The sequence below is a fragment of the Malus domestica genome, chromosome 15, assembly GCF_042453785.1.
Source record: "Malus domestica chromosome 15, GDT2T_hap1".
NCBI classification, from domain to species: domain Eukaryota; kingdom Viridiplantae; phylum Streptophyta; class Magnoliopsida; order Rosales; family Rosaceae; genus Malus; species Malus domestica.
Window position 1 is genome coordinate 47,296,451 of NC_091675.1, and position 72,089 is coordinate 47,368,539.

The 72,089-nt window shown below is 38.2% G+C and overlaps 2 protein-coding genes, 4 long non-coding RNA genes and 1 pseudogene across 10 annotated transcripts; 3 read left to right on the forward strand and 4 right to left on the reverse strand.

The window, feature by feature from the left end:
• Positions 1–4,919: 4,919 nt before the first annotated feature.
• Positions 4,920–8,193, forward strand: LOC139192198 (uncharacterized). The gene is made up of 2 exons (XR_011576141.1): positions 4,920–5,071; positions 7,893–8,193. It is a non-coding gene; the product is annotated as an uncharacterized lncRNA (long non-coding RNA).
• Positions 8,194–8,262: 69 nt separating this feature from the next.
• On the reverse strand, positions 8,263–11,670 carry LOC139192197 (protein ANTAGONIST OF LIKE HETEROCHROMATIN PROTEIN 1-like). 2 transcript variants are annotated; one of them, XM_070813776.1, is made up of 4 exons: positions 10,585–11,670; positions 10,265–10,490; positions 9,153–10,168; positions 8,263–9,055 (listed from the first exon to the last, which is right to left on the reverse strand). In XM_070813776.1, exons 3-4 carry the CDS (start codon positions 9,507–9,509, stop codon positions 8,519–8,521), a joined length of 894 nt encoding a protein of 297 aa, XP_070669877.1. In that variant the 5' UTR covers positions 9,510–10,168; positions 10,265–10,490; positions 10,585–11,670; the 3' UTR covers positions 8,263–8,518. The 2 variants fall into 2 exon arrangements, with proteins under 2 accessions (XP_070669877.1, XP_070669876.1); XM_070813775.1 differs by lacking the exon at positions 8,263–9,055 and having other exon boundaries at positions 9,560–10,168; positions 10,585–11,207.
• A 1,388-nt stretch (positions 11,671–13,058) lies between these two features.
• On the reverse strand, positions 13,059–14,572 carry LOC114821087 (uncharacterized). The gene is made up of 3 exons (XR_003768507.2): positions 14,121–14,572; positions 13,674–13,779; positions 13,059–13,109 (listed from the first exon to the last, which is right to left on the reverse strand). It is a non-coding gene; the product is annotated as an uncharacterized lncRNA (long non-coding RNA).
• A 620-nt stretch (positions 14,573–15,192) lies between these two features.
• On the reverse strand, positions 15,193–20,103 carry LOC114821422 (protein DETOXIFICATION 27-like; annotated as a pseudogene).
• An 11,928-nt stretch (positions 20,104–32,031) lies between these two features.
• LOC139192199 (uncharacterized) lies at positions 32,032–32,781 on the forward strand. Its single transcript, XR_011576142.1, has 2 exons — positions 32,032–32,148; positions 32,589–32,781. It is a non-coding gene; the product is annotated as an uncharacterized lncRNA (long non-coding RNA).
• Positions 32,782–33,964: 1,183 nt separating this feature from the next.
• Positions 33,965–45,381, reverse strand: LOC114821660 (protein DETOXIFICATION 27-like). Of its 3 annotated transcripts, XM_070813780.1 has the most exons (10): positions 45,037–45,356; positions 44,824–44,916; positions 44,354–44,724; positions 44,189–44,275; positions 43,939–43,995; positions 35,396–35,634; positions 35,187–35,305; positions 34,824–34,910; positions 34,636–34,724; positions 33,965–34,508 (listed from the first exon to the last, which is right to left on the reverse strand). In XM_070813780.1, exons 1-9 carry the CDS (start codon positions 45,310–45,312, stop codon positions 34,656–34,658), a joined length of 1,398 nt encoding a protein of 465 aa, XP_070669881.1. In that variant the 5' UTR covers positions 45,313–45,356; the 3' UTR covers positions 33,965–34,508; positions 34,636–34,655. The 3 variants fall into 3 exon arrangements, with proteins under 3 accessions (XP_070669881.1, XP_070669879.1, XP_070669880.1); XM_070813778.1 differs by having other exon boundaries at positions 44,354–44,916; positions 45,037–45,381; XM_070813779.1 differs by having other exon boundaries at positions 33,965–34,538; positions 44,354–44,916; positions 45,037–45,357.
• Positions 45,382–55,759: 10,378 nt separating this feature from the next.
• LOC114821817 (uncharacterized) lies at positions 55,760–57,912 on the forward strand. 2 transcript variants are annotated; one of them, XR_011576713.1, is made up of 4 exons: positions 55,784–56,079; positions 56,206–56,270; positions 56,682–56,750; positions 57,665–57,912. It is a non-coding gene; the product is annotated as an uncharacterized lncRNA (long non-coding RNA). The 2 variants fall into 2 exon arrangements; XR_003769638.2 differs by lacking the exons at positions 56,682–56,750; positions 57,665–57,912 and having other exon boundaries at positions 55,760–56,079; positions 56,206–56,517.
• Positions 57,913–72,089: the final 14,177 nt, after the last annotated feature.

Here is a 72,089-nt window from a genome sequence, read left to right on the forward strand (position 1 = left end):
TATTCTGGGTACTGTGGATGTTGGTTTATTGTTTCAGTAGGATAAAGTTACTGGTAAATGTGTTGTTGGATATGTGGATTCTGATTACGCAGGTGATTTGGACAAGCGTAGGTCCACTACTGGTTTTGTATTCACTATTGCTAGAGGTCCAGTAAGTTGGAGGTCGATTCTGCAATCTACAGTTGCTTTGTCGACTACTGAGGCAGAATACATGGTTGTAACAGAAGCTATAAAGGAAGCCATCTGGCTTCAAGGGTTGCTTCATGACTTAGGGGTTCAACAAGACCATGTGGATGTTCATTGCGACAGTCAGAGTGCTATTCATTTAGCAAAGAATCAAGTTCATTATGCACGTACGAAACACATTGACGTGAGGTTCCATTTTGTTCGTGAGATTATTGACGAGGGAGATATTCTTCTTCAGAAGATTGGGACCGCTGACAATCCTGCGGATATGTTAACAAAGCCAGTTTCATTGCACAAGTTTAAGCACTGCTTAGACTTGATTGGCATTTGTAAAATTTGTTGATTGCCCCATGGGGGATTTGGAGACGACTATTAGGAGTTCTACTTAGAGGGTTTGAGCCAAGGTGGAGATTGTTGATTATTGACTCAAACATGTAGTCAAAGTCCAATTCTTTGGGCTACTTTGTGGTAATGGGAGGCAAACAACATTTGTGCCTAATTTGTGCCTAATTTGTGCCTAACTCTTTTGACTTGATGGTAGGCCTTTGGCCATTGATGTCTTTGAGAAGCTTTTCTTTGGCTATAAAAGGAGAGCAAGGTGCAGCTCATAAGCATGGAGGAGAGACAAGAGGAGAACAAGGAAGAGAGAAAAATAGCAAGAAGCCATTCGGCATAGAGAAGAATTTTCTCAAATTGTCTTGCTTTGTATTTTTGGTTTTCTCTTCCTATTGTAAGTGTGAGAGCTTGGGTTATTTGGGTCTTTGGGAAATTGAGTGATAAATACTATTGTATGTTCTCATTGATTATAGTGGAATACTCCGTCGTCTCCAAACTGGATGTAGGCATTGCCGAACCAGTATAAATCTTGGTGTTCTTGTTGGTGTTGTTTTTATTCTGTTCTGTCTTACTATTCACTTACAGTCGAATGCCGCTTCCGCACAACACATGTTACATTCAAATTAAAGCTCGTCAACAACTTTCAAAACGTTTTGGCATGCGATATCGAGAGCTGCGTGCAAACGTAAAACGTGAATGCAATCAATATACATCTTTGTCAGGTCCCAATTGAAAGGCATGAAAACAAACTGAGGAAATTAGCGCTGTTTCTTCTTCGATCATACAAAAGAAAAGCCATCTATTATTTTATTTTATTTTATTTTTTATTTTTTTGTTTTGGTTACAACGTGTCATTTTATACTCAAATTCAAATAGTGTTGAGAATGAATCCTACATATTAATAAGACAAGAGCTTGCATGAGCTTATAAGTAATTGAGATACTCCCTATATTATCAACTGGTTTACGATGAAACCTTAATTTTTTTCACAGCATCGAAGCAAGTATCCCATGTGAACCCCGACAACCACACGGTGCTTCACATCACCCCATTCATGGCTTTCTTGAAAATAGAAGTCTGAAGTCAGATCGATAGTTAGCCACACAAGATTGATAGAATTGGTTTTGGTTCAAATCAAGAGAACGTACTTGATCACAAAGGTTTAGTCGGCAATATTTTTGTTGTATTTACCAGGATCTTCTTATTATTTTGGGGTCAGGAAGCTCAAAAGGCATGTTGCGAGAATCGGACTCCAACCTTCATTCGTTCTACTTTGAATGTGAGAGCAAGGTACTTTGGTTTTTCTTTTTCTTTTTTTTTTAATTCAAATCTATTTTGTCTATTATGTTGTTGTTTGGATTGAGTCTCATATTGTTCTCTTGTATACAAAACAAGTGAAGTTCTGATTAGTTGTTCTCACTAGTCATGTTAATCTTTGCAAGTAATGATATGAAGTATGTTGTTTAACTTCATGGGACCAAAAGACACGTGGGAGCAATAATGGTACCAATAAGCTTCCATCTTAAGCTGTCCAGTTTACAACTTTATAATTGATGAGATCAGTTTGTGATTTTAGAATATAGATGAATATAGCTTGTATCAACTGTTCTAAAGTTCGAATTGGTAAATCATTATAGTTAGTTTCAAAAGTCAGGTTGTTCTAATGTCAGTCAGAGATCCCCTTTACTTGAATGAAACTTATGTTAGGAATGTCAGTACTACAAGATAGAGAATGCACAAAGTAAAGTAGAAAATGAACATCAAAAATTTACGTGGTTCGGCAATTTATGGTTACGTCCACAGAACAACAATCAATCTTCACTATATGAAAATGATGAGTACAACAAGAGTAGTATTACCAAGCCAAAGTCAAGGCTTGATGGATACAAGAAAGTATAACACACACTTTCTATCACTCTAAATTTCACTCACAAAATGTGTAGTGGAACACTCTCACTCTCACTCTTGGAGTGGAACTCTAGCTTTGGACTTGATCCTTTTCTACTTTCTTCTTTCTTGATTGGTTTCATCACTACAACATCACACTCGTATGTATAGGTGAGGGCTTGGCATTCTACTAGTTTCTAGTTCTTTCTACAAACTAAAACTAGTTTCTAGTTTCTAATATATTCTACAAACCTCTAGCTTAGATAATTCTAAACTAGCCATCATACTTTGCATGCTAGAATTTTCTAGCATCGGTCCTTTATAATGGGCTGGACCTTTAATGTCCTTCATCATGGGCTGGACCCATAGTATACCAACAACTTATATGTGAATAGCTTGATCATACTCATATGGTGGGAGGATGTAAGAGTTCTCCATAATGTGTGAGTAAGAACAATCTATCACTTAAGGATATATATGTAGACATATAATTGAATGGACTGACATTGGTATTCGACTTAGTAATGTTAAAGCTAATATTGAACATTATCTATGGAGGGAAAATCTGATGAACTCAATTTCGAAATAAAAGGAAGGTTATAACTGCTACCGTGATAGGAGGAGCATTATAATCCCACTAAAACATGTCTTGGCCTCTCTTCTCGGTTTAAACTCTGTTCATTACGCTCGTCCTATTGGGAATAGAACTCTGTCGAAACTTAAAGAAGAGAAGGCCAATTCTGAAGACATGCATCATGTCTACTTCTGCAAGTATGTGTTTCTGGGTAATTTCTGACTATATGAACTGATTAGTCGAGCGTGGGTTAATGGCTTTGTTGTTTTCGATAGCACTCTATTATGATTATGCATATTATGCTTACAGGTCCATGAAGAACTAGACGAAAATGTTGGTAAAGGCAGACAAGTGAAGGAATCAGACACAGACAACTTGGTCTATCTTCAAGCTGTTATCAAAGAATTAATATGATTGCACCCTGCTGCACCACTTGCAATACCATACCTATCCACTGAATATTGCATGGTAGGTGACTAACACGTCCTAGCAGGCACACGCCTGTTGGTTAACATTTCAAAGATTCATACAGACCCAAAGGTATGGTCAAAGCCAAAAGAATTCAAGCCAGAACGATTTCTCACAACCCACAAGGTTACAGAATGTGCCCTGGCAGCCTGCAATCTAACTTGCCCTGCAATTTGGCAGTGGTAGAAGAATGTGCCCTGCAAGATTACAGAATGTTACCATTTGGTTACAGAATGTGCCCTGCAAGGTTACAGAATATTACTATTTGGCAGTGGTAGAAGAATGTGCCCTGCAATTTCACTTGCCCAAAAGGTTATAGAATTTACACTCGCTTCTTTATTGCGTGGGTTTGAAATCGAAACTCCAACGGATGACTTGCATGAGACAGCGGGATTAGCCAACCATATGGGTGCCTTATATGAAGTCCTTCTCACTCCACGGCGTCCACGCCTTCCCGCTAAATTATATTAATGTAATGTCCTAATTAGACAATACGTGCTATGTTATATATATTCTTTTTGAATGATTGTTATTTGTCGAGTCCTTTATATTTGCATCTCATCATTGAACAATGCTCACCAGTTGCATTTGTTTTTCTAAATAAACGTCCTCTTATGTGTGCCTCAAGGGACACATTTGTATGAGAAAACATTCTAGCATATGGAATTTGAGAAGAAAGATTGTTGCAAACCCGACCAGTATGTCACCTACAAAAACTTTAAATTAATTTTTTTTAAATAAAATATCCACATATATTCATGGACCAAGATGATGGTCCTAAAAGGCCCGATGCCCATAATAACAAGCATCCTATGCCCATAATAACAAGCACGAGTCATTACCACCAATTACATTACAGGGTTCTTCGAACTAGATACTAACATCACCAATTTGAAGAGTAAATCGGGCAAGGCGATGGGCATCAGAAATGGTGCACAAAATACATGCATAATTCACAAGCTTGCAGCTGACGCGCTTCCTCCTCTAAATGTTCGTCTGGTTTTGGGTTGACCATTTCGATACACGCAGGGTGGCTTTCTCAGCCTGCGAAGTCCAAGCAACAAATTTGTACAAGAACGAGTAATTCAAATTTAGGGTTTGAAAGGGGGAACAAGTAAATATATAAGAAAACAAAAAGATATAATAATCGTAATCATTATGTTTAATTAACATACCTCCTTTTCCCAATCACGTTGAATTGTGATGATGGCTAATATCAATGTTTGCATACCGGTTCCACCAATGATCATCCCACCCCAAATACCCTGTTTTACATCATATATTAAACAAAAAAAATGCCAAGATAATGTCATTAATCCTTGCAAAATGTAGGATTTATACACCCAATTAGGGTGTGTTATCGATATGTGGTATTTGTCCCACAATGATCATTTCCCTTTCTCTTTTCCCTCCTGGCCACTATATAATGAGGGATTTGGGAAAGGAGAACAGATACCAACAAAAACAATTCTCTTAGCTCTAGATAGGAGAGATAATGCTCTCCACTCTCAGTAATCTTTTTCTCTCTTAGTTTAGCCTCTAGGGTATCACCTTGGCCCTAGGATTAGGAGGCTATTAAGAACTACGACGGTGTGATCCAGAATTCATTAATTCCGCAAGGTATGTCCTATATCAAATTCCTTATATTATTACTACAAATTTCCAACAGTGGTATCAGAGCCATAGGGCTCGTTCCTCACCTTTCAATTTGATGTAAATTGTGAGAACCACAGTATCCACCATGGTTGCATAAACCCGAAAAAAATCACGTTTTGATTTGTTGCCTTTTTTGAGGATTTCTTTTGAGAAATATGTTATCCTATGTGTGAGAATCATTCCCGCAAAACTTTGTGCAAATATGTGCCACGGTTTGAGAGAACTCACAAACCCTAGTTTTGTGATTTCTTTAAAATTTCAGTTTTTTTTTTTTTTCAGCCGTTTTGTGGGCTGAATTTAGGATACATGGAGCTGATTTTTCTGTATTTTTTCTTGGGGTTTGTAGTCAGCCATATAAGCTTCAAAACCATATAAAATACACGTCATTTGGACGAGTATTGAAGAAGATATGGCTTCGCAAACATGCCTTAGCAAATCTGTGAAATCTGGGATATCTACAGAAATATTGAAGAAAACGTGATTTTATATTCAGATCTGGGAGATCTTTTTCGTGCTATTAGAGTCAGTTTTTAGAATTTGTTCCTGAAATAGAAGTTGTAGCTCATAATCTGGGCTTTAGTGGTATAAGATACGCATTAAATGGATGCATATCGAGTGAGATACGGTCTTGGGAACTTGGCCTTATGAAATTGAAAATCTGGGATTTTCAGATTTCTTCAAGGAAGACAATCTCTAATATTTTGAGATATTCAGATTTCTTCAAGGAAGACAATCTCTAATATCTTGAGATATTGTGTCAGCTTAAATTACACTCTAGATTGAGTATTTTAAACGGGATATTATATCATTTTAATTGCTCATTTTGAGACTTGAGCATTTAAATGGAGAAAAAAAAAATTTTGTAGAATATTATTTCATGATATTAATTCTAATTAGGTGATTTGATTTTCATATTATCCTGATTATCAAATTAAAATTAGAATTACTAAGAGATTATCTTCTGTTATCTCTTTAATTAATGTGGATTGATTATTTAAGTGATTATCTCCTTATCAATTATTTTAAATTGATTATCTAAGTGATTATCTTCTGAGTAATTTATATATGATTTTTATCTAAGTGATTATCTTCTGAGTAATTTATATATGATTTTTTATTCTTCATTATTTAATTATGAATAATTGAATATTGTTGTTGGGCTTATTATAAGCATGTCATTCAGGAAAATGATTCACATTTAGGATGTTCATTAAACATGGATTGGGGATCACTAATGGTCACCTCTTACTTGATGTGGTATCTAGGAAAAATCTTTAAGGAGACTTTGGGTGTAAAAAAGGGTCAGTTTTTAAAAGCTTAGCGCTGCCACCCCTACTGAGTTTGACTTGGCCACACTTACGAAGGCCCACTTGTTGAGCCCATTGTCTAAAACTCAAATTTCCCATTGAAAGGCCTATTATATGCATGAGTACTATATGATTGTTTAAGCCTTTGCCCATAATTTTATTTTCTTGCGCTCAATTGGATCTAGCATGAAAAACAAAATGGAAATGTGTTTGGAAAAATGTCTGGATGGATTTTTTCAAAAATAAATATTTGTTTCCAAGAAAATTAAAACTATGAACTCAACCTATAATATTGGGTGGTAATTACGAGCGACTTAGCAGATTTTTTTATCGTAATTTATAGGATTCATATTTCTTAATTAAGACTTGCGAAACAAATAAGAAAAATGTGTTGTTAATGTGTGTATGTGTGTGTGTGTGTGTGTGTGTGTATGAATGTTTATATATTATTTTTGTGCATAATGATATGGCTTAAATTATCGAGAGTTGCAAAATATATTTTTAATGCTTAAGTAGATAAGCACTTCTCATGTAATTAGAGCAAAAGGCTCCACCAAAAGTGTAATGTTGGTTATAATCGAATGACTCTAATGCTCCTAGAAATTGGATACACTTTGACCCTTAAGAGAACCGAGATCTTGATGAGTATTCTCATCAAGAATTAGCTCAAAAGTTAAGGAAGTGCCCTAGGTGGCATATGCTCAAAGTAGTCCAATTAAAAAAGTCAAGAGAGAGAGAAGGATAAAATTGCTCAAGCATAGTTGGTGCTATTAATGTTGAAGAGAAGACATCTCACTCACATTGGTTGAGTGAGTACTACTAAAATCTTCAATTTTAACTCTCTACTTAATGAAGTATACATGGTACAACTTTGGCTCGTACTTCTTTTCTAGTTGTACTCAAAGCAATTTTGGCATATGGGGTGAGAACTTAAATAAAGATAAGATAACTTAGTTATCTAATTCTATTCCTTGAAGTACTAAGCGATTGATCGATCTGTTGGGAAATATATGTAAGGAGATTGTGAATGAGTTCGCATTCCTTAGTTTGGCTTAGAACGTTTCTTCAACATTTCATAATTGAGCAATGTTTTTGGAATATATGTCCTTTTCGATGCACCAATATTTGAGAAGTTAAAAATACTTTATAATTTTAAGATGACACTATTCCTCAACTTGCATTAAATGTGTTTTTTTTCTTTAAATATAGAATGCTAAAAGTTAGTTGATCAAAATGGTTAGAGATAGGTTATTACTCAACCCACTCGCGAAGTGATCAACAGTACTTTGACATTAAGTTTTGAAAAAGCCTCATGGAAGTGCTATTCAAATCTAGCTCAAATTAGTGTGCTAATTCACTAAAATTGCAATTTTATTTGAGAGCATTAAGTAGATGCTTCCATGTTTTTCCTTAAAAAAAAAAAAAAAAAAAAAACCTTATTATTTTTTCCTACTAATGAAGGACAATTATTCTTTAAGGGTGCGTTTGTTGCGCCGGACTGTCTCGGACTGGACTAGCTGCCGGGACTAAGCTGGACTGGCTTAGACTGGACTAAGCTGGACTAACTTAGTGAAGCGTTTGGTGCAGTCTCGGACCAAGAAGCAGGATAAGAAAAACAGTACTGTTCACCAGATTTGTGTTTGCTTAGACTAGGACTACAAATTTTTGCCATTGTGTAATAGAGTAATGCTACAAATCTCATGATATGGGTTAATTGGAGCATATTTTTGCCATGTATATTATGAATCTTAAAAAAAATTGACAATTGTTTTGTTTCTATTACCTGCTAATAGAATTGGGTTTAATTTGCAAATGTAGCTTGATTTAAACTCTATCACCCAACAGAAGAAAAATAATAGTGCCCAATACATGCAACTTCAACAAATACAAGTACATAAGATCTCCATAATTTAGAAAATCCTAGTTAACATTAGTTAACATTAGCCAAAATAGATCTCCATAATTTACAAAATGGCTAGTTAACATAAGCCAAAATACTAGTGCAAAGCTAAGTTATAAGTCATAACATAAGATTGTATGATTAATAAAATACATCCATGTTAACGTTATTAAAATACATCCATGTTAACATTAGCTAAAATCCTCATCCGCTTGCGTTGTCGCTTAAAAGCCTTTGGACGAACACTTTCTTGAGTTCCGGTTTGATTGCCCTGAACACTCCCACATTTTTTGGTTTATCCAAAATAAGAGACAATGCATCAATTTGATCCATAGGAGAGAGACCCATTGCTTCAAGTTCATTAGCTATGTCAGTATGATCTGCAGTACCTTGAACTAAAGCTTCAGTTACCATTTGCATCATCTTCCCACTTTCAACATAAAAATCTTTCAGTCCACTGATAATTGCCTCGGTTCCATCATTTGAACTTCCCACAGCTCTTTTCCTCTTTCTTTGGCTATTTTCAGATGGGGTGCTTTGTTGGCTTTGTTGATTCATTGAAGAAACAAAATTTTCACCTCCAATATCACTTTCACCAACATGATCATGACTTTGTTCCTCCATCATTTGAGCAGGGGTTTCGGCTACATTACCCGTAGCCCGATCTTTTCCAAATATATATGCAAATCTATCAAACAGTGGAAAAGGTTTGCTTCTCCATCCATCGGCTTCTTTATTTCTCTAAGATTATATCAACATAGCAAAACTAAAATTTAGCATGCGTAACAAATATAGCAGCAAGAATATAACTAATGCATAAATAAAATAGGATATGAACCTGCACATAAGTTTGCCATGCGTCATCACTGTCAACTTCAACGCACTTTTTGACATCATTCCATGCAAATCCACTTGTGTTTATCATGTCAACGACCATACTATATGTTTTTTTCCATTTCTTCAACTTGGATTCAATATGTGGATTTGCCTTTATATTTGAATGAGGACATAAAACATTGACAGCTTTTGCTATTTCAACCAAAGTACCTTGTTTGAAAGCACCGGTGTCACACCGTTGCTTCCGAGCAACAAAATCCTCAAGAACTCCTAGTAATACTTCTTCCTCAAATGCTTCCCATTTACGCCTTCTTCCTTTTGGCTTTTGAGTAGCATTCAAAAAATTTTCGTTATCCATACCTAAACAAAAAATATTTTAATGAAGGAAAATACCATACAAATAATCAATTTGCATAATATCCAATCAACTTGCATAATATCCAATCAACTTGCATAACATCCAATTAATTTGCATACCATCCAATCATTGTGCTAATATCTAACAAATGCATGATAAAAAAGGAATACTAAAATAAAATGTTATCATTAACACATATAGCTAGTTCGGTTGCTGGTTCCTAATTGCTCTCCACTCATTATACATTTCCTGAGCCATATCATTCCTCATTGCAGTCCACTGGTCCGATGTTTGAACACTACCAACATATTCACCTTCTTCTGTATTTTGTCCATCTTCTATTATTGGCAAATTCTCCATTGGATCTACAGACATCTCTTGCCTAATAAGATTGTGTAGTAGGCAACAAACGATAATTATTCGACCTTGTGTCCTTATCGGATAGAAAGATGGACTCCTTAGTATCGACCACCTTCCTTTTAGCAGGCCAAAACAGCGTTCAATTACATTCCTTGCCTTAGAATGCTTCATGTTAAAATATTCTTCCTTATTAGAAGGTGTTCGTCCCTCCCATTCAGATAAATGATAAGGTATTCCTCTATAGGGTGCAAGGAATCCTTCACCATTTGTATAACCACCATCTACAAGGTAATAACAACCTAATGAAAGAAAAAAAATAGACCTTATTAGTGTTTTGTAGTTGACAAACAGAACTAAACCTAACTTACAAAGTTGAGACTAAGTAATAGTCTTACCCGCTGGTACCTTAAAACCATTAGGCCTACTAATTGCATCATGTAGCACTCTAGAGTCTGATGCGGAACCCTCCCACCCCGGAAACACATATATGAACTGCATATCTCCTGAACACACACCTAACACATTAGTTGCGACTCGACCCTTTCTTGTTCGGTATCTTGGTTTGTCAATTTCAGGTACATGCACATCAATGTGTGTTCCATCCAATGCTCCCAAGCAATTCTTAAAAATAAAAAATAAAAAAGTTTTTGTTAATTTATACAAAGGGAATGAAGAGTTAAAGCTTAGGGAAAATGAAAAAAAATTCTCATCATACCTTAAAACATCGCCACCTAGGATCTGTAGAATCAATAGGCACAGGCTGGGGGACTTTTAGTAGGATACCTTGTAATCGCAAAATTCCTTGCAATACGCTATTGAAATACCTACTTATAGTCTCTCCCGACCTATAAAATCTACCGTCAACACTACGATTCTTAGTATGATGTGCTAATATTTGTAAAGTCATACACACCTGTTCCTCTACAGACACCAAACCATCAGTTTTTACCCTCCCATCTTGACGAAGTAAGTCGCATAATATGCCAAAAGTCCTTCTATCCATTCTCAATTCATTGACACATTCAGTATCAGTATTCCCTATTATACCATTCAGATAACACAAACTAATCTCTCGTCTAATAAGTGAACGGTTAGTCAATGTGGGTCGTTCAACATGTCTCTGTTTGCCACGTAGCATCATCACCACAAGAATCGTACAAATACAAATTGTCTCCAAATAAGACATCTCTAACAATAAGATCAATAAAAGCTTCCTTCGATCCATATCTATCCAAACAAAACAAAAAACAAAAAACAAATTAACTAGATCATTAACCCGAGGCAACAAATATACAGGTGGCGTTGAAAAAAAAAAAGTTTTCATTAACCCGAGGCAACAAATATACAGGTGGCGTTGAAAAAAAAAAAGTTTTCATTAACCCGAGGCAACAAATATACAGGTGGCGTTGAAAAAAAAAAGTTTTCATTAACCCGAGGCAACAAATATACAGGTGGCGTTGAAAAAAAAAAGTTTTCATTAACCCGAGGCAACAAATATACAGGTGGCGTTGAAAAAAAAAAGTTTTCATTAACCCGAGGCAACAAATATACAGGTGGCGTTGAAAAAAAAAAAGTTTTCATTAACCCGAGGCAACAAATATACAGGTGGCGTTGAAAAAAAAAAGTTTTCATTAACCCGAGGCATCATATTCAAAATGTTCTACTCTTATACATCTATAAACATGTGTCTAAGAACACTAGTATGAGGATTGCTATCATTGCTAGGCATTGCATGTGAAAAGGGAAATTAAAGGACACCTGTAATGCAGTAGCCTTAGCCATAGCCTTCCGTTTATGCTCCTCTTCTTTGCAACCAACAACCACAAAAAATTGCAATTCAGCATCAACCCCACACAATACAAAACATTCACATTGTAATATCATGGTTATAAACCAAGTACACACACACACTGCATACATACATACACACACTGCATACATACATACACACACTGCATACAGTGCATACACACACTACATACACTACACACACACACTGCATACACTACACACACACCCTGCAAGTACACACACACTGCATACACCCTGCATACATACACACTGCAAACACACTACACACACACACTGCATACATACACACTGCAAACACTACACATATACACACACTACATACACTACACACACTACATACACTACACACACACACTGCATACATACACACTGCATACACCCTGCACACACACACTGCAAACACACTACACACACACACTGCATACATACACACTGCAAACATACACTACACACACACACTGCATACACCCTGCACACACACACTACACACACACACTGCATACATACACACTGCAAACACTACACATATACACACACTACATACACTACACACACACACTGCATACATACACACTGCAAACACTACACATATACACACATTACATACACTACACACACACGCTGCATACATACACACTGCATACACCCTGTACACACACACTGCAAACACACTACACACACACACTGCATACATACACACTGCAAACATACACTACACACACACCCTGCAAGTACACACACACTGCATACACCCTGCACACACACACTGCAAACACACTACACACACACACTGCATACATACACACTGCAAACACTACACATATACACACACTACATACACTACACACACACACTGCATACATACACACTGCATACACCCTGCACACACACACTGCAAACACACTACACACACACACTGCATACATACACACTGCAAACATACACTACACACACACCCTGCAAGTACACACACACTGCATACACCCTGCACACACACACTGCAAACACACTACACACACACACTGCATACATACACACTGCAAACACAGTACATACATACACACACTACATACACTACACACACACACTACATACACTACACACACACACTGCATACATACACACTGGCAGTGTAACAACTTCTCAGGACCATGACAAAATAAAATGATATAACTACACTACACACACACACTGCATACATACACACTGCATACATACACTCTAGTCAATTTGTTTATGCATAACGCATAGCAAAATGATATAACTACACTTCATCACAAAAAATCAGATAAGCTTCGAACTGCATCAGCAAGCAGATTGATTGAAAACTAAAATCAAATTCATTGAAGGCCCATGAATTACCTGTTCAAAGAGTCCTTTCGGCAAAAATGTAATGAAGTTGTACTTTGTAGTCGATATAGAATTCCCCTGGAACAATTGAACGCATAATAATTAAAACCGAATACAAACAAAATGAAGTAAGATTTAAAGTGGCAGATAACAGAACATAGATTACATATCCTACACGTTTATACTAATAAACTTGTTGATGGCACATGGTGGAGGTAAAACAAAATCCTGAAAACATCCACTGTGCTAGAAACATATTCTAGATTCTGAGAAGGCCATATCCTAATATTCTGTTCTACGATCCAGATGAAAGAAAGGCAGGGCACTCAAGAACTAAAGAGAAATTATTCATTATTTAAGTTGGGTTAGTTCTAAACATTGAAAGGCAGCCAATATTTGAAGAACCTAATAACTTGTACCAATTTATATATACAAAATCGGGGTATATATAAAAATCACTCACAGAATCCAAAGAGTAGTAACATAATTCAATGTAATTCCTCTTGCAAAGACACCAACTTTTCGCAACAATGAGATTAAAAACCAAATCAACCAACTATCAAAATCCAATGAGTGGTAAACAAGCTATACATTATGCAAAATAGGCAATCAAACGGCCAAAAAACAGCCACAAAATCCAACCTTTTTGCACAGCTTGAGACGTTTCCGCCGCAATGCCTCTCCTTGCTTCTGCTCAGCTTCCCTTCTCCTCTTCTTCTTCCTCTTGTGAAACCCAGACACGAAATTGCTTCACAAAATCCAAACAAGCAAAGCATCAAAACCCGAAAAATCAAAAAACCCAATTCAGAAAACGCGAAAAGAAACAAAATTTCAGGGCTTAGATTTCATCACTGAGCAAATTTTGTGATGGCGGTTTTTACTACCTGAGGATTTGAAAGAAAAGTTGAAATATGAAAACCCCAAATTCTAATCTTAATTTGACCTAAAAATCAAAACCCTAATTTGTTCAAGTGCAGAGGTCTATCATTGAAAATTTCTCAAACCCAAAACAACAAAATCAAATGAAGCTCAGTAATACCACGATCTGCAAAACAAATTGACGAAATAAAGCGAAGATGCGAAGTTTACCAGACAAGTCGGAGCAGATGAGGGCGAGCAGATGCAGATGAGGGAAGGCGCAGAGATCAGAATGAGGAAGATGACGATGAGGGAGCAGGGCAAGGACGACGATGAGGGAAGACGCAGCGATGAGGACGAGCGACGTAGGTTCTTGGATGAGTGACTCTCTCGCGGCTTTCTCTCAGGGCTTACGAGTCCTCCCGAAACTGGGGTTCCTCGTTAAGAACGCGTAAGGAGATGAATAATCCGAGCAAGTCCGACCTAAGGTCATTAAAACTAATCCTGCTACAAACCAAACAAGGGACTATAGTCTAGTCCAGTCCAGTCCTCCCTAGTCCTGTCAAACAAACGGCCCCTAATTGTACATTGTCGTAAAGCCTTGGTTTAACAACTTTATATGTACATCAAAAGAACATAGTCTATTATACTCTTCTTGGAAAACCATGAAATTGTGAGTAGGATTCCAATCACTTGGAAAGGAATTTTCGGAAATTTTGGGTAATGTCACACGCCATTTAAGGTGGTGTAGGCACAATTGACCTCTTCCAACCTAGTGGGAGACATTTGTTGAAAGTTTACAGCCAACAATTAGTCCGTAAAACCCTAAAGTAATTGAATGAGCAAAGTAACGACTTTGAGTATTCATTTAGCTTACAATAGTTCTCACATATAGTGAGTAGGAGATGTAGGATTTATACACCCAATTTAGGGTGTGTTATCAATATGTGGTATTTGTCCCATATTGACCATTTCCCTTTCTCTCTTCCCTCCTAGCCACTATATAACGAGGGCTTCAGGAGAGGAGAGAATATACCAACAAAAACAATTCTCTTAGCTCTAGAGAGGAGATATAATGCTCTCCACTCTCAGTAATCTTTTTCTCTCTTAGTTTAGCCTCTAGGGTATCACCTTAGTCCTAGGATTAGGAGGCGACTAAGAACTATAGTGGTTAGGAGGCTACTAAGAACTACAGCGGTTTGATCCATGTGCATTGGAATAAAGTACGTAGGCAATCTAACAGGGCTAGATGCTACCGAATCCTCCCTTGGATGACGCTCACTTTTATGGTTAAGGTGGTAAATTAAATGGTCCAAAATTGGTCGTAGAACAAACCTGATAAAACTGGTTGAATGCTATTAAGTAGAATTGTAACGGCCAAGAGGTAAGACATGTAATTAACTGCTTCAACGACATCACTGCTGGTGGTGAATATGTATGCGATCTTGTCGTGGAGTGCGATTAATAATACACAAAATAAGACACCAACCATGGTCGATTCAATTACAGAAACCTTCGTTGCAAACTTTGCTGCCTTCCAGTTTCCAGCTCCTAGTTCATTTGCAACTCTTACTCTTCCAATTCATAATATAAATTTTCAGAGGACTGCTAGTGTTTTTACTGTGTCAAATTTCTCTACTACGTACAAACAACTGTTGATTTCATTACTTATTGCCTCTATATTTTTAGTGCCATTATAGAAGTGAGATTAATTTGGAAAGAGATTAGAAATGATACCCCGTTCCAGCCAAGAAGGCTAGAGGAATCATGATCTCCCACCCATTAATAGTCATGCTGCAGAATTTAGACCCAATCATAAACATGATTAGCTAAAATAGTTTTTCTTTTATATTATTATTAAAGGGAGGCGGAGGATTCCAAACTGTTACATTAATTTAGAGGAGGGAAACATTTGAACATGGGACGCAAGGGTAGAATTTAAGCCAACAACCTATTCACTATGATTGGACCACATGAACAATTTAAGTTTACATATGGTTAATTTTTCACCCTAAAGTTTTGTAGGTTTTCAACTTTGGTCTTTAAACTGTGTTTTGGGAATGGTCTAAAATTTTATTTTCTCTACATAACCTTAAGCGCAACAGTAAACACTATTAACCACTTGCGCTACAGGCTCCTAATAAATTCCAATTCTTTTTTAGGTGCTTAGCGATGCCAAATAACCACCCTGGGTAGAAAAGCTCATGGTTTAACACTTCCCAATCTAATTTCCTCGATTTCTGAAATTCTCAACAACAATTTAGATAATCGTACTTTCCAGCTACTTTCACAATACTATCTTTAAAACGAGGTCACCTACTAAACATGTGGATATCTTTATCAAATTTTTTAATTAAAGTTATTAGGGTTAAGTTCCAAATTGGAATTACAACCAGAAAGTTAATGAAGTAAGTCTAAGTATTAGTTAACTTTGATATGTACAAATTAAGGAGAAATGGAATTTAACAAAACATGGAATCGCATACTAGACAATGGTGGCATTTTTCAAATAACCAGTTATCAATATCAGTATCCTGTAATACCAGTACTCCAAACTGCATAAATCATTGTTAACACAATCAACCTATAGAAAATCAACATAAAACGCAAAAATCAAATTAAAAAACCGAAAATCATATGCATGTCGGGACGAATTAAACATGTAACAAAGCATAACGCCAGAAGCAACCGAAAGTTTGATAAATTCCCAGAGCCCAGAAAAGGGTTGCGTAGAGAAACCAGTCCAAGTCTGTGAACACCAACCACAAGTAGCACACATATAGAGCCCCAAAGCCAAAACCCACCAAAAAATATCCAAAGCAATAACAGCACCAAAAACACCAAAATCCAACAGGTAGACGAAAAGCCAACTCGTGAATATATTGATCAATAAAGCCACTAAACTGACCCAAGCAATAACAATATTCTGAAGCTGGCTTTGCAAGAACCTCGTCAACGGGAAGTAAAACGCAAAGCTGAAGTGAAAGGGTATGAGCCACGGAGACACCACTCCTGACAGCGCCGCCACATCATCGCTCTGTCCCTACAGTTTCAGAATCGGAGTGACGAATATGTAAACCGGCAAAAGTGCAATACAGCAGAGAAATAACACCATCCATGACCTTTGCAAGTGTACTCCAAGCACATGGTACCTTTTTGCTCCAAATGCCTGCCCACAAAGTGTTTCCAGTGCACTTGCCATTCCCAACTGATCATATGGCCAATTATAAGAAAATTAATTATAAGACAATTAGGTCTCGTTTGGTAAGTATGATTGGATAGGAATTGGTAACTCTCCAATTTCAAGGCAAATCGAAGGGGAAGGTGAATGATTTTTTATTTAAAGGATATTATATGAGGATTAGACATGAAGAAAGCTTTACCTTCTAATCCTACCATTCTGGAGAGAATTGAAATACATAAATTTCCTAAACCATCTTCTACCCTCTCAAGTTGGTCATAACTTTTTAATTTCTCCCCTCAACATGAGATTATAGAGTTACCATTCCAATTTAATCATACGCTCCAGATTAACGAGCCCTAAAAGTCAACTAATGTGCTCCAGCAAGATATCTAACATTCATATGTTGAAGTAAAATGCTGTTAAAATTAATAATTTGACAATATAACATACCGGGAGAAGTTTCAGTGAAAGAAAGAGCGGTTAATTAGTAGTAGTACATTAATTATTACGTAGCTAGAGGCCGAAATTGAAGCCAATGACCACAGTGACTTCAATGGAAACCGAAGTTAGTTCAACCTCGCCAAGGTGTCCAGTAAGGCTTGGGTAATGACGTTCATGGAGAAAGTAGCCACCCTGCTGAAGATTGTGAGACCCACTGTTTGCCATAGCTTCTTAGTCTCTAACCAGACCCTGAGTGAAAGGTCTGTTTTCTGATCTTTGTCATTGGCGGCACTGTTTTGGGGTAATGGCTCTGCCGCTCTGGTAGTAGGGATGGAGTAAGACCATCTTCCTCACTGTTTCTGTTTCCCATTCGAGAAATAAGAAACAATACTCTTATATTTGCTTACTTCCTATATTGGTTTAGAGAGAGAGAGAGAGAGCGAGTTTGCTTTGTGGTGCAATTAGGAACTTTTTAAAACGAAGTTGTTGAAGCGGTGAAGAAGAAATCGGTGAGTTTGCTTTGTCGTGATGTAACAATTTGAAACATTTTGAAAATATAAGTTTCTGAAGCGGTGGAGAAGAAATAGGTCGGTTAATCAGTTGGAACTTTTTCTCTTACAAGAACAACAACAAAATCTTGTCAAATTAAGTAAAATCAGCCGGTTGTATGCATTTTAGAACAACATTGCGCTCAATTTTCTGTCAAGTTTTCTGTTTACTCCAAGACTCAATGCCTTTTTTAAAATTCTCTTTTCAAATCTTCCTATGTCTTCCTTTACCACTTTTGCCCTAATCTTCTGTCTCATAATCGTATTTTTTAACTTGAGCATCTATAGGGCTTCGTTTTACATGTTCAAACCAACTTAACCGATTTTTCCCATCTTATCTCAATTATAGTCACTCATACTTTAACTCAAATATCACCTTAATCGAAGCATTTATAGAATGTCACGTGTTAATGCTTGACCATACAACATTATGTGCCACAAAGCATTTCTCTTACAAGTATTATACAAAATTTAAACTGAGCATGCAGTTTGTGCAAAGTTGGAAAACTTAGCAAATTACCACTATTTCGATAAGGAAAATACTAGGTAGACTTTTTTTATTTTGTTACATATTTGTAAACTATGTAAAGTGTCATCAATAAGAATTAAGCGTGAAGGCAATCGAGTAGCACATTCCGCAACGAAGAATATTAAAAAACATGGTAGTTCTTATAACTAAGATTGTATTGGGCCTAAATTTCTTTTAATATTTTAGCTGAAGATATAAACTTTTTCATTAGAATGTAATAAAGTCTACCTTTTAGGAAAGAAAAAAAAATTGTAGTAACCTAAATCCTCAAGAACCATGTTATATTGTTTTCAAATACGTAAAATACGCGGGTGGGTGCTGGGGTGGCTGGGGGAATAAGTCCTGGAGGTCGGTCAGGGACTCAAGCATCCTGATCCCACATGCTAACAAAGATTAGGCTACTGCAGTGAATTGCAAGCACATTAATTCTTGGTTATGCGCAGCAGCTTGTGCCAAGCGCGCTACTTCTTCTTATAGGCACTCACCTTCTTCCTTTTGATGTGCTAGCTCCATCTCCACCTCCTAAAGTCTGGAATCAGTGTCAATCGAAGGATTAAAGCTCGCTGAAGAAGAAGACCTTTCCCCTAGGGTCCCAAAACCTGACCTATGATAACAATGGAAAAACCTTAGAAGCTAAGGAAACAAGAGAGAGAAAGTAGAGAGGGAAATTTGTTTACAACTAAATGAATTCTTTTTATTCAACCTTCTTAGAATAATTACAACTCTTGGTATTTATACATCTCTCTACTAATACCACCACCAATAATACATAGACACTTGTCATAATCCTAAGCACTCATCATATCATTAATTCTAACATCCCCCCTCAAGCTCATGTGGCATACTGCCAAGCATGAGATTGGAGCAATTCCGAGTGAACTGAGGTGAACACAACCCTTTAGTAAACATATATGCATATTGATCTGCAAAAGCAACAAATTGCAGAACAATTGTCCCTTGTTGAACACGTTCACGAATGAAGTGACAATCAATCTCAATATGTTTGGCTTTGGAGTGCAAAACAGGATTAGTGGCAAGAGCCATTGCGGAAATATTGTCACAGTGAAGGATAGGAGCAGAGGAACAAGCAACACGCAAATCTCGAAGAAGCTGTTGTATCCAGATGACTTCAGCAGTGGTTGTGGCCATTGCTCTGTATTTCGCTTCAGTAGACGATCGACTCACAGTATGCTGCTTTTTAGAACTCCACGAAATAGGAGTATCACCCAGAAAAATAACAAACCCCGTGGTTGATCGTTGATCATTGGGATCGCCTGCCCAATAGGCATCTGTGTAAGCATTTAACAGAGAGGATCTGGATTTAAAACTCAAGCCTGCTATCATAGAACCTTTAAGATATTTCAGAATACGCTTCACAGCAGCAAAATGAGTAGCTAATGGGGAATGCATAAACTGACACACCTGATTGACAGAAAATGAGATATCGGGTCGTGTAAATATAAGGTACCGTAGAGCCCCAACAATGCTTCTGTAGGTACTAGGATCCGACATAGGTTCACTACCATGATTCAGAAGCTTCTGATTAGGATGACAAGGTGTGGAACAAGGCTTACACTCCAGCATATTCATCTTTTGGAGCAATTCTTTGACATATTTGGATTGATGTACAAAGATGCCCTAACACTAATACTCAATCTGAAGACCAAGGAAAAAGTGCAAGAGACCCATGTCTGTCATTTCAAACTCATAGATTAACTGAGTAATGACATGCTGAACTTTCACAACATCACTTCCAGTGAGGATAATATCATCAACATAAAGGAGGAGAACGATAATGGAAGACTCATCACACTTGACAAACAAAGAGGGATCTGCATATGAAGCTTTAAACCCAAGTTTAAGTAGATAGCCTGAGAACCTATCATTCCAGGCTCGAAGAGCCTGCTTAAGACCATATAAAGATCTCTCCAACTTGCAGACATAATCAAGACACGTAAAATCCACAAACTCTTGTGGCAGAGACATGTAGACTTCTTCCTCAAGGAAACCATGCAGAAAAGCATTCTTGACGTCTAATTGTTTAAGTTTCCAATTGTAAGAAGCAGTTAATGACAAGATTAACCTAACTATGGTTGGTTTAACCACAGGGCTAAAGGTCTCATAGTAGTCAACACCAGCCTTTTGAGAATACCCTTTAGCAACAAGATGAGCTTTGTATCGAGCCACTGAACCATCTGAATTTTTCTTAACCTTGTAAATCCACTTGCAGCCTACAAGATTCTTGCCAGGTGGTAAAGGAACCAGTTTCCAAGTTTGTTGTTGAGTTAAAGCATCCATCTCTTCTTTCATGGCAGTTTGCCATTGAACAGACTTGACTGCACTAGAGAAAGACTGAGGTTCCTTGATGTCAGAGTCCTGACCAATCTGAGCAGAAAAGACTTTCTTTTTGACAATTCCAGATTTAGACCTGGTTTGCATAGGATGGCAGTTATGAGCAGGTATACACACTTGTTGCAGATCCTCAACTTGAGACACAGTAATATTTGGATGTTCTTCGGAAGACACAGAGGAAAAAACCGGTGAAGTATCCTCAGCAGGAGTGAATGAAAGAACAAGATCACCAAAAATATTGTGTTGAGAAGCTGTGGACTAAGTAACATGTTGTGGCCTAGATGAAACAGAAGTAGAGTGTGGTGAACCAAGAAAGGAACAAGTGGTTGGAAGGCTAGGGGAATGTGTGAATGTATTGGTATGTATAACATGTATAGGTAATGAAGGATGCTCAGAGACAATCTTAGGAGGCACATACACATTACCAGAGAATGAAGGAAAACTGGATTCATCAAAGACAACATGTCGAGATACCAACAACTTTTGATTTGTGAGAGAGAAACAAATATACCCTTATGTTGGGAAGCATACCCCAAAAAAATACATGCATTAGTTTTTGGTGCAAGTTTATGAACTCTGTAAGGTTTCAAAGAAGGATAGCACAAGCACCCAAAAATCCGCAAATACTCTAGTTTAGGTGGAAAGGTATATAGTAATTCAAAGGGAGACTTCATATGAAGAATGGGTGTAGGCATCCTGTTTATGAGAAAGACTGCAGTAGCACATGCATGAAACTAGAATTTGGAAGGTAAAGAAGCTTGCTGTAAAAGTGTAATAGCTGTCTCAACAATATGCCGATTTTTTCTCTCAGCCAACCCATTTTGTTCTGGGGTATAAGGACAGGATTTGTGATGAACAATGCCTTTGGAAAGAAGAAAACTTTGAAATTGAGTACTAATATACTCCCCACCCCCATCACTTTGTAAAATTTTTACATGGGCAGCAAACTGATTTGAAATAAAAGCAAAAAAATGGACAAACACAGAGAACACTGCAACATTATTAGTCAATGGAAAAATCCATGTATATCTTGTACACTCATCAATGAAGGAAACATAATACTTGTAACCTTCAAGAGGCATACTAGGTGAGGGACCCCACACATCAGTGTGAATTACTTCAAATGGAGTGATGGATTTGGAAGCAATTACAGGAAAAGGTAGTTTGGTAAACTTGCCTTGCAAGCAAGCTTTACACATGTGAGACTGAGCATTACAAGCAAAAGGAATATGAGATTTACTAAGTGCCGCAGTGACTATAGACTGTGTAGGATGACCTAATCGACAATGTCACAATAGAGAAGAAATTTGTTTTTGACCCACATAAGCAACTGGAGTAGAGCCATGAGAAAGAGACCTCTGTGGTTTGAACATAGGTATTGGATAGACAGCATTATTACTCAGCCCTTGGAATAGCATTCTCCCTGTGACCTTGTTCTGTATACAAAGAGAAACATCATCAACTATACAGCGACATTTATTATCTTTGCACAATTGATTCATAGATAACAAATGCTGAGACAATTTCAAAACATGCAACACAGAAGGTAACTTGAAATTATAGGACTTAGTGGGAAGAAAAGAAGGACCAATATGTTTGATCAATAAACCTTCACCACTAGCACTGGTCATAGTATCATTGGAAGGATATGATGTTACCATGTGCAGATTTGATACATCGGAGGTCATATAGTTGGTGGCTCCAGAGTCAAGCAGCCAAAAGTCTTGTTGATAAGCCGAAGAGGATGAACCAAGACCAGTGTGCATAGCAAGTGGAGCATGGGACTGAGGCATAGCAGACAGAGGAAACTGAGAACCATGATTCTGTGAAACCATAGGTTGTGGAGGACAAAATGGATTCCACATAGGAACCTGACCATATTGACCATTATGCTGTGGAGTAGGAAGAGAGGAAGGTACACCCGGAGAAAAATGACTTGAGAATTCAGAAGAGGTCTTGTTTCGATCAAAACATGTAGCCGCCATATGACCAACTCGATGACATATCTGACAGCCATGTTGAAAATAGTTCAAGGCAGAATGACCTTTACGATCACAGATTTGACAGATTTGATTTGGATTATAAGTCGAGGATATAGATTGTGGTGTGGCATTGTGCTGAAAAGATTGAGATACATTATAATATTGAGGCTGAGCATACCCTCCAGAACCATTATACTGTCCTATAAGACCATTATACTATCCACCAGAATTGTGACCACCATTATACTGTCCTCCAGGACCATTATACTGTCTACCAGAGTTGTGACCATGAAATTTCTTCCCTTGTCCTTTTCCTTTGTAATTATTGCCCCTAAAGTTATTTCCCCTAAAATTATTGTATGAACCAAAACTTTGTTGAGTGACAAATGCCATGGGAACATTAGTCATAGGAGGTAAAGGCAATTGTTGAAACCCGGGAAACCCCTGAAGAGACATATTTGATACTGGCATAAAGGGCGGCATGAAGTTAGGATAGCCAGAAAAACCTTGAACCATTGGAGGTACAGATTTTGTCCCTGATGGCTCTCCATGATCAAAATGAAAACCAGAAGCTTGAGTATACATAGCAGACATTAAAGGAATCTGTTTAGTAGCTTCATCCAAGGTGGATTCTTCTGCCTTCAACTGAGATCGCAATTCCTTTAGAGAGACAAGATTTTCCCGTCCACGAATGACTGCCTTAATGGTGTTATATTCACTTGGTAGACCTCACAGTGCCATAATAACAATATCCTCATCAGAAATAGCTACAACAGCAGCAGCTAGTTGATCTCTAGACTTCTTGATGCGCTGAAGATAGACATCAACAGATTCAAGTCCTTTCTTGATAATCTGCAAGTCAATCTTTAGTTGAACAATACTAGTTCTAGTGACACTGGAGAAACGTTCCCGAAGATTCATCCACATCTCTTTGGAACTCTGACAACCAATTATGTAAAACAAGGCAGAAGAAGACAATGTACCAGAAATCAATGTCATTAAAGCTTTGTCGTGAATTTTCCATACTCGATAAGCATCAGAGACATGGTGATTATTCTCAACAGTTTCATCATCAAAATCAGAATCATCAAACTAAGCAGGATAAGGAATAGAACCATTTACAAACCCAACAATTCCATTTCCTTCCAGTAGGAGTTGCATTTGAAAATTCCAGGTAACATAATTGGAATCATCAAGTTTCACTATGACAGTATTCCCAACACTTGGAATTAAAGACGAAATTGGTGATTGTGTAAGAGCTAATTGCACAGGAGTCACCATAATGGCACAACAAGATTACAACAACCAGTAATTGCAATACAACTGCAATAAAAGCCATTAGCAACCACACTGACTAGTATGAGCAAGACACCAACACGTTCGAGTAGACAAAACACGAAACCCCCAAATCTTAGGGTTACAGATTCACAGAGAAATTGAATTTGCACTGCTCAAAACAAATATACGCAGTAATCAAATGCAAAAGAATCGACAGCACCTCATACACGAAGATAATTAAGACTGCAGCAAATCAACCGACACACAATCTCCGATCAAGAAATCACCGACAATCGATCACAAGCAGCAAGCCAAAACACCAAAATCGCAGCCAACGAAAACGAAATAACTAGTCAGAGAAGTCATCAAACACCGATCACTGACGGAAAAAGACGGCGGAAGCACTAGGATCGTCAACCGGAGGCGTGAGCCGCACCCGGCCAAGATACCATGATAACAATGGAAAAACCTTAGAAGCTAAGGAAACAAGAGAGAGAAAGTAGAGAGGGAAATTTATTTACAACTGAATGAATTCTTTTTATTCAACCTTCTAAGAATAATTACAACTCTTGGTATTTATACATCTCTCTACTAATACCACCACCAATAATACATAGACACTTGTCATAATCCTAAGCACTCATCATATCATTAACTCTAACAACCTACTCCTAGGCCGCAAAGTTCATTGCCTTTCCGTCGCCCAATCCCGTCCATCAACAACAAAAGAGACACCTCTGGATCACCTCTGGATCAGATGTTTCCATAGGCATGTCTAGTTGCTGGGAGGAGAGGTTGGTGAGGTATTAGTCCTTCTTTTGCATCATAGAAGCCTACAAAAGAAAAACAAGGAAAACCAATTAAGATTATCGATCATAATTTAAACCTTACTTTATGTAATGAATTTACAATTAAAACATAGAAAGGAATACTAACAAATATGTAATGTGCCACCTTGTTGCCATAATTAGCACATGTCTTCCCCCTCCCCCCAAAACACCAAACCTCCACCTTCAGGAAATGCGACCCAATCGTCCGCCATTTCTCAACCTAGTAAATAGGGGTTGAGAATCAGAGTGAAAAAGGTATGACTTCTTCTCCTGGTTGCATTTATTTGTCGAGGAATTTTTCTGTCTATTAAAAAATATTTATTAAACTTAACTAAAAAAATATAAAATTCAATTAAAATTAAAATACAAATAAAATTTAATTACCTATAATTATTCGCTCTGAAAATGAGTGCACAACCATTGCCAATGGTTCACCCTCTCCACTATCTCCTAGGGTGAATCTTTAGGAATTGCCTTAGGCGACGCACAAGTCTGGTAGTACTTTTTTAGCTCGGATTTCCACTTCTTATACCGCTCCCTCCACACCTGGTATATGTACTCGAGACAAACCTTGTCATGCTCGTCCCACTCAAAGCTGGCCTAGAATTAAAAAACAAATACCAAATAGTTTAGTTTAAAACAACATTAATGAGTAAAGAAAAAAGCTAATAAATTAAAAAAGTTATTGTATACTACCGTAAGCTGTCAGTTTATCTCGACCCCTAGATGTTGTGCGTTTTCTAAGAATAGGTAACCATGGCACATTTGTTACAGATGATGGCACCCGTGTCGTAAGTTAACAAACTGTTGACTTTGTCACTCGCTCAGCGGGTGACTGGGGAGGTATGCAACTCGCTTAATAAATGGTCATAGTTATATTTCGTTTGTTTATCCATTTACTTTCAACTAGTACAACAGTGGTGAAAGGGAAGAAGACGTACATTTGGGTTGTTGATTCAAATGGAACAAGTGGAGGAAATGCTGCCATGCATCATAAAAGAATCCGACCCGAAAATCTGTTTTCGATATCAATCAGTCCTTATAAATCATGTCACTTCAATTAAAGCTCATCATTCATTAACAACTTTGAGAATGATTTTGCCATGCGATAATTCAAATCTCTTTTATCACCTAGCATTCAAAGCCAATTCTAACAAATACATATTTTTGCTCCAATAGATGTTATGTTTGCCCATGAAGCCAGGCAGTATGGTTTCTCTTCCTCGCTAAATTATCGGGTTGATATCCAATCTTTTACAACTTTCGACCAGTGGTTGTTGAACCTCTTTAAGGTGTCACCGGAGATGGTGCGGCTCAGTCCTGTCTCCTCACTATGGTCTCTTTTGTGTGCTGGGAAATCTGGAAAACCAGATGTCAATGTGTCTTTGAACTCAAAACCCCGTCCCCAATAACTACTGCTAGAAAGGCTGATGCCACTACTGGGGAGTTTCTTGCCATCCCGCCAGCTCCTAGTTGTAAAGATATAAAGAACTCAGCTCAAGTCTCAGATGGTGACACTTGTCAAAAGGTTATGTAATTCAGTTAGCTTAGTCTATAAGCAAAGTCAGTAGTATAAATAGTCTTGTATTGTTACATTGGAGTTTAATGAAAAATACACATAAAGACTTATCTTTCTCTTTCTCTCTTTCTTGTTCTTCAATCTGTATCTCTTTCTCTTTCTAGATTCTTTACAATTTTGATCTGTGATCTTCATCTCTGCTCGTTTGATATGGTATCTTCGCCAGTTATGGAATTCTCTCTTCGATCCTGTTCATTTGCTGCTTCCGCGTTCTAGTTACCTTCAATCTGGTATGAATTTTTTGTGTTCTTGATTGACTGCGGTCTTCATCTCTGTGCATTTGTGAAAAAAAAATAGATAAATAAAAATTGGTGCATCTTGGAAGTGTGCGCACCAAGTGTTCGACGAATTGTGTAATTGAAAGTCTTTGTAATTCTTCTGCAAATCTCTCTACAATCTGTTCTTCTTCCTCCATTTCTTCAAGATTTAGTACAATTTGAAACCCTAATTTCTGGTTTTTCTCAAGATTTTCTTCTACGATATCTCTTTTCTCATCAAGAATTGTGAAAGCATGGTGACTGCTGCTCAATTACAGATTGTGCAATCTCCTATGACTAGTTTAATTTCTACTGTGTCAAATTATGTGACTATTAAGCTTGATAATACAAACTATCTTGGTTGGAGTTATCAAATGGTTCTTCTTGTCATGGCATACTTGGCTTTGTTAATGGCACACGATGTTGTCCATCTTGATTTGATGAAACTTCTGATAAGGAAGGTGTTGAAACTGAGGCATTTCAGATCTGGAAAATGCATGATCATGCTTTGATGCAATTAATCATTGCCACTTTGTCTACCACTGCTATGTCTTGTATCATTGGCTGCGCTAATTCTCATGAAATGTGGCAAAACTTGAAGGATAGGTTTTCTACTATCACAAAGGCTTGTATCTTTCAGTTGAAAACTGAATTACATAATATTAAGAAAAGGTCTGAGTCAGTCTCTCAATACTTGCAAAGGATCAAAAATGCTAGAGACCATCTTTCTGCAGCTAGTGTTGTTTTTTATGATGATGATATTGTCATTCTTGCTTTTAAAGGATTACCTGCAGAATACAATACTTTCATGACAGTAATTAGAGGCAGGGAAGATGTTATTACACTCAAAGATTTTCAAGCACAACTAATTGTAGAAGAAGCTATTGTTGAAGCCACTCCCACTACTGATTTGTTCATGTCTGTGATGATGGCAAAGGATAAAGGCAAACCTTTGTTGCTTGATGAAGGGTCATCAAATCAAAATAGTTCTTTTAAATCTGATAATTCTCAATTTCAGTCTGAGGTTCATGGCAGCTCTGCTTTTCAAAATGGTACCAATAGAGGTTATACTCACAATGCTGGGAATTATAATGCTGGTGGTTATACTAGTAATAGCAACTCTTTTAATCCAAGAGGCTATAGGAGTTCCAATTACAGAGGCAGAGCAAGGGGCGAAATCAATATGGCAATCATCCTCGATTCTCTACCAATGGCTCTCCCAATGGTGGTACTGGTATTCTTGGTCCAGCAAGGGGTCAACCACATGTTTCCACTTGTCCTGGTCATGGTTATGAAGTTCCAGTTTGTCAAATCTGCAACAAAAGAGGGCACATTGCTGCTGATTGCTTTCAAAGGCACTCCTCTACAACAGTGACTTCTTCTCCTGTTCAATGTCAAATAAGTGGCAAGTTTGGGCATTCTGCAATGCAGTGTTATCACAGAGCCAATTACTCTTATCAAGGGAGACCTCCATCTTCAAATTTTACTGCAATGCATGCCAATTATCAACCTTCTGCTTCTCATGAACAATTTTGGGTTGCTGATACAGGAGCAAATTCTCACATGACTTCTGATCTTGCCTCTTTGCACATTATTGCTCCTTTTACTAGCACTGATACAATCACTACTGCCAGTTGTTTAGATTTGACCATCTCTCATGTTGGTTCTTCCACTTTACATGCTCCCAAATATGCTTTTCAATTAAAGAAAATACTGCATGTTCCAAAATTATCTCAACCTCTTCTATCCATTTATAGGCTATGTAAGGACAACAAATGTCGTTTTATCAGTGATGAATTTTGTTTATGGATTCAAGAAAAGATCACAAGGAAGGTACCTTTTCAGGGAATTTGTAGAGGTGGTTTATATCACATAACCTTTTACATACCACAGCACATTCTCAATCACACTGTCAAAGTTCATGCACCTCACTTGTCCAAGTAGCAACATTGCTTTCTTGGTCACCAAGTCTAGTCCAATTTGTGGCACTAGCGATTAGAACACCCTTCCAATATTGTAGTTTCTGCAATGTTACATTAGTCATAGGTTCCTTTTTCTTTGGACCACTCAAAACGTGTCTATATATCTTGTTTAGAAGGGAAGTTTACTAAACTTCCATTTCCATATCCAGCAAATAAAATTGTTCAACCCTTAGAAATCATACATAGTGATGTATAGGGACCTTCACCTGTCATGTCTATTGAAGGGTTTAGGTTCTATGTCAGCTTTGTAGATGAATGTACCAAGTTCACCTGGATATTTCCTTTAATAAATAAAAGTGAGGTGTTCAAAGTGTTTATGCAATTTCATGCCTATATACTTACTCAGTTTTCTATCTCTATTAAAAAATTTCAAAGTGATGGTGGAGGTGAATATTCTAGCAACCAATTTAAACAATTTTTGCTTGAAGAATGAATTTCTCACCAAAAATCATGTCCTTGTACACCTGAGCAGAATGGCCTTGCTGAAAGAAAATATAGGCACATTGTTGAGACTACCAATACCGTACTTCAAACTGCCAAACTGTCCTCTCAATTTTGGTTTCATGCTTGTGATACTTTTGTTTATTTAATTAATAGAATGTCATGCCAAACCCTGTCTATGCAATCTCCTTATACCTGTTTGTTTGGTAAACCACCAGTTTTAACACATTTAAAGGTTTTTGGGTGTTCTTGTTTTCCTCTTCTTAGGCAACATAATTGTCACAACTTACAGTATAAAACTGCTCAGTGTGTTTTCCTAGGCTATGCTGGTCAATACAAGGGTTATATATGTTATAATCCTCTTTTGGGAAGATTTTATGTGTCTAGGCATGTCTTATTTGATGAGTCTAGTTTTCCATATCCTACCTTGACATTAGTTGCACCTGTTTCACAGAGTCTTCCACCTTTTCCCCCATCTGTTACACCTACACAGGTTACCATTCATAACACCATTATTCCTTATCTATCACCATCACCATCCTCCTTAACCCCTCGTGCCTCAGAATCTTTGACTTCAACCCCTAGTGCCTCAGATTCTTTGCAAACACTTCCTAGTGCCTCAGAGTTCTTGAGAACCTCTAATCCCATACTAATGTCACCTGCTGCTACTACACAGCCACCTATCCCTGTGGATCCTGACTTCCTACCTGAAAGTCTACATGTTGCTCATCCAGTTCCTTCAGTTAACTTACACCCTATGCAAACTCGCTCTAAAAGTGGGATATCCAAAAAAAAAGCTTTTTTAGCTTCTGTTACTTCTGGGGATTCTTCTCTTATTGAGCCAAGTTCATTCAAATCTGCCTGTAAAGTAGTAGAGTGGCAGGTTGTTATGCAATAAGAGATCAATTCTCTTCATGCTCAACAAACCTGGACTCTAGTTCCCTTTCCTCCAGAGAAGAATTTGGTTGGCTGCAAGTAGGTTTACAGACTTAAGAAGAATCCTAATGGTTCCATAGCCCGACATAAGGCTAAGTTAGTTGCAAAAGGGTATAGCCAAGAGGAGGGCATTGATTATAGTGAGACTTCAGTCCAGTAGGAAAACCCACTACTGTCAGGTTAATTTTAGCAGTTGCTGCACAATTTCGGTGGCCTTTGAGACAATTAGATGTCAAGAATGCCTTTCTCCATGGTGTTCTTAATGAAAAAGTGTACATGGCTCAACCTTCTAGTGTTGTTAGTACTGTAAATCCTTCAAATTATGTCTACAAGTTGCACAAATCATTATATGCGTTAAAACAGGCTCTTAGAGCTTGGAATGAAAAGTTTACTAGCTTTCTACCTGGCTTGGGGTTCAAGGCTTCTTTTGTAAATCCATCTTTGTTTGTTCAGACTTCTTCACTTGGTGTAGTAGTATTGTTGCTTTATGTTGATGATATCATCATAACTGGCATCTCTTATCTTTGATGTTATATTGGCTCTCACTAAGGAATTTGACATGAAGGACTTGGGTCAGTTGCATTATTTTTTGGGTTTGCAAATTTCATATCAGACTTCCGGGGCTATTTGTGTCACAGACCAAATATACTCAAGATTTGTTGCATAAAGTGGATATGCAGGACTCCAAATCTTGTGTTACTCCATGTCTTCCCTCTCATAGGTTGATCAAGGATGATGGCAAGCCTTATAAACATCCAGAACAATACAGAAGCATTGTTGGTGCTTTGCAATATCTAACATTCACCAGACCAGATATTGCATTTGCTTTCAATCAGTGTTGTGAGTTTATGCAGCAACCTATGGAATGTCATGTTGTTCCAGTTAAGCGGATTTTGCGATATCTTAATGGCACAATCAGCTATGGTATTAATTTTCAGTCTGGAAAATTGCATCTTCAAGCCTATAGTGATGCAGGTCCACTTCTGGTTATGTAGTCTATCTTGGTTCAAGTCTTATCTCTTAGGCTTCCAAGAAGCAACACAAAGTGTCCAGATCTTCTACTGAAGCGGAATATAGGGCTTTAGCTATTGCTGCTGCAGAGTTATCCTGGATCAGACAGTTTCTTTGTGATCTTCAAGTTCCTTTGTTTACAGCACCAATGATCTCTTGTGATAATATTTCAGCTATTGCTTTATCCTCTAATCTTGTTTTCCACTCTCGAGTTAAACACATTGAGATCGACTACCATTTTGTTCGGGAAAAAGTCACCATAGGGGATCTCAATGTGCAGCATGTCTCATCAAAAGAGCAATTTGATGATATTCTAACAAAGGGTATGTCTAATTCATTGTTTGTTCATCATTGTTCTAATCTCATGCTTAGTTCCCATAAGCATGAGATTGAGGGGGAATGTAAAGATATAAAGAACTCAGCTCAAGTCTCAGATGGTAACACTTGTCAGAAGATTATGTAATTCAGTTAACTTAGTCTGTAAGCAAAGTCAGTAGTATAAATAGTCTTGTATTGTTACATTGGAGGTTAATGAAAAATACACAGAAAGACTTCTCTCTCTCTCTCTCTCGTTCTTCAATTTGTATCTCTTTCTCTCTTTAGATTCTTTACAGTTTTGATCTGTGATCTTCATCTCTGCTCATTTGATACTAGTTTGGGCCCCTTTCCTTCATCAGCAGCTGTCTCCATCTGGGTCCCCCCCTCCTGCTTGTTTTATGAAAATTAATTTCGATGGCTCTTTCTCATTGCCCAACAGGGAAATGGGAATAGCTGTCGTAATTCGTGATCACTCGGGGAACCCTTGTGGGTGGGAATGGCTCAAGCGGTTTTGCTGCAACCCCCCTCGAAGCGGAGGCTCGTGCTGCGGCTTTAGCAGTTACAGCGGCAATCTCTGCTAACTTTACCAAGGTAACTTTTTAGTTTCCTGTTTAGTTATTTTCTTTCTTGCTCTGCGGTTGGGTTTAGCTCCAATGTGCTTTACCTTTCTGCCTGTTCTGTATTTCCTTTAGGAGGTTCTCCTCTGTTTCAATGAATTTGTTTCACCAACCCAAAAAAAAAAAAAAAATTGTTATGTCTGCAGTCTCTTTAAGCTCAATCGATCTCCTGTGAATACTAATTAAATTCAGCAGTAGTTTCCATTTCTCTGTGCCAACTTCTTTTTTCTGATGAATTTAGTTCGTGACCAGTCCAAAATAAATACAGAAAATGCTTTAAAAAAAAATTAAAAAAAAAACCTTTTTATTTTCCAGTAATTAATACTAGGAATTTTAGTTAGAGTAGCCATTAGATTAAGAGCTTCGTGCAACTAAAAACGTTTTGTAAATGCAATCAATAAACATCTTTGTCAGGTTCCAATCGAAAGCCAAGAAAAGAAGCTGAAGGAACGTTGTTTCTTCTTCAACCATACAAAGAAAGCCACGCGTTAACTTATTTTTGTTTTGGATATAATGTGTTAATTTATACTCAAGGTCCAATAGAATTGATAGTAAATCTTACATTAATGAGATACGGGATCTTGCATGAGCTTATATAGTTGAGCTATTCTTGATGTTGCCAATTGATTTTATGGTGAAATCTCAATTTCTTTTATGACATCATAGGAAGTTATCTCACATGTGAAATCCAATGACCACAAATCACCCGTTCGTGGCTTTCTTCGAATAGAAGTCTGAAGTCAAATCGATAGTTAGGTCCAAATAAAGAGTACTTGATCACAAAGGTTTAGTCGGCAAGATTTTTGTTGTATTTATTGGGATTATTTTTTTTATTTTTTTTAATTTGGGGTCAGGAAGCTTTAGGTTAAGAACTCATTTCTCGGATGAGATTTATATAGTCTTGAACAATTTAGAAATGATTGCGTTGAGTAGAAAAGTTACAAATATTTGTTATACGTTGGAGTATGGGATTTTACCATATATACCTCTTTCACTGGAAAAAAGACAACATTTGCATACGTCCATGTAGAAGTAAAATCCTCGCATGAATCTGTAAAACAATATTACAATATATAGGGCTATAACAATCCCTATTAAATAAGAACTCATACAAAAATTACACGCATCAATTACTTGATAAACAAGAAACAATAATTACAGAGAATAATACAAAGTCAACGGTTTGATGCTAATATGGAGAAATTTTTAGTTACGATGGAAACACAAGTGGTACACCACGTGTTTTAATAATAATAGGAATGGTGGGAAATTTTATTTTTTAAGTTATTAACATTTTAGCACACATATCCCACCATTTGTTTAGTGATAAGTGGTGTACCATCCCGTGTACCAGTCACACTGAAAAATCTCTCGCTAATATGATTAAATTATGGCAATACAGCCTTGTCTGGTGTTTAGGATTGGCTTGAACTGGATAACTCCTTAAATTCAATGAATGCTGAATGTAAACATGGATGTCAACTTGCATAATTTGTCCAAGTTAGAGGTGGAATATGAATGCATAGTTTGTGTGAGATAAGTTCTATTTCATGAATTTTTCATTTTCTACTTTGAACTTGGACAAACTATGCAAGTTATACATTGTTCCAATTTTAGTGTCATGTTTTTAAGTTCGTCGATATCAAATTTTAGCACAGCCAAATGAACTTTTACCCTTTTTTTCATTTGGTCAATTAACTCTTTATTTTTGCAAATTCAACAACTTGTATTTTGCTGTGAAAATAGGGGGCCCGAAAATAGGACTTGACCTCGAACTGTAAGACATGTCGTAAAAGAACTATCACACTTCTATTTAACATCACAATAACTAATTATATTGTCATATTTTTTTTTTGTTTTCAAAGCGTAGTTAAAATACAAAGAAACAAAGCAGCAATTGGCCAGCCAAAACCTAGAGAGAATACAAGCAGAGCAACAAGGCCAACACAAAATATCAAAAATAAACTCGAATCGGGGAGGGAGGGAGGGAAGGGGGGGGGGGGGGGGGGGAGACCACGTGAGCAACTGACAACCAGACTAACAAGGGGAAGCAGATGTAGCCAATACCACCAAGTAGCAGACACCTTCAAGCACATGAGCAAGGCAATGGAAGACCACACAAAACATGCAGAAAGAGACCTCCAGCAACCACCAGTCAAGTTTTACTATCTTTGTTCTACATTTATGAAACTGGCCGTATGTCTTCTCGTAACTCTTGTTCTGTATCTGCTTACCAGCAGCAATAATCAGACAACATCCTTTTCCAATTCTTGGATGGTACCACGCCACCATCATATTTTGGTACTAGTTGGCGCTGTTACCACTTCTCATCAGCTGTTAATGATGAAATTGATCAATGTCAGTCTGCAAGTCCAAATTGGGGAAACTATCATTTCATACTACCATGTACATTTGGTTAAATTGAAAAAAGAAATCACAAACTAAAGAGAGAAACCGTCACCTGGACCAGTGCATAAATTATTATAGTTGAGCTGAGATCATTGGGTTGGAAGTTGCCTCATTTGCTATGTGGATTCTAGTTCTGTGTGCCTGTTAATAATATTTCGACCACAGAAAAGTCCAATTAAATTACATCAAGAATTCCATAAGGACTGCTTTTCACAGAATCACCATTCGAATCATGGGTACCTCTTTCTCCCATTCCAATCTCATAGTGATAGCGACTAATATCAAGGTCTGAACAACAGTTCCAGTGATCATTCCAGCCCACAATCCCTAATTAGGACATGTAAGATCAAGAAATCAGATTAGATTCACAATTTGCACGACATCAAGAAATCAGATTAGATTCACAATTTGCACGACATTTTGGAACAACATCAGTGAAATTGCTTACTTATAGTTTACTATGCAGTTAAAATATGCAAGGCCACCATGTACATTTCTAACTTTCTACACATAAACTAAAACCATGGTAATTAAACATCTGAAGCATGTGCAGTTCCAAACATCTATACATAATGATGTGGTCTGATCAGGATAGGTATATACCTTAAAACCAAACGATAGCAACCACCCCATAACAACCCCAACAGGAACTCCTACAAGGTAGTAGCTACCTATATTTATAATTGCTACTATTGCTTGCCAGCCAGATCCGACTGCTACACCTGCAGAAAAAACATATGACGATGAACTTTTCGATCAAACTAAACATTAATTCTGAAATTCTGAATATCATGTTTTCAAAAGTGTCTCACCTGAGAGTGCTGGCTGAATGCAATTAAGAAGAATGGTGAATGCCAGCAAAAGTGATAAGTCATTGACCTTTTCAATGACCGGAATGCTTGAGGTAAATATCATTGCAAGCTCCTTATTAAATGCTAGTACTGTAACCCAAAATAGAAGTCCTACTGCTAGGGAGGTCAAGACTGAAACAGTAGTTGCAAATTTTGCACCTTTGGCATTGCCGGCACCAAGTTCGTTTGCTACACGCACTCTGGAGCAAGTAGGTAATATTCATTTAGATTTCTTGAACTGGCGCAATTGTATGTAAACGGAACATGTGAATCTGCAGGTTCATATACTATAGAACTGTTCTGATAATTAGAACGGCTGTCATTTACATTAGTACAAGTGAAAGTTCTATTCTATTAGTAGATCATAAAGAGAATTCATAATCAACAACTTATGACAATGTTTACTGAAGAAACACAATATTCAAGAGCTAAATGATACTTGGAACACAGTGATACTAAGTAGAGTGACCTTATTACCTAAAAGTAAAATTTCTAACACCAAATTATTTTATGTCACTGTACTAAGTAGAGTAACTCCGCCTGTGTAAGTTTATCTTACATTGCCGGTCCCAAGTCCGGATAAAGGAGGGGGAGAGCGTCAGGTAGTCGACAGCCGACACTCCTAGTTTACGTCGAATCCTTATGAAAATGAATCCAGAACGAAATCGCGCTAAAGCTAGGGCGTTATCCGTAAGTGGCGCGCTGTGTGGCCCGAGCACAGTGATAAGTGAGCAAGGGTCGCTATATCTCCATCGGCACCCCGGATGCAGTGTTAAATAAGCAAGGGGGCCATAGAAACTTCTTTTCGAACGACTCCACTCAAAGTTGTTTGGGAGCATATGCTCCTATCAACTTTACACAAGACACACAAAAGAAGTACTTTGATCCTATTAGACGGAGGAGGTTGAAGAGGCTAGGACAGAAGGGTAGAGTTCAAGAGAGTAGAATGCCTTTAGGAACGTGGAATATAGGAACCCTAATGGGAAAATCTATGGAAGTAGTGGAAGTTATGGTGAGGAGAAGGATAAATATTATGTGCCTACAAGAAACTAAGTGGGTTGGTCTTAAGGCAAAGGATCTAGAAAACTCAGGGTTTAAACTCTGGTATTCGGGCACAAATAGAACGAAAAACGGTGTTGGCATCATCGTGGACAAGACCTTGACACAAGATGTTGTAGATGTCAAGAGGGTAGGAGATAGAATCATGGCAATCAAGATTGTAATAGGACAAGAACTCATCAATGTGATTAGTGCGTACGCACCTCAAGTAGGGTTGGATACGAGTTCGAATGAGAAATTTTGGGAAGACCTTGGAGACTTGGTGCAAGGAATTGCTCAGACGGAGAAGTTATTTATAGGAGGAGATTTAAATGGACACATGGGCAAGGAGACAGGCAACTATGGAGGTTTTCATGGTGGCCATGGTTTTGGGGAGAGAAACGAGGATGGGGAAGCTATCTTGGATTTTGCAATGGCATATGATCTCTTCTTAGCCAACACCTTCTTTAAGCAGAGAGAAGAACATGTGATCACCTACAAGAGTGAGTCGTCAAAAACACAAATAGATTTTCTTCTAATGAGGAAAGGGGATCGTATAACTTGTAAGGATTGCAAAGTTATACCGGAAGAGAGCTTGGCTAATCAACATCGCTTGTTGGTGATGGATGTACATATCAAAAGAGTGAGAAAAAAGAACAAGACTTGGAAGTGCCTAAGGACTAGATGGTGGAATCTAAAAGGAGAAAAACAAGCCATTTTCAGAGAGAAAGTAATCACCCAGTGTGTGTGGGATAGAGAGGGGGAAGCTAGCCAAAGGTGGGATTCCATGGCTAGTTGTATCCGAAAAGTAGCAAAAGAGGTATTAGGAGAGTCCAAGGGCTTTGCTCCACACCAAAAGGAATCTTGGTGGTGGAATGAGTAGGTACAAACAAAGGTGAAGGCTAAGAAGGAATGTTGTAAAGCCTTATACAAGGATAGGACCGATGAAAATGGTGAAAGGTATAGAAGAGCGAAGCAAGAGGCGAAGAAGGCTGTGAGAGAAGCTAAGTTAGTGGCTTATGACGATATGTATAAGCGACTAGATACCAAAGAAGGAGAGTTGGATATCTATAAACTAGCTAGAGCAAGGGAAAAGAAGACAAGGGACCTAAACCAAGTGAGGTGCATCAAGGATGAGGATGGAAAGGTTCTTGCTACAGAGAACGCGGTCAAAGACAGATGGAGAGGTTATTTTCATAATCTTTTCAATGAAGGACATGAAAGGAGTACTTCTTTAAGGGAGTTGAGTAACTCAGAAGAGTGTAGAAACTACTCATTTTATCGTCGAATCAAGAAGGAAGAAATGGTTGTAGCTTTGAAGAAGATGAAGCATAGAAATGCAGTGGGCCCAGATGATATACCGATCGAAGTGTGGAAAGTCTTGGAAGAGACAGGTATAGCATGGCTCACTGACCTTTTCAATAGGATTTTGAAAACGAAGAAGATGCCAAATGAGTGGCGAAAGAGCACTTTGGTGCCTATCTACAAGAATAAGGGTGACATACAAAATTGCATGAACTATAGGGGTATTAAGCTAATGAGTCATACAATGAAGCTCTGGGAGAGAGTCATACAATGAAGCTCTGGGAGAGAGTCATTGAGCATAAATTGAGGCAAGAGACACGGGTTTCGGACAACCAATTTGGGTTCATGCTAGGGCGCTCAACCATGGAGGCAATCTATCTCTTACGAAGATTGATGAAAAGATATAGAGAGGGGAAAAAGGATTTACACATGGTCTTTATAGATTTGGAAAAAGCGTATGATAGGGTCCCAAGAGATATTCTCTGGAGGATTTTGAAAAAGAAAGAAGTACGAGTAGCATATATCCAAGCTATAAAGGATATGTATGAAGGAGCAAAAACTGCCGTAAGAACTCATGAATGACAAACCAAAAGCTTCCCCATAACTGTAGGATTACATCAAGGCTCATCCTTAAGTCCTTACCTTTTAGCGTTGGTAATGGATGAGTTAACAGGACATATTCAAGATGATATTCCTTGGTGTATGTTTTTCGCAGACGATATAGTGTTGATAGATGAAACTCAGGAAGGGGTAAATGTGAAGCTTAACCTTTGGAGAGAAGTGTTGGAATCTAAAGGTCTTCGCCTAAGCCGATCAAAGACATAATATATGGAGTGCAAGTTCAGTGCAAATGGAGGCCAAAATGAGTTAGGGGTGAGGATCGGAGATCAGGAAATACCAAAGAGTGACTGCTTTCGCTACCTAGGATCTATCTTGCAAAAGAACGGAGAATTAGATGGAGATCTCAACCATAGAATACAAGCTGGATGGATGAAGTGGAAGAGTGCATCCGGCGAGTTGTGTGACCGCCGTATGTCACTGAAGCTCAAGGGAAAATTTTATAGGACAGCAATAAGGCCGGCGATGCTGTATGGCACAGAATGTTGGACGGTGAAGCATCAACACGTACACAAAATGGGTGTAGCGGAGATGAGGATGCTCCGTTGGATGTGTGGGCACACGAGAAAGGATAAGATTAGGAATGAGGATATCCGAGGTAAAGTAGGAGTAGCCGAAATTGTAGGAAAGCTGAGAGAAAATCGGTTACGGTGGTTTGGACATGTGCAAAGAAGGCCTACTGACGCTCCGGTTAGAAGATCCGACTACGGGATAGAGGTTCAAGACCGAAGGGGTAGAGGAAGACCTAGGAAAACTTTGGAAGAGACTCTAAGAAAAGACTTAAAGTACTTGGATCTAACGGAGGACATGACACAGGACCGAGCACAATGGCGTTCTAAGATTCATATAGCCGACCCCACTCAGTGACTTGGATTTTTCAAATCTCCAACCGAGAAGTTTTCCTCACTCGAGAAATTAAGGGAACACTACCTCAACCTACATGCTTCACTCACAAAGCTTCAACATACAAGCTTCAACAAAAGAAAAATTCAAAGAACTTAGTGAAGAAGGTTTTGGTGTATTTGACACAATACCTTGAAATGAAGCAAAGCTTATTTATTAATATCTCCGATAAGTTTCAAATACGTACATATACATGAGTCAAAATAAACAAACAAAAGGAGGTCTTCACAAAGGTTGCTTAGGAGAAGTCTCAGCAGTCGGTAGAGCCCCAGAAAGAGAAGGCACCGGAGGGTGATCACTCGGAGCCTCAGTATTGGACAAAACCCTAGAAGGAAGACGCATCGGAGGCTGATCATTTGGACCTTCATTACGCGGTACAGCCCCAGAAGACGAAGGCAATAAATGTCTTTGGAACAAACCCACAAACCTATGATGATCAAGTAAAATCTGACCATCAGATTCCTTCATCTGGTCAAGCTTCCTCTTCATGTTTGTAGCATAGTCATGTGCGAGCCTGTGCAACTGTTTATTCTCATGCCTGAGCCCTCTAATCTCCTGCTTGAGACTCATCATTTCAGCCGCCAATGATTCAACTTGGCGAGTTCGAGCACATAGGCATTGGGCCATATTCGACACATAACCTACACACTGAACACTGAGAGCCAGAAAATCCTTAACAACCAACTCATCAGACCGTTTGGAAAGAAGTCTGTTATCTTTAGGAGTGAGAATGTTCCTGGCCACCACCGCAGTGGTCATATCATTTTTCATCACAGAATCCCTAACGGTAAGAGGACCAGTAGGGATAAGAAGGATGGGCGCCATATGTTGTCTGGAGAAGGCGCGGCTGCCTCTTCACCAAGGTTCAAGTCATAACGACGGTCGGAAGAGTCAGACATTTTCAAAAGTGTTGAAGAGAGAAGAGATCGGACAAATCAAGATTTTAGAAGTGCAAGAAGGGAGCTTCTACTGGTGGAGATTCAAGTGTGCTTTGGAACTTAATGTCAGCCTCTATAAAAATCTGCACTCGACGGAGCTTCAAAAATCGAAGAGGCGCCTGCTCAGAAATCAAAGAGGCGTTTGCTTTCTCAAAAGTTAGGCTACTCAGAGACCACGAGGGCTGATCTCAGAGATCGAAGAGGCGTTTGCTTTCTCAAAAGCTGGGCTGCTCAAAAACCACGAGGGCCGATCTCAAAAATCGAAGAGGCGCTTGCTTTCTCAAAAGTTAGGCTGCTCAGAGACCACAAGGACCGATCTTAGAAATCGAAGAGGCACCTGTTTTCTCAGCCTTGTCAGCACCTGTCACATGCACTCAGCTTTGCAAAAATTACGGGCAATCTGTCGAAGATTTCTAGTGAAGTAGAAAGCACGTGAATCTTACTGTTCAATCATCCACTTTCCACACGCAACATCAGCTCATGGGTACCACAAATAACTTTGTCAAAGATCTCTGACAAAGTTTAGACACGTGAAGCTTGCAGCTCCCACTACATCGCTATGACCAAGAAGGGTAAAAGAATAGCAAAGAAACAGTACTAACAAAGTTTAGACACATAAATTTTGAAGGTTTAGCTACCATATTATTACCCACAAGGGTAAAGGAACAACACCACTGCTGGATAATTGGAAAGTCCCTGTGTATCAACCTTTGTGCTCCGTGGCAAGGTAGACTAGCAAAAATGCCCAACCTTTACTCATATTCGAAAAAACACTCCCAACAAGATTGCTTGCTCCAAAATCGAAGAGGCACCGCCCTCTGAATCTCGAGAGCCCAACTTCCAACAGGATTACTTTCTCAAAAATCGAAGAGACACCGCTCTCCGAATTTCAAGAGCCAGACTCCCAGCAAGATTGCTTTCTCAAAAATCGAAGACGCACCGTTCTCCTAATCTCGAGAGCCAGATCCCCGACAGGATCGCTTGTTCGAAAACCGAAGAGGCATCGCTTTCTCAACTTCGAGAGCCAGATCTCCTTGGATAAAGCTTGTCTGTAATCTTCACACACAACATCAGCTTTCGAAATACCACATACCACTTTTTCAAAGTGCTCTGACAGAGTTAAAACACGTGAAACTGGCAGCTCCCACTACAGTGCTATGACCAATAAGGGTAAAGGAATAGCATTACTACTTGTTGTTAGGGAAACTCCTATATATGTCGACCTCCATCCTCAACGAACAAGCAAACCTGCAAAAATGCTCAACCCTTTCCTCATATCTAAGAAGACACTCCCAACGAAGCCTGTCGAAATACTCAGCTTTCTTTCCCCCCGATAATACCTCTGCAAACAAGCTACACCAGAGCAAGAATATCTCATATCATCAAGGTTAAAAGCAAGAGTATCCCATATCATGCTTTTTTCCTGTCTTTTCCTTTGGCCTTGTTCTTACCTACAAGACAAGGAGAAAGAGAGCAATCAATCAGCACTTGGAATCAAGCTTCTGACTGCCTGGAACCCCTTACCTGATTACTTACCTGGCATTGCTCTCGAGTACTTATCTTCAACATCTTATGCTTCCAGAAAAGATACCACATCTGCTTAAGGAACAGATAGGGAAAGTGAGAAGGATACAAGGAAGCATGTGGAGACAAGCGTAACAAAACACGTGCCGATACTTCCACTACTCTATCAACAGCAAAAGTATCACATATCAGCAGGGTCGAACGTACTCTAGATTTGATGGACTTGTTTTGACCCTCAAATTCTTCAGTCGGCCTTATACTCTGGAGGTAACCAGAAAACCCTCCAGCCCAATTCAAGAATAAGTCTGTGGAAAGTTATTTTTTCAAAAGCAAAAGTATCTCATATCATCTCTTCTCCTTTTCTTCTCTTTATCCTTCATGCTGCCTGCAAGATAAGGAGAATGAGAACAATCAGTGGGAACTTGAAACCAAACTTCTGATCTGGGACTGATTGCTTGAAGCTCTGATTGCTTACCTTGTCTGTCACCTCTTTTAGCAGATCCCCTAGCTCGACGACTGGGGGACTCCTACTACATGGTTTGTATCGCACTTAACCAAGCCTGAAACTACAAGTAAGTTTCAAGTGAAATTGATACATTACCTTGTGCATCTCCACCAGTTAAAGATACCACCCCTGGACGGAGGAATAGTACTTCCAGAGAAGATGCCACATCTACCTATGAGACAGATAAGGCAAGTGAAGATGATACCACACTTCGGTATTTAGAAGTTTCGTGATTACTCAGCGGCTTAGATCTTGCAAGTCCCCAACTGAGGAGCTTCCCCTCCAACCAGGAGGCCAATCATAGAGTGACACGTGTCGACATCAGAAGCCAATCATAGCGCGACATGTGTCAACATCGGAAGCCAATCACAACACAACACGTGTCAATGTCAGAACAAGGCTAGAAACTCTCTTCTATAAAAGGAGATCATTCTCCCAAAATATTTCCTATTGCCATTTGTATTAAATCATTCACTTGTACCCACTAAAGGAGAGCTTGAACCTATATACTTGTGTAAACCCTTCACAATTAATGAGAACTCCTCTACTCCGTGGACGTAGCCAATCTGGGTGAACCACGTACATCTTGTGTTTGCTCTCCTGTTTCTATCCTTTTACATGCTTATCCACACTAATGACCGGAGCAATCTAGCGAAGGTCACAAACTTAATACTTTCTGTTATACCAAAGTCCTCACTGATTTTGTGCATCAACAATCCTTAAGTCCTTACCTTTTTGCATTGGTAATGGATGAGTTAACAGGACATATTCAAGATGTTATTCCTTGGTGTATGCTTTTCACAGACGATATAGGGTTGATAGATGAAACTCAGGAAGGGGTAAATGCGAAACTTAACCTTTGGAGAGAAGTGTTGGAATCTAAAGGTCTTCGCCTAAGCCGATCAAGGACAGAATATATGGAATACAAGCGGGATGGATGAAGTGGAATAGTGCATCCGGCGTGTTGTGTGACCGTCGTATGCCACTGAAGCTCAAGGGAAAATTTTATAGGACGGCAATAAGGTCGGCGATGCTTTATGCCCAGAATGTTGGGCGGTGAAGCATCAACACGTACACAAAATGGATGTAGCGGAGATGAGGATGCTTCGTTGGAGGTGTGGGCTCACGAGAAAGGATAAGATTAGGAATGAGTAGATTGAACATGTGCAAAAAAGGCCTACTGACGCTCTAGTTCGAAAATGTGACTACGGGACACAGGTTCAGGGCCGAAAGGGTAGAGGAAGACCTAGGAAAACTTTGGAAGAGACCCTAAGAAAAGACTTAGAGTACTTGGATCTAACAGAGAACATGACACAAAACCGAGCGCAATGGCGTTCTAGGATTCACATAGCCGACCCCACTTAATGGGAAAAGGCTTTGTTGTTGTTGTTGTTGTTGTTGTTGTTGTACTAAGTAGAGTAACCAGTATTGTGTCCACAGTTGCTATGGAAAATGTCATGCATTGCATAAACTGATATAGGAAAAATTACAGTCGTATATACTGAGCTGGAAGTGGGCATAATGTGAAAAAGAAACTATGTTCCTAATACTCATCCTAAAAATTTAAAATGAAAACCAGAGACAAGTATGGACAGATCTCCTCCACTTCCCTAGATTTCAGCTAATTCCTAAATTCAGAGATAGTCATGCTCACGATATCACCAGTAACGTACCCAGTTGCTGCCAAAGATCCCAGCGGAATCATGGATTCCCAAGCATAGATAGTCATGCTGCAAAACGAGAATAATGGAATTTACAGACACAAATACATAAATGATAGATGTACGCACACTGTGCATGAAATTAAATGGAAAAAGCAAACTAATGAAGTACCACTAAGAAAAAGAAAAGTTAAACAAGGTAGATAAGAATTGGACGGTAAAGAAATACCATTTTGGGTCAATGAACGTTAGAAACACTTACCAGATGGAAAGAGCCTCAATTGAAATTTCAGCATTGTTCATAAATCCAGACATTATGACCAAGCATCTATAGTAGAAATTCTCTAACCTGAAACATAAAATGTGCATAATGAACTTCGATCCGTTATAAATACATACGCGCGACATACAGAGACAGAACACATACAAGAGCATGACCCCAGAAGCTACAGCAAGCTTAAAGAAATCCCACAGCCCCAAAAAAGCTTGAACTGCAAACCCAGTCCAAGTTTCAGGGCACCCACCACAGACAGTGTATGCAAACAATGCCACAACTGATACCCACCAAGCGAAACCAATAGTAAGAGTAGTCCCCACTATCCCAACCTCCAATTTAAGCACAAAAAGCCAACTAACAAACACATGGAGTGCCAAAACCCCGCCAGATACCCAAGCTATTACCCCCATCTTCAGCTGGCTCTGCAAGAACCTCTGCAATGTCATCTGAAATGGGAAGCTCAAGTGAAACGGAATCGACCACAGAGCCACCAATCCGGTCTGCTCCGCCACCGCATCTGTCTGCCCAATAAGCTTCAACAATGGCGTCGCGAAAACAAACAATGGCGTCGCGAAAACAAACAATGGCAATAGCAATAAAGAGCACAAAAAAACAACTACCCAAGAACGCTGCATGTATATGCCCAACATACGGTACTGTTTGGCTCCGTAGGCCTGGCCACACAGTGTCTCGAGCGCGCTCGCCATACCAAGCTAGACAAACCAAACAGAGATTGAATCATTGAAAGAAAGAAAATTGAGAAACTGGGTAGTTTCATGCCATTTGAATTGACCATTGATGTTAGATTTGAGGTAGGATAGTTATGGTGTTACCATGAAACCGAAACTGATGGAAATGATAACGGTAGTGACGATGGAGATGGCGGTGAGGTCGAGGTCACTGAGGTGGCCGGCGAAGGATTGGGTGATGACAGTGACGGAGAACATGGCGATGCGGCTGAAGATGGAGGGGCCCGCTATTTGCCATAGCTTTTTTGACTCCAGCCATGTGCGTCTGATCAGATTACAGTCCTCTGCATTTTCTTGATCTTGGTGGTGGTGGCAGAGTAACAGAGTGAGAGGGTCATCTTCCCCTCCCTCTGCTCTCATTGTCCGGACACTCTATCATTAAAGGTGAGTCCTGAAATTTTCAAAAGCTTATATTTTTTATTTTGAACCAAAATCCTTTCATCATATTGGTTCATCATATATCGTACATCGTGTGGTTATAAATTATTTTAAAATTTTTATTTAAAATTAAACACAAATAATATCAGATAAAAACTAATCGCATAATTTACAATAAACGGGTACGATTAAAGAATCTTCTCGAACCTCACAAAAAAGATCTAAAGAGGATCCTCATTCTTTTTTTTTTGAGGTGAGTCGTGAAATTTTCAAAAGCTTATATTTTATTGGATAATACTTACATTTCACTTTGACCAGATGAGCTCATCATTTTAGGAGTAATAACTTACTTACTATCTATTTGTATTATCTTTCTAATAAATGTATGGTTCACCAACACATGTGAATCTTATTTTTATTAAAGAAATTGTATAAATAGATAGTAAAATAGACGGTAAAAATAGCATTTTTATTTTTTCACTTACAAATAACGTATTCTAAACATAGAAATTTTATAATCATAATTTCTTAATTTCTTAATCTTCATTTGAATAGCATTCTAACAATAAAACATTCGAAACGTTATTTAGTCATCCAGACATACTAAAAAATCTCTTACCTACACCGTTCTAATTGATAAAGTTAGATAAGTAAACGATCTCCATTTTGAATAAGTTTTTGTAAGAAATTCAACAGTCCCAATTAAGAAATTTCCATAACGAATATACGTTATTTGCAAGTGGAGAATGAGTTCATCCCCCAAGGAGAGAATGCAAGCATTATTCCTTATAAGGTTTATATATTATTTGCCCTTTGAAACTATCATTTAATATCAATTTCTCATGAAACTGGCCAATATAGAGCAATTTCATCTTATTTTCATCTATTCCATTAGATAAACTTTAAATGAAAATGTATTATGAACTTTTCCTTTTGGAACAGGCAAAAATAAAGGGAAATATAAAGATTTAACATGGGATTTATAATGACTAGCAAGCATATACTTTAATCATTGACACTCAATAGTGCAGTGCGATCAATGATGGATATAACCCAAGCCTTTAATCATAGACACTCGCTAGTGCAATGCGATCCATGTAGAGAATGAGAGCTTTGCTTTTCTTTTATTGTAGGAAATGTACACAAAAAACTCTTAAAGTCAGAAAGCCTTAATATTTTTGCTTGTGAATTGTTTTTTGCCTCCGAAAACCTTCTGTGATGAGTTGCATCAATTAATGGCATTGCCTCCAAAAACCTTCTGTCATGAATTGTTTTTAGTGGGGTAGTGATCCAGATTCAAGGAAAATTCATTGGAGGGTGTGAGATAAATTGTGCATTGCTAAACAGGAAGGTGATATGGGTTTCCAAAATCTTTATGCTTTTAATTTGGCGGTGTGGAGCAAAAAATAATTAAGAAAATTATGAAAGCGACACGTGTACTTTTGGGTGAAAATGACAAAATTACCCTTGAACCACACCGGGATTCCCATGCGCATGCAACGGACAATAATGGCTCAATCAAGGAAGAGTCAAAGGTGATCAAAATGGTATTTATTCAAAACCCTCTCATCACTCCTCATCAAATCCTCACTCAAAAGGTAACTCCCAATTTTCTTATTCAATTTGGGATTAATTACCAAGTTAATTGCAATTACACTCACAATTTGACCATATGTGGCCGGCCCCTATTCTCCAAATAGGACCAGTCACTCCCCTGTAAATAGATGTGCTTTCCCACTAAAATGCTAGGCCATTCTCTCTCCAAAAATTCCTAAACACTTTCTTTCTCAAATTCTAATTTTGGCATCGGAGATTCTTCGGGCAAAGCCCCCCTCCTATTCATCGTGGGCACGTGAGGCTTTTGGCCTTAATCGTAGGTGTTATTATTTTGCAAGTGCATTTTCGTCAAGGGAGAAGATGACGGAAATTTGCATCCACAAATTGGTGCTTTCATTGAGAGTTTGATTCACACGCTCGAAGAAGACTCTCTCATTCAAAGTTTCTCATTTCTTGTTCGTTCGTAAATTTTTCATACTTTCTTATTCCTATAATTTTTTAATTCTTTGAATAGAGGTAAAGGAAAAATAAAATTATGGGAAATTCGGAAACCACGATGAACGGAACTTCCTACGTTTAAATATCTGGATCAAATGATGAAGGACGAAACGTAGCCCCACCACGACAATCCACGAGGCTCAACGCAATGGCAAGAGAAGCAACTTTGCCACCACAAAGCACCACCACCATGGCAGCCACGGGGACCACTGTGGCAGTGGGGAGTGGGCTAGCTCTGTGGCAGCGGGACCATCAGGCCATGGCCCAAGATGAGAAAGCCATGTAGGCAGCCCAGCTTGTTGCCACTTCAGCAGCCTAGGTCCAAGATGAGAAAGCCAAACGCCAGCAGCAGCAACCTAGTACGCCTAGGTCCACGCCATAGAGTAACGCTAAGCCAAGGTCCATGCATTTTGCAGCACCAAGCCCAGGCCTATGTAGTACAGCAGCTAGCCCAAGCCGCGTTAAGGAAAGATGAGGCCCAACGCACGCGCGCTTCTGCAACCAAGCCCAAGTTAGTGGTCTAGCCCGCTCTCTCAACCCGACATGTTTCAACTGTCCAACCCACTCTTGTGGCCCACCAAGCAATCCCAACTGGTCCAAGACCAGTTCAATTGTCCCAACTTTAGATTTATAGACTAAAGAATGAACCGAGGGTATTTTCTCCTCATTTCTTCGCAGATTTGACATATCCTAACTCGAATCTCGTGCCCGGAGTACATTACACTTCCATAACTCAAGAAGACGTATACCGTCCAAGCTCTTCCACCCCAAATAGCAAACAACACTTGTCTTGATAAGTTATAGAGTTGACAAGCGCCCTCAAGTAGCAGACTACCTTGGTGAATCAGCTCTTGTAGCGTGCCCCCAAATGAGGTGTAAGGTAGATAACGAACCTCTCCAGCAGCGTCACGGCAAACAGCCACTCGATTAGTCAATACTGGTATGCTGGGAGCAAACGAATACCAGCCCAACTACCAAGAACTGGGGCCATGCCTTATTCTCAATACTCTAGATAATTCAATACTAAAGTAACACATCACCAGTAGTCGAGCATCACGGACCTAGTGGTCCAATTCCTCTTGATGCGCATAACTTGGCCTAAGCCAGCCTCAACTCTGCATTCACAATCGTGCCTATCTGCTTCATGGCTCCCGGCAACCCTTAATTTGTCACCATGGCTTCTAACTGTACCGATCTTACACCATGGCTCCCAGCCGTGCCGATCTTGCTTTATGGCTCGTGCCGACTAAGCCCATGACACTCTAAACTTCAAAGCATCCTACGACAGAGCAGAAGACAGGGCTTTATTAGTAGCCTCTGCTAGCAAAAGACTTAGCGGTGAAAAAGCTTGCAATCCATTCAAATTCTCAGCTCATCACCAACTAAGCCTTAAATGGGTACATAATGAAACATTTAACGATGGCGCAATACTTGAAGAAAGTCTAGGAGCAGCTCACCGTGCTTTCACATACATCTTTACATAAGTTCCACAAGCAGATTGCCAAACAAAGACCTCACATGTTGAGGATTATTTTAGTTATCTAGCACTTAATTTTTCCTTAGCTGCACTCACAACAACGACTTTCATGCTCTTCAGTGCGAGAAGGTAAACCAATTCCTTGACACCCATATGGGTCTGCTTTTTAGTGCAAGAGGGTAAACTAATTCCCCGACACTCATCTAGGTCTATTCTCCAGTGTGAGAGGGTAAATTAATTACTCTCCAGTGCGATAAGGTAAACTAATTCCCCGACATTCATCCAAGTTTGCTCTCCAGTGCGAGAGGATAAACCAATTGCTCTCTAGTGTGAAAAGGTAAACTAATTCACCGACACCCATCTGGGTCTGCTCTCCAACGTGAGAGGATAAGTGAGAGGGTAAACTAATTGCTTTCCAATGCAAGAGGGTAAACTAATTCCCTGACACCTATCTCGGTCTGCTATCCAATGCAAGAAGATAAACTAATTGTTCTCTAGTGCGATAAGGTAAATTAATTCCCCGACACCCATTTGGGTTTGCTCTCAAGTGCGAAAGGATAAACTAATTGCTCTCCAGTGCAAGAATGCCACACAACTCAAAAGATCGAATACTCGAAGACCAGCTAAGCAGCAAATGGTTAAGGGGCAGCAGCCACTTCGCACTCAACAGTTCGCTCGTCCGACACTTCATCTTCAACAGTTCTGATCTTGGCAGCTCCGCCCGTGATATGCTCCATCTACGACAATTGAGAAATCAAACTCAAGCAATTTCCTCATTCTTGGCAAGCAGCCTAGACGTGGCAGCCCAAACCATGGCCCATGCCATGCCATTTCCTTGACCCATGCCAAGCCAGCCCTTGGTTTCAGTCCAATCGAGCAACACAAGTTGTGGCCCCTGCCAGTCGATGTGTCGCACTACCCCGACGGCTGCCCCGTGGCAACACCATTCTTACATTGGTGCGACGTGGAAAAGACAAAGAAATCAACGGAAGACGGTTCTTTGCACTGGCAAATAAAGAACAATGCTAAGGGAGATGGAACAAATATCCTCTAGCTTTCTCTCTTTCTTGTAGGGATAAATAATTGCCCTCCGAAGTTGATTTAATCCTCTACATAAGGTAGGCTTAAATAGGCTTTGGAGGTGATTTATTTCCCTTTCCTAGAAGAATCTAATTTCATGTCCAAGTGGGAATTTACATCAAAGTTGGAGATCTCTACAACTGCTGCCCTTTCTTGCGAGCAGCCCAGCAGGTCTAGGGGTATTTGTGGAGCTAAAAATAATCAAGAAAATTATGGAGGTGACACATGAACTTTTAGGTTAAAAAGACAAAATTAACCTCGACGCACATTGGGATTTCCATGCGCATGCAACAGATAATAACGACTCAATCAAGGAAGAGTCAAAGGTTATCAAAATGGTATTTATTCAAAACCCTCTCATCATTGCTCATCAAATCCTCACTCAAAAGGTAACTCCCAATTTTCCTATTCAATTTGGGATTAATTGTCAAGTTAATTACAAGATATTATTTCACATAATATCTTGCAATTACACTCATAATTTGACCATATGTGGCCGGCCCCTATTCTCCAAATAGGACTGGTCACTCCCCTATAAATAGCTATGCTTTCCCACTAAAATGCTAGGCCATTCTCTCCCCAAAAATTCCTAAACACTCTCTCTCAAATTCTAACTTTGGCATCAGAGATTCTTCTGCCAAAGCCCCTCTCATTTATCGTGGTCGTGTGAGGCTTTTGGCCTTAATCTTAGGTGTTATTATTTTGCAAGGACATTTTCATCAAGGGAGAAGACGACGAAAATTTGCATCCACAAGCGGTACTGGTGAAACAAAGTTGAAGAATTATTCAACATCCAAAGTCGTTAACGACAAGGCTTTTCAAAGCTAAATATTTTCCCAATACCTCATTTTGGGAAACTCATGTTCCTTCATCTTCTTCTTATTGTTGGTCTAGTATACTCAAGGCTAGAAGCGTTTTGAAAAAGGGTTCGAGATGGATGATTGGTAATGGGGCTTCGGTCCGGGTATGGAAGGATATGTGGGTGCCCCAACCCTCTACCTTTTGTCCCATATATATGCCATCACTATCCCGAGACTGTATGCAGGTCTAGGAGGTTATAGATGTGGATCAGTAAGTGTGGCTTGACGACCTGCTCGTTGAGTTCTTTAATGAGGATGATAGGGATCATATTCGTACGATGACAATTAGTTCTTGGCTCCCACTAGATAAATTAATTTGGCATTATAGTGACTGCGAGATTTTCACAACGAAGAGTGCATATTGGGTTGCATGGGATTGTGTTAAACCACCGTCAGTAAGTGCTTTTTCTTTGGAAATTGGTGGAAGCCCTTTCTCTCCATTATGGAAAGCCATATGGAAGGTTAAGGTACCGCCAAAAATACGAAACATGGTGTGGAGGACTTGTTAGAATATTCTCCCGACAAAATTAAATTTGTCTAGGAAAAGAATATTGACAGATATGGCGTGTGTGTTTTGTAAAGGAGCTCTCGAGACTGAGGTGCATGTTTTTAAAGAGTGTCATTTTGCTATAGCTACATGGTTTGCAACCCCATTAAGTGTCTTGGTTGATTTGGTTTCCGGCCATACAGTCAAAGAGTGGTTTTTATCTTTACTAGAACGCAAAAATTATGTTTTCGACTTTGCTTGTATAGTGGTGTGGCTTATTTGGTAGGAAAGAAATGATCAGATTTGAAGCGAAAAGCAAAGGTCTCCAAAGGTGGTAGCGTAACGTGCCATGGCATGGCTGCAGGATTTCCAAGCTGCTACGGCTTTCGTGCCTGCTACACAACAGATGGGTGAGGCATGTTGTGTTGCGAGATGCACATGGGACTTTTGTGGCAGCGAGTGCATGCTTTTTGCCTGCAATATCATAAGCACTTCATGTAGAGATGCAAGTGGGGGCTTCTAAAGGTACAAATTGAGAGTGACTCCTCTCAAGCAATATCCATCATTAACACTTGTGTGGATCTTGCCTCCACTATGGATTTGTTAACGGGGGATGTTCTTCATAATACAACTTCGTTTTCTGCTTCGATGTTTATTTCTATTTCTAGGAATAATAATGGGATTGCCCATCGTTTGGCAAAGGTAGCATTGTCTAGTGGTTCAAAACTAGTTTGGATTGAGGAGCCTCCAACTGTCATCCAGGACATTCTCATCGAAGAAACAGTGTAAACTTTCCCAAGTTAATGATATCGTTTTCTCTTAAAAAAAAATCCTTAATACATTCCTTCTAGTGTAAACCTCGATTTTATTATTAAATATTTTGTTGTCATATTTGTAGTTACGACACATTTATATTTAGGCGTAAAATTTTTCGATAAGTGGAAAAGATGAAAATGCCCCTAGTTAACTGAACCGAATTTTATGAGGATGTACTTTATCCTCCCATGTTTTGCCTTGTTTCTTTGTATATTTGGATAGAGCTCAGTCCTGTATACGCCTAGGTGAAAATCGTTCGTGAAACGAAATTTTAATGAAAGAGAAATTAACGGTTAAATGCAGGGGTAAACTGGTAATTAAAATTTTTTCTTGGAAGGCTCCCGAAAAGTTGGAGAACCTTCCAGTGCCATGTGTGTGGCTGTGATTAGGGGAGAAAAGGAAATGAGAGAAACGAGAAGGGGAAATCGGCCTAATGAAGATAAAAGCAGGCCAACCCGAAACCCACACTACCTGGTTTCCTGACCCCATTCCTGCACACACCCCGACATCGATTCCGACATTTTTATGGCCATCCACTAGAGTCCATTTGGCCTCGGATTCATGAAGAACTCATCGACGAGTTTCATGGGTACATAACGGCGATCGGCCATTTCTATAAGCACCACCATAGACCACTACCCTTGTTCAACTTCCCTTGAGGCTTGGATCAAAGCTCAAACAAGTTTGGGGGCGACAAAGCTGCAAATTCGACGAATCGAATAACACTCATTTCTAGGGTTTCCGACGGATCGAGGGCAATTTCAGGTGTTTCCTAGCCGAAATGGACTTCGGCCCAGGTATGAAAATTCTTCCCCTTTTTGTGTACTACAAATTTGTGAAGTTTGGTAATTTTTGGAGTTGGTTGGAAAATTAGGTTTTCGTTTGCTGAAAACCACCACATGCTGCGGTGCGTGGTCAGTGGGCCGACTTTGCCTTTTTAAGCTAATTTTGATATTCTGATTTCATATTTGATATTTGTATGTCATGATTCAATTATCTGAATTTAGTATCATATGTGTCCACCACTTGAATAGTATAGAAAACAGTTTAATTATGTTGGTGAACAACGAATGACTTGATCCCGTTTGAGGATATGTAGGCAATGTAACGAGGAGGTTAGATGCAGCCATGAAGTGATCAAATGAACTTTATTTTGGCTAATAGAGTTGAAATTTACTATGAAATTTACTTTAAGGCATCTTTCTCTTTTATTAAAAGCTCAATGGACCCGAAAGAACACAAACTACTTTTAAGTTCAAAAGCATTTCATCGCTTTTATGAGTAATTTAGACTTTCTAATTAATCATATCACCTAATTAATGTAGTTAATTAATTCCATCATTCTTTATTTATCTCATTACACAAGTGTATATGTATACTATCGTTTCTTGTTCTAATTAGAGAGGTAAAGAGGTGATAGTATTAAACAATTCATTAATACTTAGGGTGCGATTGTTGCACTAGACTATCTTGGACTGGACTAGTTTTAAAGACTAACGTGAATTGGCATGGGATGAACTAAGTAGTATAAGAATAATAAAAATGTTTGATAAATTATAAGACTAAACCACAGACTAAATTATATTTGAAATCCAAATATTTTTTTGTAATTTTTTAAACTTATATTATTATAATTTTATTATTATTAATCCACACATTTTTTTTCTGACTCACTCTCCTTCCACTCTTTCCAACTTTCCTTTCCTTTTATCTTCTTCTCCGCCGAATTTCATTTCCGTCGAACTCTTCATCTCATGATTCTCGTCACTTCCTTTCTCTTCTTTGGATCATTCACCATCAGACTCTCCAATTGTTTGTTGGATGTCTCTTAATTTCTTTTTCCCGTCAGTTAAATGAGCAAGAGGAAGGACAAGAAGCAAACCAAGAGTCGGAATCTTGATGGGCACTCTGCTTAAGTTAATCGAAATTTCTGAATTTCTATATTGAAGGCGTCAAGCCCAGTCGACGAAGTCGAGATTTCTTGTATTTGGTCAAACAGAGGTGGTGAGAAGCAAACGAGATGGCTATGAGGCAGTGCAAAGCAGACTAGATGGTTACGAGGCGAAGAGACGAGACTGTCTTAGCAGTCCTCTACTTTTCGGAGGTCTCGACCTTCTAGGGTGTTAGTCGACGCGAATCTCCTTTAATCTCATTAAACGTAGTTGTCACATAATTATTCATGGTTTACTAGTAATTGCACACGTATTGTGCATGTGTTGAGCAGTTGAAACATGTCCAAGTCATTTGTGGCATAAAGTTGATGAGTTTTTCGTGGTTCGAGTTCTCTTATGTCCAATTAAATTGAGTGAATGTTGCTTACTTTGACAATCCAAATTAAACAGTCTAGAACATGAGTGCCAGTTGCAACAGTTACCTTAAACTTAAAAATGGAAACGCCTTTATTATTGATATTGAAGCTAACACTACCACAGTAAACAGCTTTCGTGACAAAAAAAATTTCGTTGGGTAAAGAAAATTTCCGTCGTCAAAAAATTGGCACGACGAAAACTTCATCGCATAGACGTTGTCACACAAAGGTCGGGTAGAAAACATTTGTGCGACGAAGACAAATAATATCGTCGTGCAAGGGCCTTTGCTCGCTAAAGTATACATTTGTCGCCTCAAAGACAAGGGGGCAAAGTATATCATCGCGCAAAAGTAAAGGGTGCAACAATTTGTCGTTGCGTTCAGTTTACGGAACAACTGGTTGTTAGGTAAGACCATGCGTGACAACAAGTTTCGTCAAGTAAACAAGGATGCAACAAAATTTTGTCCATAATATTTTGTTTTCGGGTTTTTTTTTAATTATAAATATGTTGTCTTTTCAACTTACGCGCGTTGAAACTGTTTCAAGCTTGAAATTTTAGACATCGAGCAAATGGTGTTTTTAATATATTTTTTAATTATTAATTTTTTATTATATTACATATTTTAATTAATTTTTAAATTTTTTTAATTAATATGAAATACAAAAATAAAAATTAATTTAATTATTATTTATTTTATATATGAAAATGTACGTACGAGTTAAAAAAATTATAATATCCTAATGCAAAAAATGAACTATAAAAGCTGGTTGGACAGCTGGGCATCTGTTGGGTAGAAAGGTTAGGAACCGAAGTCAAGGTGACCGAGAAGTAGCAATGGCATCAGGAATTGAAGGTCGAACAACTGGAGGGCGTGTAAGATCTGGCACAACCACTACAAGAAAAGTGAGCTTTGGGTACAAAACAAAGGGCATAATTGAGAATTTTGTGTCAGTTTGACAACCAAAAAGCTTAAACAGTTCCCATTCCATAAAGGGCACCATCTATTGTGCCCAATGTTAAAAAAAAATGACACAAAACAGTAATGAGCACGGAAACCGTGCCGAATAGGATCAGATGACAACTTTTTCATTGAAGATGGGCACAAAAAGCATTTTGTGTCTATAAAATATGTTTGTCAGCAACGCTGTATGTCCAGCCAGCCTTGCATGTGTCAGATTTGGAATTTTTTTATTAATTTGCAAAAACACGACAAAGATTATTGTGCCCTCTAGTTTAATATATTTAAATAAAAAGTAAATTTTGTGTCCTTTACATATTTACTTTTGGGATTTTTATGGGGCAAGCAAGGAAACCAAAGAAGGTTTGGATAGGATAAGTTAAAATATGTAAACTTAAAAAATATGAAAAATCTCCCTTCCCTTCACAAACGTCCAACTCCCCTCTCTCCCCTCATTTTCCCCCACCTCTCTTCCTCCTTCGTCCTCTCTCTCTCTCCCCCCCTCTTTCACGCAAGCCGTCCACCTGTCACCAACGACCGTCAAATTAAACCTCCAGAATCCTCTTCACGTCCTCTTTCCAACCCCCAAGTTAGTTTCTACAAATTCGTAGCCGAATTTCGTCAATTTCAGATCTAAGAAGCGGTGGCCGCGGATTTTTCGACAAATTTTCGGCCAAACCTGCCGGAATCGGACCTCGACCCAAGAGGTAAAAATGATCCTCTCCTTGTAGGTTGTCCTCCACTATAAGTTGTTTTCCAAAATAAAAACTTTTAGTTTTGGGATAGATTCTAGATTTCGAATTTTAAATCCATTTTCTGTATGCATGTCAAAGATTGGGACGAGGAAGTGAATCAAGTTTGTTTCCAACCTGGGCCGAGAAGAATTGGACCCGCCCACGTATGGATTTTTTTTGTATGCATGTCAAAGATTGGATTTTCTTTTTGCTTAAATTCATCCTAGTGTTACAAGTAGCTTCTGGAAGTTTATGGAAGAGCTTATGAAAAGATTCACATCCGTTTTACTCGTTTAAACTTGAAGTAGTTAATTGTCTTATTTTTCGTTTGGGGCGCTTGGTTCCACTTTGTTGTCCTGGAATGTATGACGGTAGTTGATGAATGTGCTGTGCATATGGGTAACCTGTAAATTCCAAGTGTAATATTCTATTTGCCATCAAGCTAAGAATGCCCCTCATAATAACTTATAAGTATATATTTGTGTCTGATTTGTGGTTCTCATAAAATTATACGAAATTTACAATATTGTATGTTTACATGCAATTTCTCTATGTGCATGAACACTTATGTGGAGGGGGTGGGTCGGGTTTGGGAAGATCGGTGGATGTAGAGCCTGAATCGGAAATCACGTTGGTAAAATCAGGTAATCTTTTTCTAAGATTTTTCAATTTTAATGTGTTTTGGTTTCTAGGTAGTACTTTGTTTTAGTTTTTCTTGTTTCGAATTCATGATCGCTGACTGGTGTTTATGTGATAATTAAATTATGTAAATCTTCATTTCTGGACTGTTTTTAACTGGGTTTCTTTGGGGGAAGTTTCAATTTGACTATAGAAGATATTCCCTAATTTTTTTGCTCAGATCTGACTCTGATTTAGGTAATTTACATTAGGTTTCTTTTGGGGAAGTTTCAATGTGCCTATAGGATAACGTCATTATCATTGAATGTGGAAATTTGTCAATGTCTTACAGTTAATTGTGATGCCCATGACGAGATGTGCATTTTTTTTCCATTACACTTATGTGTTTTGTCAATTAAACTCCAGACCAACTACTACTTATCACCTAAGTTCCTAAAATTCGTGTTTGTTATATGTTGTAGGAAATGACCTATTTTGAGATATTTTTTTGCATCTCTCTTTTATTCTACATTCGAAAGAGGTAGAGTCGCATTATTGGGACTGTGGATTGCTTTTTTCATGTGTTAATCTGTGTGAAGATTGATTGCCATGCATGAAGAAATTAAAAATGTTACTAAAGTGTCTGGCAAAAGTCATTATGTTTCAATCACGGACGAGTGCATGTATACATAGCAGAATTACACCAATTAATATGTGGGAGGAAGGATATATAGCATCTGATCTGGTAAAGAAAAGGAATCATGATTTAAAAATTTGGAAGCCATTACATACTCATTCTTGCTGCTCTGTGTAAATGATGTCACCTTCATTTTCAATAGCTTCTTGGTAGTCTAAATTTATAGTTCATTTTTTCAGCGATATCCAATGTGATAATGTATTTTACTGCTTGATATATTTCTTACTCGTGGTCATTTTTTAGAGGCTGTCAGAGCAGGGGATGTCAATACTGTGTTTTTTGTGGTGGTTGAAGGTTGTTTGGCGTCCGATGAATTCAAATGGTATTAGGAATTATTGGTTTCATTATCTGTATGAATCAGTTTGTAGAACTAAATCATAAAAGCTTGTTTTTGCCCTACCCATAGTTTAATTGCCTGAACTACAAGATATTGATATTTTGGTGGATTGATTGGATGGTATCTTTAGAAGATATACAAATGCTTTTATCAATCTCTGCAAGGAGAAATGGCTTGAGGGGTTTGCTGGTTTGCATTATAGTTATACTATGTCTTCTTGGAATTGTATATAAGATGCACTTTTTTCTTTAATTATTCTTACTAAAGACTAAAGAGTACCGGCTTTTGTTTGTGTGTTTGTCTTTGTTACCAGAGATTTGGAAGTACCACCAAGCTGGCCTTCCTATTTGGACGTTCGACGCTTTGAAGATTTAAGTATCACCGACAAGCTAGCCTTCCTATTTTGGACTTATTTTGTTTTGAATTCGACTATATCTGTTATGGCTTCTGATGAGGTGCAAGGCTTGTTGGGGAAAATGCATTTGTCCAAAAATATGTGCTTTCAAGTTTTATTGTATTAGAGATAAAGTATGTAACATTACATTATGTTTGTGAGATTGGGAATGTGTTGTAGGCCTTTTCATTTAAAAAAAATTAAAGTTTTTCATTTCGTCAAATTTTTTTTAATATTTAATTCATGTTGGCACAATTACAATATGAAGTGCCAACATGTCTGGAAAAGGTTGTCTGACAAGGTGTCAGAAACAAGGCACAGATAGTGGTCTATTTGTGCCTGCCTCTTTGAGCACAAATCATCATACTGTGCGCTTTCTGAAATGGTGACGCCCATAGAGGGCACAGACCCAAAAATAGTAGCTGCATTGTTGCTATTGGTCTATGGGCACAATTGTTGGTGCTTTTTGACCTCAAAGAGCACAAATAAATTATTGTGTGCAGTGCTCATCTTTTTTGTAGTGAACCGATCACCCTGGGCTGCAAGCTGCTAGTTCAAGTCATCAACTTCCACCATCATCGTGGCGACCTGTCTCGCAGTCTGTCTGGAAAAAGAAGCAACAGTGTGTCACGATGTCGTGCATTCTCCATCCCCCGATAAACTTTACCAGGTCTACGACTAAGGGTTTGATTCAGGGTCTCAATCAGGATTTGAAGACCCGCATCCTCGTTTGGAGTTACCTCCTCGACAAGGGTCTCCGAGGGAAGCTATGATGCTCTTCTCCACCTTTACAGTCTGTAATAATAAGAAGATACAAATTGTAATATAATCAATACTTATAGTGTGTATAAATTTAAGAATAATAACAATTACATAAACTTACATCGAGATGCTCAGTCGTCTCATGGGCGGGTTGAACATAAATTTCCTTGAACATGTCGATCTTCGGGAACTTAGGACCCTCATGAAAACAAAAAAGTTAAGAAATTAGTTATTAATTCTGATAGAAATTAATATGTAGTACAATTTAAAGTTAATACACTTTTACCTGATGTCATTGCTCCAACCCATAGGAGAATGGCCTCTATTGACCTTGTTTGCCTTAGCTTTCTTCTGTTAAACATCAAATGTACGTATTAGTGTGTATATTAAAAAAAAATTATAATTAATAAAATATTATTATACTTACAAATACTTAGGCTCCTGAAAATCCACAACCACTTTTAATCCTCCAAGCTAGACTCGGCAGTTTCTGACATGACATGGTGACACGACACGAAAACGACATGAAAATAATGAGTTTCGAGTCAACACGATAACTTATCGGGTCATTATCGGGTGACCCGTTAAGAACCCGTTAATAACATGTTCTTAACGGGGTATACACGCAGGTAACACGTGGGTAACCCGTTTCGACCCGTTAAGAAAAAAATTATTTTGATAATTTTAAAATTTAATTACGAAAAGATTTATTATAAAATACAATAGCCTTATTAATATATACAATATATTCTATATTAAATATATAGTTTTGTATTATTATTCTATATAAGTTTAAAAAAAAAGTTTTAGTCATTATTTATTTTTATTATGAGAGTTCCTTATTATCATTACTAGGATAAATTTTACTTAACATGTTGTTCTCCAAAATTAAAATAAACTAATATAATATTTGTATAGGCAAGAACTAAGAAGACATACATACAAGTATGAAAAATGTGAAAGAATATATAAACACTCGTGATTCATCATTATTCATCCACGAGTAGATAATGGTTACACTTACATTATCGTTTAGATTTTTAAAATCCTCCAAACCTTCATGAATAATGTTTTTTATTTGAGGAAAAAATTAATAAAATTAATAATAATTATTGTAGAAGTGTAAAAAATGTAAAAAAACATATACAATCACTCATAGTGACAAACAACTTTCATGAAGGGGTCAGCTTCGAAATCCAACACTATAATTCATAAACCTTAAATTTATATTTAACCGTCGATTGCCATTTACACTTTATTCTTCTTACTGAATTTCATTTTTAAAATTTTCTTTTTTGAAAACATGATCATCTGGGCGATGTAAGAAGATGAACAGTTCAGATCTTTAATATCACATTTTGATATTCACGGTTAACTGAAATATGAGTCGATGTCATATAGTTTGTAGAAACTTTATAAACATCAAGCAATATTTTCACTAACTGTAAAACTCTAAATATAATATCAACGATCCAAATCGTTCATCTTCCTGCATCCTCTAATAGATCATGTTTTCAAAAAAGAAAATCTGAAAAAACAAAATTTGATGAGAAACAATGAAGCGTAAATGTAAACAACAATCAACGGTTAAATTTTGATCTATGATTTATATGATTATAATGGCCAATTTCGAAGGTGAGCTCTTCATGAAAGTTGTAAAGCTTGTCATTACGAGTGTTTTTTATATTTTTTCTATATTTTTTTACACTTCTACATTAATTAAAAAACTATTAAAGACTTTAGGTAAGTGAAAATATACTTAAAAGAAAAATGCTTTTTTATGTTTTGGATGTGACAATATGGTATGTATATATTTATTTAGTATTATATTTTTCATTTGATTATTTATTGGTTTAAAATATATTTTCCTTAACGGGTAATGGATCGGTTCATATTACTTGTTAATATTATCGGGTCAATTTAGGGTCGGGTCATTTTACCCATTTATTTTAACGGGTGTTACACAACATGATCCATTAAGATATCGGGTACGACACGAAAATGACATGAACACGGAAAACACGACACGAATGCCAGGTCTACTCCAAGCGCCAACTCCTCAGGGCAGCCTTCTTCGAGAGCAATCTCTGGATCCGAATATAACTCAAAATGTTTGTAGAGGTCGCTGGATGTATCGGTGTGTGAAGACATCGTCTATGTGGTTGGTCAGGTGGGCATCCATGTGCTCAAGATCATAGTTTGCCTGCAAATATAAAAGATATTAAAATAATAATATTTTTTTGTTAATATTTGATACTTGAATAAAAAAGTCATATAAAAGTTGAGAATATACTAACCAACAACTCATTCAGCACCTCCTTCTTTGTCTCCTCCGGCATGGCTTTCCAGGACTCCCATATTGAAATGAAACCGACATTCGGAGCATCCACCCAATTTTATTCATCAACAAATATTTTTAAAAAGAAAGCAATTACAATATCAACAAAATTATTAAATATTAAATGTTTGGGATATCTCTCCCTCGACTGTGGATGCCGAGGGAGTCTGCTCTGGATGGTCGGCTAGGCGGGGCCCCTGGTGAGTCTTACGTGCAATCACAAATGGATGCGTCATCGAAGAAGCTGATGCAGTGGGCGACTGAGACACTGCGGGAGCAACCAGTGTAGGCTCCACAATCGGCGGAGTACTCAAGGACACAATAGTAGGTGCGAGAGGTGCATTGGTAACTACCTGACGATGGGAAATCAATCGCGACGTCTATAAAATTTGTGAACGACAAGAATATCAAATTAATCATAAAATTATAAAAGATGATTGTAAAACTAAAATCTTAATCCTAATATTAAAAAAACATTATTTTAAGTGTAAAGTTAAGAAATAATCTTCTTTTTTTTTTCTTTTTTTTTTTTGGATAGAAAATGCTATAAGATTAAAGGGAATGTCCACGAGTAGAACCCAATTGCAAGTAACAAAAAAGAAGAGCTCTATGAGCAAAACTAGGGATAGAACCATCCCACACATGAAGATTGCTATAATTAATGCCCACATCCGTGATCGCATCCGCAACAAAGTTGGCCTCCCTATAAATGTGTATCCAAGAGATGTTCTCAAACCAACTAGCTAAATGCTTGATGTCCCCTCCAAGGAGTAGAACAGTGTCCAAAAATGGAATCAATCACAAGCTTGGAGTCGCCCTCAATCTGAATATTCCTGAAGCCCCGGGACCTAGCCATCCAAAGCACATCTCTCAAAGCAACACATTTTGCAACATTTATAGTGTTGATCCCTAAGCTCCTGGCACCAGTAAAGATAGGCCTGCCAAGTTCATCTCTTATAACAAACCCAACAGCAACATGATCATTTATAACAGAACCATCAAAATTGATTTAAGGTTTCCACAAGAAGAAGGGGACCATTTGATGGTCAAGTTTTCCTTACAAACTTTTTTGACAGCTTTATTTGCATTTAAATATTCTTTACCTAGTTTAGTAGCAGAAAGAATAATTTTTCTAGGGTTGATGGGACCATTTTGAAAAACAACATTGTTTCTCTCCTTCCAAATTTGCCAGCAAATGAGAAGGGCCAAACTTAGGCTTGAGACTTTATCATTGTACCTTGCATCAAGAGAATTCAGCCACTCACGCAAAGGGAGGCAATTGAGATTCCAAGATGGATTTAAGGAGTTAATGTTAGGCCAAATTTGTTTAGACACATTGCAATCCATAAAAAGGTGATTGATACTCCCAGAGTCTTCATTACATAAGGGGCAGTGGGCAGAAGGGATTGAATGTATTTAGAAAGACGGTCTCTAGTTTGCAGTCTTCCAAGGATTAACCAACTAAACAACTTAATTTTATTGGGGACGTTAAGTTTCCACATTTTCTTGAGAAGTTCAGAGTTCAGACCTTGAGTATTACTCTTGTTCTGAAGCCAAGTTGAAGATTTGACTGTAAATTTGCCATTAGCATTAAGACGCCAAAACAAGGAGTCCTCCTGCTGAGAAATAGGTAGAGGAATACTTCAGATTTTATTGACAGTGTCATTATCCAGCAGACTAAAGAGAGCAACTCTATCCTAAGAGTTGTTTTTGATAAAGTTACTAGTTCTTATGCTTAAATCTAAACCAGGGATTAGATCACTATGTAAGAGATTAATGAGAGGGAAAAGGGAAAAACCCAAGTATGGGTCCAGAAGAAGATACTATTTTCATTTCCCATTAACCACTCACTCCCTTTCTCAATAATGTGCCTGGCATTAAGAATCCCTTTCTAGGCTTGAGAGTGATTTTGCCTAGAAATTAAGGAAAGAAACATTCTTTAAGTATTCATTTTAACAACTTGAACCCACCAATTGTTCTCCTCAGCTAGAATTTTCCAGCCAAGTTTAGCAAGACAAGCATTATTAAAGTGATTGCTTTTTCTAAATACTTGCCAATTGTAGTTTTGTGTTGGTTTTGAAGAATTTTAACAATGTCATTTTTAACTTGATTAGGGGTGCTATTTGAGAAGTAAAGAGATGACTTATGGGAATTGATTTTCTAACCTACAACATTTGCAAAATCATTTAGGACTTGTAAGATGTTCCTTGCAGCTTTGCCTATAGACTTTGCAAAGATAAGACAGTCATCTGCAAACATAAGATTAGAGACTTTGAATCCTTTAGGAGAGGTAACCACACCCACATTGGACTTTTGAATATTCCCTAATTTATTTAGATGCCTAATCAGAGGTTCCATGCAGAGAATAAACAGGTAGGGGAGAGAGGACCCCCCTGTCTAATTCCCCTAGAAAGGTAGAAATAACCATCAATTTTGCCATTGATGAGGATGGAAAAAGAAGAGGAAGAGATACACTCAAGAATCAAATTTATCCAATAATTATTAAAGCCAAATCTATGGAGGACAATTTTAATGCAGTCCCAACTAATGAAATCAAGGGCTTTTTCAAGATTAAGCTTGACAGTCATAGCACCAATTTTACCATTTTTTTTTGTTAAAAGCAGTGAAGAGCTCATGAGCAATGAGAATGTTATCATGGATGGACCTTCCACAAGCAAAGGCACCTTGGTTTTTAGAAATACAATCAGCAAGAATTGGTTTTAAGCGGTTAACCTTGGTGATGATCTTACATTGTAAAGACTTATAGGTTTATACTGGTTGACCAGTTTAGGATTGTCAACATTTGGAATTAAGGAAATGTTAGTGTGTTTTATTAATCTAAGAGAAGAGCTATTATTAAAGAAGTCATTAACAAGATCACAAATAGAGTCACCAACAATATCCCAACAATTTTGGTAGTAAATTGCATGAATACCCTCAACACCCGGGGCCTTAAGAGGACCAGTATTTTTAACAGCATTCCAAATTTCCTCATCAGTGATAGCTTTTGACATGCCTCGACCCCTATATCCCCATATACCAGGGTAAGCACGTGCTGGTCGACACCTAAGTGTGATGAAGCCATTTTGAACATGCATACAAATAAAAATATGTAATTAGAAAGAAATATACTAAGGTAGAACCGTGTTCAGAGCATACAATTAATCAAGAATAATGTGAGAGAATTATTATAAAAAGGTACGAACAAGGAATGGGTCCTACACTGAGAAGACTCGAAGATACCTATGCCGAAATGCCCTGAAGCTGGGATCGCGTGCCTTGAGTCTAATTCCTAAGAGGGCGCAAAACAAAAGGGTGAGTGGACCAAAGTTTATTATAATACTAATAATAAGAAAACTATTTTCTTTATGAACATACTAACCCCCTATTCTGAAAACACATATGTAGTACTACATAGTAGGATTTCTGAAAACTCTAGCATGCCATGAAAACATTTGTAAAACCAGTACGTATAAACCAGTGCTCAGAAATGGTAATATAGCCCCCCGAAGGCAAATCCATAAAATCTCCGCAAATCACATCATGATGTACTCAACTAGGGGTATCATAGTCGCCAGAAAGCAATACCTGTCCATCACCCAAAGGTGAAGCTATACGACACTGGGTTACGCTAGTGAAGAAACATGGTAGGCTCCATCACCTGAAGGTGAAGCTGTAGGACTCTAGGTTACTCCATAGAATAAACATATAACATCACACACTGACACTAGTCGTGGCTAGTGAAGTTGTCCGACATTGGTTTTGCTAGTGAAGCTGGGGTATAGCATAAATATCCTCAACTGTGTCCTATGGTCACAGACGTCTACATACTCGTGTTGTGTGGATGTGTTGTACGATAACCCACTAGATAAGCACCAAATATATATCTCAAGTCTCATATCAAATCCAGAGCTCAAAAGCTTAAAGCCTCCTCATAACCATGATAAACCATATTCATAAATCCGTAAAATTATCATACGTGTAAATCCAATACTTCATAACGTTGCGTAAAACATAATTTGATAATCATAATTGTTTCATAAAAGCAATTTAAATAAATCATAATTTCTCAGTAACCCATAATTATAGAAATCCATAAAACATATTATAAAACATAATCAATTCATGAAATATGTAATGCATGCAAGCCTAATATTTTATAAAAACATGCAAGTTAAGAAGGAGTCCACTCACAGATACTTTGTTGCCCGGGAGCCGCTCGAACTAAGGAGGATGGTTTCACTTCCCACCGATGCACCTAAACACAAATAGAAGCCATTTAATGAAACCCTACTAAAACGGTCGAATTTGGGAAAACAAATAGTGGATTCGACACGTCGAAAAACCAAGGGAGGGACCTCGGGTTCCCCCACGTGCCACCACGGGGCGGCGACCTAGAAGCCACGTACCACCATACGCTAAGATGGGTTGCCGGAAAGTTGGCCAAAAAAGTCACCGACGCTGCTGTGGATGGTGATAGAGGCACGTGTGCTCTATGCGCCAGACAAGACGCGCACCCACGTGTAGGCTAGGCGCCGACCCAGAAAATTGAAACTGGGTCTGGGTCAGGTCGGATTCGGGCTTGGGTTGCTGGGTTGGATCTGGTTAGGGTTAATAGGTTGGGCTTGGGTTACATGGCCCATAGGTTTGGGCCAGGTTAGTGGATTGGGCCAGTTTTGGGCTGCGGGTTGAGTTTGATCCGATTGGCTCACGTGTTGCCGGACTTCGTAACAAATGAGAAAGAAGGAATTTTGGCCGGGAAACTTCCTTGGCTCTGTTTTACTTCAATTCTCAACCAAAACTCACCATTTAACTGCCAAAATAAAGCTAGGAGGATAGAGATTCAAGGTATACCACTTTGATTCATAGCCGTGGCTGGAAAATGGTTGGGAATGCCCTGCAAAACCTTAGGATCTCATCGGAACAACTGGGGAAACATCCTCACATGGTTTCTGTCTTTAAATCCTACAAATATAGACCTAAATTTTCAAAATCTTTCACAAACGACGAGAAAGGACGAGAGAGGGGGATTCTCGATACCTACCTTCGTCAGAAAAATAATGAAATCTCACCGAGAAATATGGCGATTCCGCCATACTATCGTTGCTGCAGAGTTGACCGTGAAGGGAAATAGAAAGGGAATGGAGGTGGCGTTAGTTCACATGGAAGGGAGAATCTAAACGCCATCATTGGAGCTGCCTGATGACATATGCGTGGCTTGGCGCCAATGATCGTCGGAGTGGGGAGGCCAATGGTGCCTCGGTGGTTCTCGGAGAGTGAAAGTGAGTGAGAGAGAGAGTTCTAGAGAGAGAGAATCGGGAAGGACACCCCAGAAATGGGGGATGTTGCCATGTGTCAGCTCAGGGGTGATCCAAAGTGGAAAATATCTCTACTTGGAAAATTAATAAAATGCCTTTACGTTTCGAATTCCATAAAATCTTCGTTTTAGCTCCAAATTTCATTCCGCTTGTGCCCACGCATTCATAACAACGAGTACTACAAGGATACGCCAAGGAAAAGAGTCTTATGCAACACGACACAACGGTCAACAAAAGTCAACGTTTTTGCCTCGAAGGGTATTTTCGTAAATTCATGTTTTAAAATTATAAAAGCCGAAATATTTGGGGATGGGTTGTTACAGCTTTTATTAAGATTTCATTTTGAGAGTTAGAGATACAAGGGTCAACAATATTAACAAAATTAGGTCTAGAGCACCAGTCGAGAACATTAGTTTGAAATCCTGCACAAAAATTTGTTCTAGACCATCCCCAAGGTACCACTAAGTATACCAGAGTTATCCTTAATTTTGGAAATGGTAATAATATTAAACTTAATAATTCAAAACGTTTCCTAAATGCTAATATACACAAATGTTGAAAATGAGTCCCACATTAATGAGATGAGGGATATTACATGAGCTTATAAGTAAGTTGGGCTATTCCCCATATTGCCAATTGGTTTTATGGTGGAACATCAACTTCCTTCATGAAACCCCCAATTCAAATCATGTAATCAAAATTAATATGAAAAAAAAATCTAGAAAAATATGCTCAATCCACCCCCGCATGCAGCATCGACCCTCATCCTGCCACTGCACCACCCACCTTCACCCCGCCAACTTGCTGGAGGCTAACAGGAATAATGAAGAAGAGGAAGTTGATGGTGATGACCATGTAGGAAAATAAATTGATGCACCCGTTGAAATTCCAATCTTGAAAGATGAAATTGGAATAAAAAAAAAAAGAAAAAAAGATAGAGCACAGATATTCAAAGTGGAACACAGATAACCAAAGTGAAGGTGTCTCGAGTGGAGAAATATAAGAAAGAAGAACAAAGTGAATTTAGCAAATCAACAATCAACCAAGATGAAGTTAAAGGACAAACTTGACATCATGGGAGTTTGTAATGCAAGAAGAAAATTACGTCGACTTGATGTGTAAATAACAATGCGATTGGATGTGCAAATCAACAATTAGCCACTATTCTTCGAACCTCAGACAAGAATTACACCTAATGGTAAGATAATTGTCGTACAAGTGATGAATCATAATGCAATTTGATTACACCTAATTTGGGATTTCAACACTTTTTACATGGCTACTATACCTGTTAACATATCAATGATTCTGCCATTGATGAAGGCGAGAAACACAGATATCACAAAACCTTATGCTCAAAGAGATGAATGAGAGAGAGAGAGATAAGAGAGAGAAAGAGAAAGATTATCTTTGTATTTTTTTCAGAATTGAATTCATACAGTAGCCTTACAATCTTCTTATATAGACCCTTAGTCCTTAAGCTAGCTGACAGTTACTAACTAACTAACCATTTATCTGAGGTGGCATAACAGAATTGCTGAGATGGCATCTGAAGTGGCATTATCTCCAACATCCCCCCGTAATCTCAACTAGGGTTCCCGAGTTGAAGATTGTAGCAATGACGATTGAATGCTGGACTATGTAAACCTTTTGTGAAAACATCAGCAATTTGATCTTCAGTAGGCAGATACACTACTTCCAAATCATTCTTCTGTACTCTCTCCCTAATAAAATGATAGTCTGTGTCTAGATGTTTGATCCGAGAATGAAACACTGGATTTGCACTTAAGGCTATGGCAGACATGTTGTCACAGTAGATGACTGGAGGTGCAGACAATTGAGCTCTCAGATCCTTCAAAACATTTCCCACCCATGCTAAATCAGCTGCAGTGCGTGCAAGAGCCTTATATTCAGCTTCAGTTGAGCTTCTGGAAACTGAATTTTGTTTCTTTGCTTGCCAAGATATGGGATTGTGCCCCAAGAACATAACATAACCAGTCACTAATCTTCTGGTGTTTAGGTCTGTAGCCCAGTCTGAATCCGAGAATGCACTGGACTAAACAATGCATTTGCAGTATAATTAATTCCAGTATGAATGGTACCTTTCAAATATCTGATAATTCGTTTCACTACACCAAAATGTATCTCTATTGGAGTATTCATGAACTGACAAACTAAATTAACTGCAAACGCAATGTCTGGTCGTGTGAAAGTTAGGTACTGTAATGATCCAACCAAGCTTATGTATAAAGATGGATTTGCCATTGGAATCCCTTCTGTATCAAGCAATTGACTTTGAGGCTTACAAGGTGTATTTGCAGGTTTGCATGAATCCATTCCTGCCTTGTGAATCAAATCTGTAATATACTTTGATTGATTAACAAATATATCACCATTTGCTTTATATTGAATCTGTAAACCTAAAAAATAGGTCAACTTCCCCATGTCCTTCAATTCAAACACTTCAGACAATTCTGTAATAATATGCTGAACCTTGGATGAATTTGAACATGTGAGGATGATGTCATCCATATATAACAGTAACACAGTTGTATCAACACCATCATATTTAACAAATAAGCTTGTATCAGAAGGGGATGCAATGAAATTCAATGCACCTAAGTAGCTTGTGAACTTGGAATTCCATGCCCTGGGAGCTTGCTTTAAGCCATATAGTGATTTGATCAGTTTACAAACATGATTTGGTTTATCAGGATCAATAAAGCCTTGAGGTTGTTTCATATACACCTCTTCTTGTAAATCACTATGCAATAAGGCATTTTTAATATCCAATTGCCTTAGATCCCACTGATTTACTGCAGCAACTGCTAGAATGATCCTTACTGTTGTGTGTTGTACTACAGGACTGAAAGTATCTAAGTAGTCAATCCCATGCTCCTGAGAGAAACCTTGAGCCACTAATCGGGCTTTGTGCCTTGACACAGTTCCATCTGGATTCTTCTTAATCTTGTAAACCCATTTACTGCCAACTATTGATTGATCATTTAGTGATGGAACCAATGTCTATGTTCCTTGTGCTCTGAGAGAATCATATTCCTCTTGCATTGCCAACTGCCATTTTGGCATACTAGCTGTTTTTCGAAATGTATTAGGTTCTGTTACATCACTAATCTCAGAAATTAATGAGTACCCCGCAGCAAATAAGTCATCTTCATTTAACTGTAGAGATTGCAATTCAGGGAATGAAACAATCATGGCTGCATAATCTTTTCTTGAAATAGCTCAACTTCTTAGTCTAGTTATAATAGACTCAGAAGGATTGATAGAGTAGACGTTAGATTCTGATTTTAAGTGTACAGGAAGAATTACCTCAAGTTGTGATGGAGAATGGACAGGCAACATTTGATTTGTACTAGATTGATGATGGCTTAGAGATTAGTGCTGATTTGGAAATACAGATTCCATATCAATTGAAACTGTCATTTGGCTCACTGTGACTTGAATTAGTACTAATATTTGTTAGGAACTCAGTATTATCCTCTGCTCTTGTTTCTTCATTACTCACTTGGCTATTCATACATTCCTGTCTTTGCCTTGGATCATGTTCACCTAATTCAGGTAAATGAATCACAATATGTGATTGAGGTGATTTAGACATCTCTTTTATAGTACATGAGCCTGTATTATTCTTCTTCTTGAAAGGATATATATCCTCATCATGGATAACATGTCTGGACAATATGAACTTCCTGGACTTTATCTCAAAACATATAACCTTTTTGTATCCTTGAGTAAACCCAAGAACTGAACTGACCTTGATTGCAACTTATTGTCATTGAAAGGCCTGAGTAGTGGATATACTACAGTACCAAATATCTTTAAACTGTGAATTTTAGGATCTTGATTAAACAGCACCTGGTATGGAGACTTTATTCCAAGTACTTTACAATGCATTCTATTTATCAAAATGCAGCATGTGAACATGCATGATACCAAAATGGTATAGGAACACTTGATTTATTCATCATTGTCAAAGCTGTTTCTATTAAATGCCTGTGTTTCCTTTCTGCAATCCCATTTGGTTGTGGGGTATGTGGACATGATAATTGATGAACAATACCCTTATTTTGCAGAAATTCCTTAAACACCTTACTTTCATACTCTCCTCCACCATTAGATTGAAGACATTTAATAGTTTGATTGAATTGAGTAGTCACAAAAGCACAAAACTTGACAAAGATTGAGAATGAATCAGATTTATTCACCATAGGAAAGATCCTTACAAACCTAGAATAGTCATCTATAAAGCTGATATAATACCGATAGCCTTCAACTGACTTTTGAGGTGATAGACCCTAAACATCAGTGTGAATCTTATCAAATACAGCTTTGGATCTTTCTGATCTTACATGAAAAGGTAGCTTGCTCAATTTTCCTTGAATACAAGCTATACACAATGAAGAACATTCATCTATACTAATTGGTAACTGACTATTCTGTAACATAGACTTCAATATTTCTTCAGATGGATGTCCCAATCGTTTGTGCCATGTAACAGCTTTAACCTTCCTTCCCAAGAATGCAGCACATCTTCCCAATCTCGTAGCAAAAGATCTCTAAAAAACATTTACTGGAATCTGGAATAATTCTCCATCATCACTCTTTCCTTGGTACAACATCTGGTGTGTTGCCTTGTCCTGTATAAAGAATACCAAATCATCACATATAAACCAGTAACCATTGTCTTTAAATAACTTCTTTACAGATAACAGATTCATAGCTATCTTTGGCACATGTAATACATTATGCAAAATGAGAGAATTAAAGGATGCATTAATGACAGATGAGCCAATGTTATGTACTGGTAAATCTTCACCACTTCCAACAGTAATTTTAGCATCACCAGTATAAGGAGTTACTTGACTTAATATATCTAAATTGGCAGTCATGTGGTGAGTTGCACCTATGTCAACCACTCAAGTGTCAACACCTGAAAACTCATGAACAGATGGAGTTGAATTTGAACTTACTATATTTGACACTTGTGCAGTCATTCCTACAAGAGATTGAGGTGGAGTTCCACCTTTATAGGCATAGTTGTTCCTGTGATAACACTCCAGAGCTGTGTGTCTTTTCTTTCCACATATTTGGTATACCAGAAATCCATTTGATGAAGGAGCATTGAAATTATGTCTTTGATAACAATTTGGAGCTGTATGACCTCTTCTTGAACAGATCTAACATTCAGGTGACACTGTAGACTTATAATTGGTGTTACCATTCCAATTGTTTCCTTGCTTAAAACTGCTTCCAGAGAAATTGTTTCCAAAACCTGAATTATTATTACCAGAAAATGAACCATTTGCTCCATTTGTGCCATGTTGTGGACTTTTCCCATTGTCTATGTATCCATTTCCTTGTCTATTTCCAAAGTTTGAAAAAGACCTGGTATGATTGTTATTGCCATAGAACCTTCTGTTATTACTGTTGAAATTATTCCTTTGTTGTGAATGAAAGTTCTTTCCTTCATTGCCGATATAACCAGATCCACCATTAAA

Excerpts from the sequence above, each read along its gene's own strand:
- LOC114821660 (XM_070813778.1), bottom strand. The coding sequence starts at position 45,312 with ATGAGAGCAGAGGGAGGGGAAGATGACCCTCTCACTCTGTTACTCTGC. Across the intron at positions 44,917-45,036 it reads CCATCAGTTTCGGTTTCATG|CTTGGTATGGCGAGCGCGCT; the intron begins GTAACACCATAA and ends TGGTTTGTCTAG. Across the intron at positions 35,635-43,938 it reads GGATCTTTGGCAGCAACTGG|AGTGCGTGTAGCAAACGAAC; the intron begins GTACGTTACTGG and ends TACTTGCTCCAG.
- LOC139192197 (XM_070813775.1), bottom strand. The coding sequence starts at position 11,193 with ATGAAAACTTTTTTTTTTTCAACGCCACCTGTATATTTGTTGCCTCGG. Across the intron at positions 10,491-10,584 it reads CTAGGTGGCGATGTTTTAAG|AATTGCTTGGGAGCATTGGA; the intron begins GTATGATGAGAA and ends TTTATTTTTAAG. Across the intron at positions 10,169-10,264 it reads TGGTTTTAAGGTACCAGCGG|GTTGTTATTACCTTGTAGAT; the intron begins GTAAGACTATTA and ends TTCTTTCATTAG.